The sequence below is a fragment of the Colias eurytheme genome, chromosome 1 (genome assembly GCF_061535395.1).
Source record: "Colias eurytheme isolate Ceu_HAF_F1 chromosome 1, ilColEury1 Martin Lab GWU primary, whole genome shotgun sequence".
In the NCBI taxonomy this organism is placed as follows: Eukaryota; Metazoa; Arthropoda; class Insecta; order Lepidoptera; family Pieridae; genus Colias; species Colias eurytheme.
Genome location: NC_142980.1, coordinates 3,951,157 through 4,020,966, shown reverse-complemented (window position 1 = coordinate 4,020,966; position 69,810 = coordinate 3,951,157). Strand labels below are relative to the sequence as shown.

Genomic DNA, 69,810 nt, shown 5'->3' with positions numbered 1-69,810 from the left:
GTATGTATTTACACTATAATCAAACTAAATGGTTAGAGAAACTGTATTTATTCTAGTCATAGATGTAACGTTAATAATTAATTAATTGTATGTAATGAATATATATAATATATATATATATATATATATATATATATATATATATATATATCAATATATTATTTATATTGTAGGTACTATATTAAATATTATACCAGTACTATTTTAGTAATAGTTATAAGACACATTATGAATTCTGATAAAAAAAATGACTGTAACATATTACATAATATATGTATGTATTATAATATTATTATTGTATTATATTGTAACAAATAAAATAATCTAATGACCTGTATTATTATTGACTCTAAGACGCTAAGTAAAGAAGTTAATTATATAATTAAACATTGTAAAAATTATAAATTAATTGATCCCAAATTATGAGCTCCTATGTATATATATATATTAAGCAACGTATATATCTTTAATGTTTGTAAAACAAATAGATATTAACATGTTAAAATGTTTAATATATCAATTTATACCTATTATGCGTAGATAGATACAAATACATGTACTATAATTTATAATATCTGTGCCAATTATTATGTATACTTGTATTATATATTACTGTTTTAATTATTATTATTGTTATTTTATATATTATTGATGTTAAATATATTTAGATCAATGTTATATTTAATGAATTGGTAACATTAGTGATAAAAATATCAACCACGTTATTGCATTCGTTTGAACGTACAATAATTCAATGATCTTTTTAATATACTATGTTAAAAATAAATACATCTTCATTCATAGTACAGATACTTGATTATGAGCCTCCCTTTATTCAGTCGGGATAACCTAGAGCAATAAATACGATACGCAGAGCTAAATTCACTCTCACTGAACAGATATAACCTGTCTCAAAGAATACACATAGTTAGACCAAGTTGTCGCAAAAGATTCACTACCTCATGTCCCAAGAGGACGATGCAGGCAATCTTATTTTCCGCAACCCAGTTTCTTTAGTAAATTAGTAAATTTTAGTAAAGTTTCTTACTCGGATGTCTTTGATTACAGTAAGGAAGATTGCATTAGTGGCAATTATATGTTTTTAACAAAATAATTCAGACAAAATCCGTGAAAAGCTGGCAATTTCAAAACAGCTTTTCGCAATGCTACACCATTTAGCGACAGGTTATACATCAAACAAAGTAAAGGGACAACACAAAATTCAGTTACTGCAAATGCGATAACGCTTCTATAGATGTAGCTATTCCCTAAGCCGCCTATACATGAGCGCGTCACAATACGATTGGCTTTAGACGAGGAAATGGTACGGCGAGCTGCATTAAATCTCGCCAAGATCCTTTCCGGTCAAGATTAAGTTGATATTCGAAAGCTATTAATTTCGCTTTATTTCCTATTTATATTTATTGTAAATTGTCGTGCATTTGGATAATTCAAATGCAAGAGCTCACTTGGGCTGCGAGATGGTATTTCGTCAAGGTCTAGTGGGTGAAGTGACATCAGCGCAAAATGTTTACATAGAGCGGCAGCGGAGGAGTGCCTTCAGGGCACCAACGGTGGCGCTCTCTTTTAGTAGGCTTATTGCGCACCCAACACGCACTGGAACAGCGTGATGGATAACTATTTGTTCGAACCTCTTCCCTCAAATAATGCATACTACAAGGTATAGAGGAAGATAATTAAACCTCTCGTAAACTTTGTTCGATTTAAATGCCATGCTTGTTGCGCGCACGATAGTCAGTATGATACATCCAGCACCGCAGAATTGAGCTGACGTACAGCGGGGATGGACCGTGTATAAGGCGCTTTTAAGATGTATTAGAAGCCCTTCTGGCTAGCATCGAGAAACCATAAAAAAAGAGTCTGAGATTGCTTTTATCAGATACGGAATAAATCTTATATTAATTTTATAGCTGTCACATTCAACATGATACTTGAATGTAAACCTAGTAATTAGTATATGGATCTCTTTGAAATGTATCTGTAACAAACCGTGTTAAATACTACGCCATGGTTTGATACCTGATTGATCCCGATTTGTGAATTACATGAATATTTTCTCGGATATCTCATGGTGGTAGTATTGAACATGGTTTGAATTTGATGTGTTTTTGTTACATTGTATGTTATAAATGTGGTAGAAAAAAAGGCAGACATTAAATGGATATTAAAAAATACATAAAATTTTCGTGTAATGTTATTTTCCCAATGAAAACAAAGGTGCAATTTTTTCTTATTTACAAAAAATAGGACCCAGAGAAACAGGTTTTAAATGATGTGAAATACGGAAAAAGGTACGTAGCTACCAACATAACGCCAAATATATAAGTTTATTAACTTTTTCTACATCCATGTTTGTATTTTGGTATAGACCAAATTATATACATTAATATCAAAATCAAAGTTATAAATTTAACTTTTTTATAATTCGATCTGATTATTCCTAAAGAGTATGAGAGATTTGGTTTTGCATTATTAATTATTGAGAAATTCAAGTTACATAAGAACCTTCCTGGATCATTTAATTCAAACATACATAATATTATTATATCCTTATAAAAGTTAGCATATAAAAGAAGACACATGTAACAAATTACAAAATGTGCCTGTTAAAATGTTAGGGACTTTTATTATTCATATCATCTTAATATAAAATTGATTTAAATTAAAAAGTTCTATTAGTTAATAACATACCTACCTCTAGAGAGCTATCGAATCGAATTAGGAAAAAAATCGAGTTACATGTAGCGAATTACTCCAATATATATTTTAGAATTCAGTTTCATGTTCAGTAATATTTTACCAAATTCAAGTTAAAATATAAATTCATAGCACATACTTCTTAAGCTGCAATAGCTTCTTTATTACATCAAAATCCATAGAGCTTGCTTCTTGAATAGACCCGTAGTCCGTAACCCTATTCCTATTGAAGTTTCCAATACAAATCTTCTTTTGGATATCTTTGGTACGTATATACGCTATTATTAATGCTTGGGTAAGGCAGTGAAGGCTATAGAATACGATATGTGGGATGAAATAAATTTAGTTGAATTACAAATACTTATGACTCAATACTGCGTAATAATTTTCACTTTCTTGTACGATAAGTCATCAAGATATTCGTCATATAAACATTAACATTTACGTAGCATATAATCATCCATTATATAATGATATTAGTGTTATTAGTTAAATCAAGTTATTTCTCGTAAATGATAGCGCTAACGTTTGCCAAATTGCATCAAAATACTGTCGTTCTAAAATAGATATCAAAATGCTCTACTCTACTCTACTATAGTATTTACATAAAAATCCAACGTTATATTATACAAACGAAATCAATGATCACATAACATAGCTATAGTTTAAACCAGCTATGAAGCTGCATAATCTCAGTATTAGTTCTGATAAATAAGAACCCAGCATTACTAAAGACTCGAACGTGACCGCACCAATAGCTGGTGATTCAATTTTAATATCGCACAATCCCTGGAACAGTAAGTATTTTCAATGTAAACTGCAGCCCTCGAAGGTTATCGGCAGCACTTAACAGCTCGGACCAGGCCTGCATCGATTGAACTCGAATCTCTGAGCTGGCGTCTAATCCAGTTAGATTAACCACGAATAACATTATTCTAAGAGCCCGCTTTTAGCGTTTAGAGATTTATGCAAAGGTGCTACGGATGCTCGACTAAAATTACACGAGAATGTTGCAACAAAATTACTATATATACTAATATTCTGTAGAATTAAGATTTTGTAAGGCTTTTTAGACGTAATTTGAAATATAGGATGCTTCTATAATATAAAAGGACGGTACGAACTTTCTCTAGAACTTTTTATTGATGCCTTGATGGATGGTTATATTCAATCATTTTGCAAATCTCGAATCTGAAATTTGCAAAAAATAGTTAATACTACTCTGTAAAAGCCTTATCATTTCTTTTCATAACAATTAATTAAAGAATTCTAAATTTTCTTTAACTGTACTGAAACCTATTAACAGTATCTAACCAATTCATTTCAGCTATCACCAACCGCCAAAATAGATCGGTGGTTTTCTCTCCTACCGACCAACGCTACACTCTCCCGCCCAGAGAGTGGCTTCATCTCTGGTGTGGAAGATACGGACACCGCTCTTGCTGAAGCCAGGAACCTTCTGCTACAGTTGGGCTTGAAAAAGAAACGCCGTCTCTTCCCGCGCTTTACCAGACGAAAGGTTTTAGTCAATAAACACACTATGCTTTAAATGTCAACGTAAGGTTATGGATAATAGGAGTTCTATGATTGAAGTTATAACAATATAAACAGTTGAATTCTCAAGAATTCGACTGTTTATATTAAAACACATTCAAATGTGTTTTACGAAATAGAACATAAATTTAATGGTCATGAAGCTATACGTGCACGATATTCGAAATTATAATAATTTACATAAAATGAAACACTTTATTATAGTACCTACTAGTTTGTTTAGAAGTAGGAAAGACAACATACCGTTCAAATAATTAAATTTCCGTTAAGGTCATGTAGACCGTCGTCAGTAGGTTCGTGTTTTCAATTTCATACGTCCATTTTAATTAGTAAAATCTTCGGCGAATCTATTTCAAAATAGTATTGCCGCATTTAGGCTTCGGAATCGAGATCAACATTTTACTTAACACAAATGCCGATCCAGCATGCCAGTCAAAGTGTCAATAATCATAGTGCTAGCGGCAAAGTTGAACTTTGTAAAGCTTCAGTTACGTTTCCATTTAACTTGACTTGCAAGATTAAACTCTCTCGCACTCGCTTGGGAGAGAAATACTTACATTTCCTGAAGCCATTACTAATATTACTTCTAATATCACAGATCAGAGAAACGGATGAATGCTGCGCTTTTCAGTCCCGTTTCCACAAGTTTATAACTTCAGTAAAAGTATCATTCAGCGTATCCAATTTAATTTTATGAATTGTTATCTATATATGATCAAAAGATATCATATCGTAATGAAATAAAAAGCGTAGGAACTTTTGAGAGCGCGTAATGTATCTGTTAATTGTTATTGTACATTATTAAATGATATCTATTGTATGATAGTTATCACCTACAAAACATCAAGATATATTTCTAAAAATAAAAATAGATCCCCGAACATTATAGATACGTTTCCAAGCAACATATCCTATTGAAATATTCTTACCAATTCGATTTAATGTATATGAATACGCAATAAAAGAATCTATATTAAATATACCGCTCTATTCGTGTTATTATATCTGTTAGATTAAAGACCCTTGTCAAGAATTTGTTTTATCCAGCGCTTCTTTGTCAAGATATTTTACATCTAAATAACGTGATTCTTCATTTATAAAATGCTGATTAAGCTCGTTAAAATTCAAAATCAAGTAAAATTTTAACAAAATTTGCTAACACTTCGATTTTTTTCGCATGGAATTGTTATTTCAATTTAAATAAATTAAATAGTAAATTAATAATAATTTCGAATATTTTGCATCTTTCTAAGTAGTGCAATTTAATTCATCTTTGTAGCGTTAGTTAGTTTTATATTATCAAAGTATTATTCTCGTTACTTGTAGGTAAGTGTACTTTCTCTAAAAGTTTCTTGACCATGTCAACAAGTGGAATTTAAAATGTTGAAATGTTATGTTTTTTTTATGATTGATTAACAATATATTTCTTTTTGATGTTGATTATTAATATATATTATATAATTTGGTTTTTATAATATTTTATTTTGAATTATCAATGTTTTTCGTACATTCCTAAGATGATTTTAATTCCGTCCATTTGTAATATTTATGTGAACAAAATAATTTGAATACGTATTGATTTCCACTATTTTATATTTAATTACATCAAAAAAATGTTTTACTTATATTGTATTCCTTAATTTAAGTGATCTCTTGTGCGTAAATCGTAAAAATAATTTCTTTAAACTATAAGTTTTCCTATCCTAATGCAATTAATCTAGTATGTATCTATGTTATTTTATTCACTGGGAATATAATGCCCTATTTATTGATAAAAAGCAATAAGATATTGAAATATATAATCGCACATCTAGACAAATTTTTGGTTCTTGTCAATTTTATCTACTAGCGGTCCACCCCGGCTTCGCCAGTGGTACATGTTTACGTTTTCTCTACATAAGAACCATCCTCGTACTTCAAGGAATATAATAAAAAAAGAATTATCGAAATCGGTTCAGCCGTTCTCGAGTTATGCGCTTACCAACACATTTTGCGATTCATTTTTATATATAAGAATGTATTTTGAAAAAGAGATAAAAAGTAGATAATTTTATGAACAAATAAAAATACTCTATTTTATTAATATGTGCGCAAAATATTCCCAGTGCTTGTATTTAAGTCGTTGGCATACAGCAACCAAATATACAATTTTAGTGCTGGATTCCTCTTTATTTAAAATTTTAGTATTCAATTTTATCTTATAACTATTAATAAGTGTTAAAAATAAGGTATGTCTTCATACAAAAGTATAGAATAAGATTTTGTGGCATCTTACATTACGTAATGCCTTACTATTTAAACTAATTTTAATTATGTATTGTTTAATTAGTTTTAATATGTCCTTATAACATAGATTATAGTATTAATTCTGAACTTTCTACGATTTAGGAGGAACATAGTTATTATAGTTTGTGCTCTGTGACCAAATAACTAGAAATCAATAGCAGTAGTTAATTAAGAACTTCAATATGCTTATTACACTCAACTTTTATACAAAAGTGGTGATTATTATAGCCCCATTAATATCATTGATATAGCCTACAGTCATTGTAGAAGTAAATCTTAAGTTTCGCGTTCCTTCACAGTTCTACTTTTAATTAATTAAAGTGATAATATTAATTTAAAAGATAGAAAATGAAGGAGCAAGGTTCGAGATCACTGAGGGCAAAGTAAATTCAACACTTGCGAACTTTCAGAATATTCGTTTAATTACTACAATAGTAATTTTAGTTCTAATCATGTATATTTTGACACTTATTAAAAGTGATGAACGAACATGTTAAAAATACCTATCTAAAAAGGGGAATAGAAAACCAGGTACATTTTTCTCGCATGATTGATAGCGGTGGGAAAAATAGTAAAAGTAACTGTTAGTTTTTATTCAGGAATAGTGTGGTTCGCCTCACCTCGATATATTTCATGTTATAGTTGGGCAGTGACGTGTAAATGTGATTTATCTTGGCTTTATGCAGTAACTCGGCAATATGGAAGGTTCAAAATCGCAGTTATTTGAAACGTGGTTTTGGTTGACAAAATATATAGTGATATTTATTACGACATTCCTTCATACTTTAAGTTTGAACATAGTATTTTTTAAACGAGTGTCTAATTTCGCTGCCTTTAAATATTTTTGTTATTAATGGCTATTTAATAATTGTCTTAATTGGTGTGCTCAAGAAGTAGCATTCCCGATATTATTTAGAAGATTCCATTCTACAATAAGAGCATCCTTAAACAATGGAATTTTTGGCGATTTCTTTCAAAAATGTAACTTTCATATCATTACACGCGACATTAATGGAGTGGATAAAATGTACATTAGCTCGCCTAGACAACTTTTCCCCGTTTAAACGAAAATTGGGATGACCTAAAAACTTAGGCGTCAAGCTAGGTCAATATCAGTTCCCCCCGCGCGCTTGCAAGGGTTAACGCATTCGCTCAGCTGTTACTTTAAAAAATAAAATCTGTGAATATGTCGTACAAAACTTTGGAAAATGTTATTCGTGAGTTGAATAAGACTGTGTTACATCTGCAAGATAAAGTAACTTCACTAGAAACGCTTATTCTAGAACAGAATTTGATTATAAAAGATTTTGTTGAAAGTAAACAAATGCGAGAACCGACGGTACATTTGAGTTCACCAAATAGAAAGTGTGATGAAGAGGGTAACTCTAAGCTGCGGCCACTTCGCGATGCTCGTCTTCGTGCGCTTACGACTATCAACGTCGCGAAGCCCAAGGTGCGAGCAGGGAAGAAGACATTGCCGCTCGCATCTCCGTCCCCACCGAGCGGCACTGACGGCGAGATCACCCCTACTACGTGTGCTACGCAAGTCACGCAGAACTCGCAAGACGCGTTCGTAGATGCCAATGGTTCGGACGACCGTAACGGAGTCGGGGCTACAACGGAATGGGTCGACGTGAGGCCTCGTCGAGTTCGACGTGAGGCGAGAAATGTGGCTCGTGGTACGGCCGCGCCCGGTTCGACGTCATTGGAGGCGTCCGAACGTAAAAGTTACTTGCATATCTATTATTTAAAAAAAGGTACTACAGTCGAACAAATTATAAAACATTTGTTATGTATTTGCCCAAATGATAAATGTTTGGTGGAACAATTGAATTCGCGTGGTGACTATGCATCCTTTAAGTTGACAGTTCCCACAAAAAATTTGGACACTTATATGTCGCCTATTCATTGGGCGGAGGATGTGCACATAAAGCCATGGCGTAGTGGATTTCGCAACCGTAAAACGACACAAAACTCCTAAATTAAAAACTATTTGTATGTTTTATCAAAACGTGCGTGGTTTGCGCACAAAATTAGATGTATGTAAGAATTCTATATTAAGTGAACAATACGATGTTTATGCTTTAACTGAAACTTTTTTAAATAGTAGTGTGTGTGACTCAGAGTTGTTTCCAAACGATTATGTTGTATTGCGTAAAGATCGGTGTAATGATTCAGGTTGGGGTGGTGTATTGTTAGCTATTCGAAATTGTTATAATATAAAAAATATTTGTGTTAAAAATTACATAAGTAGTTGTACTGATTGTCTCGAAATTACAGTAGCCACGGTAAAACGCAATGGCATTAAAATGTTATTGTGTGTGTTGTATATACCACCTGGTTCTAATGAGGACATTTATTATGATATTTTTAAAATATTAGAAGAATTAAGTACACGTTTCTCATCATATAAAATTGTAATATTTGGCGATTTTAACTTAAATTCAGCATCAAAAAATGTTATTTATAAATATAATAATATGATTTCCTTCAGTAAGTTGCATCAGTATAATACTATTAAGAATAAGATGGGTGGAATTCTTGACCTTGTATTAAGTAATGCCAGTAGCAGGGAATTACAGGTAAGTAGTGACACACCACCACTTGTCCCCATTGACAGTTATCATCCGTCTTTGTTGGTGAAATTAGCATATTTAAGGACTTACAATATAAACGATTCATGTGTACCGTCTGGTAGTAAATTAAATGAATGGAATTTCCGTAAAGCAGATTATAATGAATTATATGCGTGCATACAATCATTGCGTTGGGATGACGTTTATTCCTGTACTAGTGTAAATAGTGCCGTAGATAGATTGTACACACAATTATTTAATTGTTTCAATAAATGCGTCCCAAAAAAGAGACATGCTATGAATAGTTCACGATATACTTATCCGACGTGGTTCACTACGGAAGTTGTTACTAATATAAAAATTAAATATTTTAATTTAAAAAAATATAAGCAGTTTGGTCTACAGTATAACCTTGAAATGTTTAAATACTATAGAAGTAAAGTAAAAATACTTATCAATCAGGCTTATCAGAACCATATAAAAAAAATTGAAACCAACATTAAAGACGATCCCAAGAAATTCTGGGCATTTGTAAAGGAGCAGCGGTCATCTAGTAAGTTGCGTATCGAATATGACTATGATGGTGTTAAAGTAAGTGGTATTGACGCCGCAAATGCATTCGCTAAATATTTTCAATCAGTATTTTTAAATGAAAAACCAAAACTTGATTATAAGGAGGCTTCGCTTGTATCCGGCGTCGCTTCATCACGTATTTCTATAGATTACATTTCAAAATCTGATATAAAGCTTGCAATTCGGCGCCTTAAACCGCATTCGGCAGCAGGTCCGGATAATATACCGCCGTTCATTATTAAAGACTGTATATCAATTTTTATTGAACCTCTTCACTACATATTTAATTTGTCTCTCCAAACAGATACGTATCCTACCGTATGGAAAACTTCGCGTGTTACACCGGTTCCAAAGAGTGGCTCCAAAGTGAGCATTGAGAACTATAGACCTATCGCGGTGCTATCTACCTTTGCTAAACTACTAGAAATTATTTTAAATAATCACGTCTCACAACAAATAAGTTCTCGATTATCGGATTGTCAGCACGGTTTTCGTGCCCGTAGATCAACATCAACAAATTTAATTAATTTCGTCGACTACGCTTCTAAAAACTTAGATCGGAGAAAACAAATCGATGTCAGTTATTTCGACTTTAAAAAAGCGTTCGATCGCGTAGATAATGACGTCCTTTTGCGCAAATTTTCTATGATTGGTTTCACTCCCAGGCTGGTAAAATATTTTGCAGACTACCTCCGGGATCGTTTTCAATTTGTACAACTTGGTAGTTATCGTTCAGATCCATATGCCATCAATTCTGGTATCAGTCAAGGCAGTACCCTCGGACCTACTCAATTTCTGGTAATGATTAACGATCTTCCAGATGTTATTAGTTCTTCCCAGTGTCTTATGTTTGCCGACGATCTAAAATTATATTTGGCTGTAGGAAGTATTGAAGATTGTCAGGCATTACAAAACGATATAAATAGCGTCTGCGAATGGAGTAAAATGAACCGTTTAGATCTTAATGAGGCAAAATGTAAAGTAATGACTTTTACTAGGAGTAAATCTCCACATCTCTATGACTATAAAGTTTTGGATAAGATTGTAGCTAGAGAGAATTCGATTCGTGATTTAGGCGTATTATTCGATCGTTCCTTAAGTTTTAATGACCACATAATTGATTTATGCCATAATGCATATAAAGCCCTTGGATTTATTTTTAGGCAGACTGCTCGTTTTAATGACAAAACTGTTATCACTAGCCTTTATTATGCGTTTGTACGTAGTAAGCTTGAATATAACGCTATCGTGTGGAGCCCGCATGAAAAAATTTACACGTTAATGATTGAAAAAATTCAACGTAAGTTCTCAAGATGCCTTTTCCGGAAGATGTATGGATATTATCCCTACTTATATCCATCCTTGTACGTTACGGGGATGGTTGGAATGGATACACTCGAGCTACGACGCGAGCGCGCGCTTATGGTTCATTATTATCTGCTGTTAAATAGCAAAATTGACAATCCCGTGGCACTGGGGGCCTGTGGTGTGTGGGCACCGAGCTGCTCCGTGCAGTGGCGCTCGCGTCCGCTGTTCGCGGAGAGCCTGCTCCGGACGCGAGCCGCTTGGAGTGCACCCACCCATCATGCACTCAATTTGTTAAATAAATTTTTACGTGCTAAATCTGAAGTGGACCTATTTAATGTTAATATTGTATCGTTTGTCTCTAATTGTACCTTATTTTTAAGTCAGACTTTGTAATAATTGTTATCTTTGTGCGTTTTGGTATGTTTTGTACTGTAAGTCAAAGATGTATAAATAAATAAATAAATAAATATGAACCCTCTAAGGAAATTCAAAAGACTTCAGACTTAGCAGTGAGAATTTAAATTGGCTGATAATTAAGTTCTAGACCTAGATTATTATGAGTAAGACATAAGTTAAGACGATAATAGTGCCATAATTTTCATCTCTTCGTGGTGCTGGGATAATGCGATCAAAACTAAAACTTATGGAAACAATATCATTCCTATATTGAAAACGATTGTATGTAATAGCAAATTTAATTTACAATTGTATTTAATTAATCCCATGTCAACTCCAAGAAACCTATAAGTAATCGTTATTAATATAGACGTAGTAGTTCACGTTTTTTCCCCATGTTTATTTTGGGCAAGACACAATATACCAAAAGTCATAATATTATATAGCTTCTTACTTACAATACAGTATAAACTATTTTTGAATACTTCAAGGTGAAGAGAATCTAAATCTAAAGCAATTTGGCTTAACGCGTACATTGTTTGTCATTGCCTTCCTAATTAAACTTTTCTATATAATTAACTAGCTTTCCGCCTGCGGCTTCGCCCGCGTTTTCAAAAAAAAACCCGCATAGTTCCCGTTCCCGTGGGATTTCCGGGATAAAACCTAGCCTATGTCACTCAGAAATGATGTAGCTTTCCAACAGTGAAAGAATTTTTCAAATCTGCCAAGTAGTTTCGGAGCCTATTCAATTCATACAAACAAACAAACAAACAAAAAGTCAAACCTTTCCTCTTTATAATATTTGTATAGATGAGGTGTATAAAGGATATGAAGTATTATATTAGAGCTGTGGTTATTGTCACAAAATAACCGTTGACACGGTGATTTCTTACTCCACATTGCATTTTGTTAGACATAAGTAACTAATTAAGGTATCTATTGATATTTGTGAGTGCTCGAAATGACTGATAATTATTTTTATTGATATTGTGTTCGTAACGTTTTTAAGGTAAATAAAGTTAATCCAACATGACCTTGGTTTTTTATTTCATAATTTAATTGGCCAGCTCAAAGGACTTCGTATCGCTTCATGTGTTTTCTTTGAAATATATTTTTTGTTATGATTTTTGCCGATCATGAAATGAAATTAAATAAATCCGATTTGTTAAAGATGGCTATGAAAATTTATTGAGTAAGTACATGTTATTGTATTTCGACTTTCGAGTGATGAATGATGATTTTTGTTTTAAGATAAATTATCATAAACAATAAGTATACCAGTAGGTAATTTATTTTTTTAATTCAGTATACTTTAGCATGATTATAACTTGAGGGAACACATTGAACATAATAAAATTCATCATCATCATCATCATCATCAGCCCATATACGTTCCCACTGCTGGGACACGGGCCTCCTATGAGGGTACAGGCCATAATCCACCACGCTGGCCAAGTGCGGGTTGGCGGATGACACATGTCGTCGAACTTTTGATTCTTCGACATGTCGGTTTCCTCACGATGTTTTCCTTCACCGTTCGAGCAGTGGTGATGTTACAACATGCGCAGATAAATTGAAAAATCAATTTATTTCCTGCGCGCTCGCCCGGTCTCGAACCCCGGACTTATCGATTCGAAGTCCGAGGTCTCACCACTGAGCCAACACTGCTATAAAATTAATGTTCTCAAAATTATTCAGCAATTCGTCTTCAATACAAGTTTTAAGAATGTGCATAATTAATCTGTTGCTTCTCTGATCTGTTCTGAGGAGTTATGCTGAAATACCTATTAACTTTTTGTAATTATATGTAACGTAAAGACAACTATATTAATATCTATTGCACTTAACCTAATGAGTTAGTCATTAAAGCTTTTAACCTACAAGTTTTTAGGCCGAATGCGACAAAAGTAAGTACTTATTAAGAAAATAAACTAAGAATACGCCTCTACCAGTAGAAATAGAGATTGCTTTTTTCAATCAATCAGTCATACGCAAAAGTAAGACCTAGTAAAATATAAGATAGATAGTAAAAAAAAACTTTATTGATATGTCAATACTAATACATAATATGCTCCTGAATTAGTAAGAGCAATGTGTCTCAGGAGCCAGGAAAACCTCCCAATTACATCCCAGCTCTACCAGTTATAGATAATTGAAGCTGAAATAGAGTTACGCAATACTGAAGAACATGTACATTACCATATGACACGTCATCTATGCGTGCAAACCAAGTGCAAACTAAAACTCAGTTACAATTGCTAACTAGGGGAATGTGACATACAACTGAAATGAATGATGGACGTTACCGCACGTCTAGTACATGGCTTGACAGTTGCACAAGTGTGACGTCACGGGCTTCGTGAACATTTAATTAGAGGCTATTTCCGTGGACCATGTCTATTTCAATAAACGCTGTTCAGCTTGACATTGATTTTGTTTCATTGTGTAGTAATGACATAGTTTTAGCACAGAATACATAATAGTAGCTAAACGCTACAGAACGGACACTCTCCGCCTCCCGCCAAAATTAAACTTACCTCACCCCCGCGCGATCAGACATAAAATGGGCCATATTTTTCTGCAAGGACGATACGCAACGAAGATTGACAACATTAATCAAATTGACTTAAAGTAATTTTATTATTTTGGATTTGTGATTATCGTTTTTCGTAGAAAATGGTTAGATATTGTGCTATTTACGGATGTATTTCATCAGAAAAACGCGAATTTTTTTTTACGCTAGCCACAAATGTGCCAACCATAAAGCGTTAACACACACATTTGCAGTCTCTACAGTGTGACTGTCAAAACGATCATTTTGTATGGAGTGTCCGGGGTGTGGTTTTAGTACAGATTTCAGCATTACAGTACCTAGGTACTTTTTACCCGCCTGCGACATAAAGAGAGTTATGTTTTATTAGAATCCATATGACATTTATTTTGAGTTTTGTGGTTTTAATTATGTACCTATAAGGAAAATGTTAAAAGTGAATTCAAACTTTTGAACGTCATCATGATGAATGAATAATACCAAAGAATACCTAATGATATTTCAAAATAATACTGAGTAGGCACACCGATTGATAAGACTTGGATTTAAAGTGTGTGTCAACTGTCATGAATGAATGACTGTTACCAAATACTCGTTCTATGATGACGAAATAAGAATGTGCATAACAAAATAAATTTTGATATCATGCTTGTTACAAAAAAATTCTACTTTTTAAGTGACATATCACACTAGCGGATTGCGAGCGGTTTCAAAGCGGAGCGGGTGCGCAACGAATACGTTGCGGTTGCGCAGCGAATTCGTTGCGGACGCGTGGCAGATGCGCAACGTTTACGTCGCAGTCATGTACACTCATTAACAAAATGGAATCCGTGCTGGTTGTTACTTATAACTTGTGATAGTATAATAATTATGAGATCATTATTTTTTACGAGTTTCATAACATGTTAATGTTTAGGGTATTGTTTTATCTATTAAATCTTGGTCGAAATGCAATCAGATAACTTAATTGCTCATTAAGAAAGTTCATTAGTGAAATAAATGTTAAAGCTCCTTAACTAAAACAGGGCTATCTTATTATTAGATAAATAGCAGTGAATAGAAAATTTTATCAAGCAACCAGCAACTCACTATCACTTTGCTCATAATTAGGTTCACAAAATCTCTTTATAACATACGTTGCTATGGGAGAGATTATACTGGTCAGTCGTTACATACTTTTGGAATGTATGGTACATTCTAAAAGTCCTAGTAATTCAATTTTATAGCACCTTTTTTTAACAACTCCAGTTGTTATTACATCTTTAGTTAACTGTTAAGTAAGTGCATTTCCACAGTACGGTTAAAAAATTGAGTGCTACAGAAACGATGGAAATATTGAATGGAAGTTAGGCAAGGCGGAAGGGCTGGCTTTTGTGCGAGAGTATACAAAATGACGCGTCCGCAACGAATTCGCTGCGCAACCGCGGCGTGTTCGTTGCGCGCCCGCAACGTATTCGTTGCGCACCCGCTCCGCTTTGAAACCGCTCGCAATCCGCTAGTGTGATATGGCACTAAGTGGTAATGTCTGATTGACAAAAAAATATTTTGTACCGGTCTATAACTTTTATGTAGGTACTTTATGTAGAGCGAACTTGCAATCTGTAACTTTCTTCAGTAGTAAATCATAGTCTTCGAATAACGAACGTAGCACTAACTTTAAAATTTTTTAATACTAACTTCAAACAATTCATCCAAGATCCATCCAGTTTATATGTCTTCAAAACGAATCACTCAAATACGTTCAATTTAACATACCATTTTTAAATATCTAAGACTTCATTGGATCTTATCGTCAGGAAAAAATGATATATTTTATTGTAGGTTGAACAACTCAACTCCAGAAGGGAAATTGTAATAGTAACTACGTCGATAACTATACAAATAAACTGAGTACCGATTCCACACAAAGAGCAATATTTTCGAAGACTAATAAAACAATATTATTTGCCAATACATTTGTCCAATTTGCGTTTAATATCCTTACTTACAATGTACAGTCAACATCATTACAATTTGTTAGCCTGTTATTTTCCTGAACAATGTATGTCATTATTATGTCAGCACTGAACAACATAGATATTATTATGTACAAATCTTACTAAATATAAATCTCGTGTCACAATGTTTGTCCTCAATGGACTCCTAAACCACTTAACCGATTATAATAAAATTCGCACACCATGTGCAGATCGACCCAACTTGTGAGATAGGATAGTTTAAACATGTAGGTACCACGGGCGAAGCCGGGGCGGACCGCTAGTCTAATAAGAAGATATATAAATAAACAACGTCTCTAGATTTGAAAAAAATCTGTAAATCTTAAGTCGAGACTTTACGTAATGTAATTTGTAGAGATAGGTACAATGAAATAAGATATAAGCTGTTATATAAATAGTAGGTACTCACAATTACATTGAAAAAGTATTTTACTAACTGGAATTCTACGTTGTTGCCGAGTAAAAAATATTATATCTCTCGATACCAAATTCTATTGAAATCCGATATAAGTTGATTTGGCGTGAAATTGTAACAAATATCCATCCATCCTTACAAACTTTTTCGTTTATTATATGAGGATGAATAGAATTTACCCACCAACATTTCTAAATATAGTATAACCACAGATAATATAATACCATTACTAAGCATTTCGTTGAATTTATTTTATTTATTATATTCGCCAGCTGTCAGCTTCTTAATTTGTTCGCGCATCACGTAGGAACGGATTCGTGGATTCGTGCTGTAGCTTCACAGTTTACACAGCATAAGACTATAATATGTCCTATGTGTAATGTGTTCATAATATTAAGATTCTTTTTGTTCATATTTTATAAAAAAAAATTATAACATGGCTTGTATTTCTGAGTTGACTCTATAGTTACCGAAGATAAGATAGATTAAGATTAAGATTTTAATAAAGAATGATTTCCTGTTTTCCTGTATTTTGCGTGAAATAAGAAGGATTTCATTCACACATGGGAAATTTTAAACACAATTCTTATGTACATGTAAATTCTTATGTAACTGAAATTGAAACTTAGAGACGAGAAATAATACGCCGAAAATTTATGAGAATGGATGCTTTTCATATACTTCACAATAATTAGTAAATCGTTTAGCATTATTTCTCTAATATAAAAATAGTCCCGAGCTACGGAGTTGCTTATTACTTTCATATTTTAATTGGCTTTTTGTATTTATCCTAACTGCTACATATATCTTGTTTGTATAAGCTGTTGGTGCTCCAAGTAAATAAATAAATAAATATTAAACCACACTGTCATAGATTGTTGCATTTCATAGAGTCCCTTTATGGTAGAGCGGTAGGTAATAGAGCAGAATGTGGTAATGTTAATGAATTTGAACTTGTTCCCTTTGTTTGAAAACTTCTGCTATTTATTTCCATAACATTATGTAGTTTCTAGAACTTTCGTCTGGATCACATTTCAATCAAATTATAACAATTAAAGATTTACCTATAACCATGGCTATAACTTAATATTAAAGAGAGTAAATAGACTACTTCAACAAAATTTATTTATTTACCTAACTATGTACCTAGTCGCAGTTCTTATGTATCCGATTCTGATTTTAACGCCAAATTAAGGTTAATTCCGTAAAAACAAGAGCGATTGCTTTTTATTAAACTTTTTGTTTAATCAACACAAAAACTGATTGGTGACCTAATCAAACAAAATTTCTACAAGGTTTACACGACAACTACTCAGCGAAAAGTACAAAAACAGGTTCTGGCTATTACGTGTAACGTTTATATTACAAATAATCAAGCATCAATACATTATTGCGAAAGAGATTCCAGCAACGTAGAATCACTTATCGAGCGACCCTTCCAATTTCCTTCACACATATGGCCATTTAGGTTCGTTAAAAATGACGCAAGGAAGATTCTTTTATAATGCAAAAGTTAATCGACAGCGATCAGCGAAACCACGAAGGATCAAGCTATTTTGTTCTTTATGGTTATAAGACATAAGAGGGTATTACGTGTCATTAGCAATGTATTCGTAGGTGTTCACTCCACATGTGTACCAGTTTTCGACGGCAGTGATCACGGACAGTCGCGCAGTGTATATAGGTAGTTATTTAATATTTACACGAACGGGATTTTTGTGTGCAGTGTACCGTTCTAAATGTCATGGACCTCTAACACATTCCTAAGCATCTAATAATGTAAGTTAATTTTTGAAAAAACATTGTATAACATAACTATATTTATCATCAAACATTTGTACGGAAAAACCTGGTGAAAGTTGAGTGAAATTTTATTTGAATAACTTTTATTTCCAACATGAATAATGTATGTTTGTATAGCAATTGTAACTTGATAACTATTGTGTTTAGATGTATCGATATATTATCGTATTTACTGCGGTAATATGAATCAAGTGATATCAGAGGTGCCCTCTGAGATTATTTTGACCCTCATCCTCAATGTTCGCAAGAATATTTAAACGATGACGCAAAATGTACAATATCGTTAATAACTAGTCATTTAATTTTTATTACCTACTATGTCTTTGAGAGGCTAAGCAACGATACAAAAAAATGGCCTAAAACAGGTACCTAATTGTAAGTTATTTTTATTTTATACGTTAGAGTGAATTGTCTTCTAAAATACATAATCACGCATTACTACTTATGATTCATAATATACCTAATATTGAACGGTGTTCCATGTTATATATCAACGTAAACAATTGCGAAATATATTATTTAAATTTGAAGCTTACGAAACATAAGCGCAGCGCGATTATGTGATGATAATGTTTTTATTGTTTACTAGCGGTCCGCCCCGGCTTCGCCCGTGGAACATATTTACGTTTTCTCTACATAAAAACCATCCACGGACTTCAAGGAATATAATAAAAAAAGAATTATCGAAATCGGTTCAGCCGTTCTCGAGTTATGCGCTTACCAACACATTTTGCGATTCATTTTTATATATAAGAAGAAGAATAAGTAATGTCTAGTATAATCAAATATATAAACTTATCGTTAATGTTATAAAGAGATATCACTTGTGTTTTTGTATGTAATATGTGCGTAATTTTTTCACACAGAAAACTACACGCCTAATTTAAAAAATTCTTTCATCACTAGAAAGCTTCATCTTTCATCTAACATAGGCTACTTTTCATCTTAAGTAAATCTAGGCAAAGACAGCACTGCAAAATAGTATGTCAAAAAGAAGTAAATCAGGCATAGCCGGGGTTTGCTGCTAGTATAAAATAATATGACAAAAGGAGTGTTCAATTTCGAGTTGTAATGTAGAAACAAAGTCATGCCACGGTCCACCTCACTGCACATTGCACAAATACCAACGTATGGAAGGCAATACTTTAAAGGGCTACAACGTGACCATAAACCGGCTTGCTATATAATTATGCCTTATGCATTATATTAGCTATTTACTACAATATGATGTGTATCTCGGCAATTCTACCAAGTCATCGAAGTGGGAATTACAATTCAAAAGGTTCCATTCAAAGTTCACGCTTTTTTTCAAAAAGTTTTATCATTAAGGTTATACCTAATGTAATAACTAATAACCCATAATACTTGTGACTCACAATAAATAATTTTGAATTTGAATTTGAATTTGAATTTGAATACAAGGTACTTAGTAAGGCAGTAAGTTATACCTATTTCGTAAAATTATAGTTCGCTGAGTAGGTACTTATTTTTAATCTATTAAAATATTCATCACAAAGTAGTAACTTAAGATTATGCAGGGAATCTGCAAATGTACAAGAAATAGCAATAAAGAAAAAGGTGAAAATTTTTAGCTTTTCCAAAGTGGCAATTTGAATATTCTAACCCTGTGATTCAAGGGCTGTTAACCTTTGTAAAATCTATATTCATGAGTACAATCTCTTCTTTATGGAATACTAGCCTTCCACCTGAGGCTTCGCCCGCGTTTTCGAAGAATAGCCCTCATAGTTCCCGTCCCCGTGGGATTTCCGGGATATCCTATGTGCTAATCCAAGTTCCAACCCTCAATGTGTGTGCTAAATTTCATTGTAATCGGTTCAGTAGTATTTGCGTGGAAGAGTAACAAACATACATACACAAACACATACACCCATTCTCACAAACTTTCGCATTTATAATATTAGCAGGACTTTATAAAAGCTTTGATACAATACATGCAGAAATATGTGTATTTTTTGTTTTTAACATTAATTATATTATTCATCAAAACAAGTATATATACCCCGCAATATTTCGAGAAGCCTTGTCATGAATCCTTAATACTGAGCTCCATAATGAAAAAATATTGATCAGGAACTTGATACGCAGTGGAAGGTATCATTACATACATAATATCATATTATTCAAGTTTAATAATGCAGTATAGTATCTGTGACAATGCTGAATGTGAATAGCATCTACCTAGCAGCTGGCCTAACTAATAAACGACTCGAACACAGACTCGAACTAGTATTCGAAAACATATTAATCCGTTCAAATGCAACGTGATAATAATATGATAATGGTGTTCTTTGAAATCGTAGTAAAATATAAAACTCTATTGCCTATCCTGTGGACTATGCTAGTATTGAAGTTATGAAGTAATTATGTTCCTTTAGGTACTATAATTATATTTCTACATTAATTATTTTTGATGGTTTCGTTGAAACCATTCTCTGCGTCACGGGCTAATTGCTGTATAATTATTATTCATCACTACTACAAAATTTAAACAAAGATCGGCTGTGCATCACAAGCATAATAGTTAAGGTCTTAGATTATTTTACTGAGTTGAGGAGAGAGAACAATTACTATCTACCTACCTCTGTACAAGTTATTGAGTTTATACATTTGTTTGGGACTTCACGTACCACCTATCAGAGAATGCTTAGGTACCAAAAAAAAATATTCCAGTCTTAGTTATAATTGAATCACGGTTTATGTTGTAAGTATGTTATAAATATTTTTTAGCCAGGAACGGAACAATCTTTCAAACAAAAATAAAATAAAATGGGTTCAGTAGCTTGAGATTATCCCTGTAATATTATATATGTTAATGTACCTAGTTATGTAGCCACTGAACAATGAATATTTTCATGTTAGGTGTAATAAAGATTTTCTATAATATTTGCGGTTGAAATGACCTCGTGTTTATTTTAATATAAACAAAGGATATTATGTGTTAGGTGCGAGAAATGAAGGCAAGTCACTGTTCGCTTCGACGATACGCCTTTAACCTTTTAAAGTACCTTGTTTTATGTTCACTTTACAACGTGTAACCTACAATATTACGTGTCTGCAGGCTGCAGCATTTTATATTAAATTGAAGCTTTACCACTGTACCTAATATAATATACACCGAAGCTCTACTAACAGGCTTATTTATTATAGAGAATCAAATTTCATGAAAATTTAAAAAAATATACATAGGTATTATAAGACACACGAAGTTCTTCCAAATAATTAGTTAATTAAAATATGTAGTTTTCAGATAATTTAAAAAAATAATTATTAAAAAATCTTTCCCATTGGGACTTGGGTAAAAATTATAATCACACTAGGTTTCCGCCCGCGGCTTCGCCCGCGCGGTCAAAGAGAAACCCGCATAGTTCCCGTTCCCATGGGATTTCCGGGAATGCGTCATTTTCCCGGGATAAAAAGTAGCCTATGTCCTTTCTCGGATATAAAAATATCTCCATACCAAATTTCATGAAAATTGGTTCAGTAGTTTAGGCGTGATTGAGTAACAGACAGACAGACAGAGTTCTTCGCATTTATTATATTAGTATGGATTAATTTCCTATAGCACACACAATTGAAAATCCTGCAATTTACTGCTCCATACATAGGTTTTGATAAATGATAGGGGCATAAACTCTACCACTCATGCCACCCCAGCGTACGTTTATAATGCAAAACAAGTGATATATTTTATAGTTCACTAGCTTTCCACTCGCGTTTCCAAAGAAAAACCTGCATAGTTCCCGTTCCCATGGGATTTCCCGGATAAAAACTATCCTATGTGTTAATCCAAGTTACCCTCTAGGTACCTATATGTGTGCTAAATTTCATTCTAATCGGTTCAGTAGTATTTGCGTGAAAGAGTAACAAACATACCCATATATACACATCCATCCTCACAAACTTTTGCATTCATAATATTATTAGGATATTAGTAGGAAGGATAGGATTCATAAACTTTTTAAACTCCTACTTAGTTATAACTTATAAGTTATAACGTCCGACCAATTTATTTCATTATAGGTATTAACTATTACATACGTTTTTAATTAGAATATTGTCATTCATTTTAGTTTCCAACCTGGCGCCAAAAAATCATAAACTGTCCGCTGGTTCCATGGGCAAGAGTGGAACTGGCGGATTACCGGGAAAAAGTTCCGGTAAAAGCATTGGAAAGTCAACCCACGTTTCTTCCAGTCCCAAACCCAGTGCGAAGTTACCTACAATCACACCATCGACGTCAACTAAACCTTCACTCACACCACAATATACTGGAAAAAACAAATCATCTACCAGCATTGGTGTAATATGGTTACCGATACGCAAAAAGAACAAATACAAGGAATATGCATACAATGCATATCAAAACAAGCAGCGAGAAAAAGAAAGAGCGCCAACAATGTATAATTTGTAAGTAATTAAGAATTTATTCGTTTTTAAATGTATTGTTATGCACTTATTATTTGAATCTTAATAAAAGAAAAAATTAAATTAAATTCAATGTAAAATCTTCATAATATTATGTAAAAACAAAACATGAAAATAAATCATACAGCATGTACAGCATGTAGTGCCTATACACTGTGTTTGAACTATAAACGATGTCAATGTAGTTCAAAATATTGTTTGGTTTGAACTTATATTAGTAGGTTCAACTCACAAACTTACACGTTTGAAACTTTCCGACTTCTTTCCAACTTCTTTCCAATTTTTTAAATCTTCCCGCTCTTTCTTGTGTTGCATGATCCGCGTCTTAGATCCGCGTGAACATGATATCACCTACTAAATTATGGCCATAAATAATTTGACATCATTCTTTTTGTAAAATCTTTATAACTATTTTAATAAATTTTATTGGTATAATAAATCGATAAATAATTCATTTTAAATCATAAAAAAAAATAAAAGAACTTGTTTTTATGGATGGCAGGCATATTTGATATTACCAAGTCACAACAAATATTGACATTTATTGACGTCATGTTTCACGCAACGCGTAACTTATAAAAAATAAACAAAAGCAAACCAAAGTAGGTAAAACTAAAACAAATAATACATTCAATGTTCTAAATAATGATAACTGCAGTCTCTTGCTTCTGTATTAAAAATTAATTGTTAATAGATAATCTACTAACATCTGCCCACTGCCTTATAGACTAGAGTAGATAATTTTTGAAACAAAAAAAAATCGCAGTCGGATGAAACCCATTAGAAAAGGAGGGGAATATGATAAAAATGTAAGGAAAAATAAATTACGGTCAATCCGAGTTCGGGAAGCGGGAGGGGGGAGCTTTAAAGAGAAAAAAATGGTTTCTCTCGATTTCCGACAAAACTACAAGTCCTAAAGAAAAAAGTTCAATGGCAAAGTTGTAGGTAATTAAAAGTTCTACAACTTTTGTATTCACAATTTTTTCACATAACCTAAAAATTTAGGTGAAAAATTCAAAAAACCAAGTTTTTGGTCTTTTATTTCTATCTACTTCAAAATTTATTTTTTTTCTACGAAATTTGGTGGAAACTTACTTTATTATGTCCTAAATATACTGTAATTTATTTGATTGAAAATATTTATTTTTTCGCCTTATTTTGAATTAATACCAAAAAAACAACCTAATTTTCAATCGAAAAGTCACCCGTCAAAATATCAGCTTTTTTCAAAAACTTGGGGTGCCTTTTATTCATTGAAATCTCTACTTTCATATGGTGTAAAAAAAATAAACACCACCATAGTAAATGTTCTCAGGAAATGCATACAAACAGTGTGAAAATGAGCTTTTATTAAATCAGGCACTCTTCTCGAACTACCTGAAATGTTTTTATCGACATCATTTTGCTTTTGAATATGCTGTAAAATATTAAACTTAGAACAGATAATTATTTTTCTTTTGAAATATTACCGAAAAGCCGATACAAGAGAAGATATAGAGTTCAAGAAGTGTGCCTGATTTAGTAAAAGCTAATTTTCAGACTGTTTGTATGCATTTCCTGAGAACATTTACTATGGTGGTGTTTATTTTTTTTACACCATATGAAAGTAGAGATTTCAATGAATAAAAGGCACCCCAAGTTTTTGAAAAAAGCTGATATTTTGACGGGTGACTTTTCGATTGAAAATTAGGTTGTTTTTTTGGTATTAATTCAAAATAAGGCGAAAAAATAAATATTTTCAATCAAATAAATTACAGTGTATTTGGGACATAATAAAGTAAGTTTCCACCAAATTTCGTAGAAAAAAAATAAATTTTGAAGTAGATAGAAATAAAAGACCAAAAACTTGGTTTTTTGAATTTTTCACCTAAATTTTTAGGTTATGTGAAAAATTGTGAATACAAAAGTTGTAGAACTTTTAATTACCTACAACTTTGCCATTGAACTTTTTTCTATAGGACTTGTAGTTTTGTCGGAAATCGAGAGAAACCATTTTTTTCTCTTTAAAGCTCCCCCCTCCCGCTTCCCGAACTCAGATTGACCGTAATTTATTTTTCCTTACATTTTTATCATATTCCCCTCCTTTTCTAATGGGTTTCATCCGACTGCGATTTTTTTTATCTTTTCGTTATTTTCAAAGGCTTCTACCCCAGTGTATTAAATGTATTACAAGTTATTTATAATTCTTCGTTTAGCAACAAAACTTTTTGGTTGAAATTCCTTCAAAACAATGCAAGAAAATAACGATTTCGAAAAAATCATAAGCACATGGCGACGTTTGTCCGGAGAGCAACAGCAAGTGCAGTCAATAGCGCCAAGGTGAATTATCGGTTTATAACTGCACTCCTGCACTCCACTGAATAAGCGATTTAGTCCGACTATTGTTTACACAATATTTATGACAGTGTCATGTTCCAAATGAATACAAGCATCACAATACGTCTCGATTAGTTGTTTTGATAAGTAGTGCTGAATCGTTAAGCGTCGCGTGGCGAATACTAAATATTTGGATATTTTGTTTTTAAGCATGTCAGGTGATTCGTCTCATAATCCAGTGCCAAAGAAGATCGAGGAAGAAACCAGTTTATTAGTACCTGATAAAACTTCAGCTGCTCTGGGTGGAGTTGGAACAGTATCTCTTCTTCAAGACCCTCCTGATACTAGCACTGATAAAGACTCGGAAGAGAAACCTGGCGAACTTACACGAAAAGAAAATCCTAAGGTAGATTATTTTTATTATAATTGAAGCTATGGAACATTTGCCAAAAAATTTGTACCAAATCATTAGTAACTAGTGTGATAATAAATTTGTTATTCAATTAACAGTAATGAATCCACCATAATGGCTGCCAAAGACTGTTTATGTATATATAATATTATGTTATGGCTTGGATGGTAATAATAGCTTAGGTTTTGTTATACATAATTGTTTTTATGACTGCTTTCACAATATTCAAGTAAAACTAGGACAAAAAATTAAGTATAGTGTTCTATTGAAAGCAAATAGTCGAAAGTGTTAGTAACTATACAAGCTTTTATCAAAAAATTAGGTGGATATAGAATATTATGTTTTTTAAATCTGTCACATTTTAAATTGTTAAAGTGTGTTAAACAAATAGTTTTAAATTAACAATTGCAAATGCATGTATATTCTTCATTCAGCAATTTCTTTCAAGTATTCTATGTTTATTATGTTAAATTTTATTAAAAGTTGCATAATTTGATGATTTAATGATTACACAAAGATAAACAATACTTGTTTAATCAGCTTTTAATTACTGATACAGTAATACATAAGCTTTCAAGTGACAAATGCTGCTTGCTTTGTTTTACATGTTAACTGCAATAGTTGATTTATAATTTCAGGATGCAGCAGGTGACTCAATAAATGAGAAAAACAGTGATTACCTCGAAAACGATGAAAAGGTTATTATTAAGCCGCCGAATACAGATCTGGATAAGAAGGATAAATTGAGTGATAATGTCGACAGTGTGTATATAAAGCCAAAGCCGGCCCACAAAACTCGATCAAGCACTCCCACTGCAGAGGAAGACAGCTGCGGTATTAAATGCTTATATTATACTCTACAGTGTTGCGACTGTGTGCTTATGTAATTGCCATAAATTAGATGATAAGCGACTTTTGTTATTTATGAAACCATTGTTGTGTCATGTTTGTCCATACTTTAGAGCTAGCGCGCACGAGCAACTTTGTCTCCGCAACTATTTTGTCTCTCCACCCATGGGCTAGTATGAAAGTGCGCGCACGTAGCGACGCAACTCCCCATACAATTGATGGGAGAGACAAAATAGTTGTGGAGACAAAGTTGCTTGTGCGCGCTAGCTCTTATAATTATTTTATTTAAATACAGTAAATTAAGTGTTATGGATGGATGTGACATGTCTAAGAATGAGCTTTGGAATAGTTTTAAAACAGAAATTTAGTTTTATATCTTGTATACATCTGGCATGACCAGTAGTATAAACTCAATATCCATTATTTTTTTAGTAGCAGTAGCAACTGTAGTTTATAAACTTGTGTAAACAATATCATTATTTAGTGCAATGGTTTCTTAAATAATAAAAGATACTTTAAGAATCTCTTCTTTAGTAGAAAATAGAAATGCAATAAGAACTTACGATAGTTCACTTTTTTGGTCTCAATTTACAAAAATATGAAAGTTCCATATAACCTGAAGATGATTATGGGTGATTTTTGTAATCTAAAAATATTTTTGGTACCTTATTTCTCTATGCTTATCATAGAAAAGAAGTTATAAAATTAATATTTAAATACACTAAATTAAATCTTTAATTCATATTTTACAAACAGGGTATAACAAGAGATTTGTGCCAAAATTTTTATTTTAATGTTCCTACTCATTCCAGAATTTATGTGTGAACTATATTTAAATATATATTGATTAACATTCATTTTGATAATGAATTTTGTATCTAATAAAGCTCAATACAGAAGCACATTCCTCATATGATGTGATAATATTGATATTATATTTATACAAATGCGTAACATTTCTTTTTAAATTAAAAGTATCGACGTATCTGGCGGTGCTGTAACTCCGTGTAGTATTATTTTAGAGGCCCCTAATATAAGTCAAACTTGTCAAGCCTGCATGAAAACATTCCTCATAATTTCGTATTCACAAAATGCTCATGCAAACTTGTCAAGTTTGCAGGATGTGCCACTTTAGTTTTTAGATTCGAGTGATACTTTGTTATTGCCTTTATTATGATAAAATATAAGTCTCTGTCCGAATTGGAGTCTGCCTTTTGGTAATGTAGATTTTATTTTTGGAAGCTGTACTTTTGTAGCGTAATTAATTAATAAATGGAATAAGAATTTCATATGCTTTTTATTTCTTTGATATTGAATGTACTTTCTTTTTCCATAATTATTCATTTGGTTTATTCATACGATTTGTTAAAAATAAATAGATTATTATTTTTATTTTGATCTTATAATCGAAAAATCTCTTATTTATGGATACCATCTCGTATGCGAGATGGTAAAGATGCGAGATGCGAGTGTACCAAGCTTATGAGCTTGGTACACTTACCAGAATTATTGTGCTACTGACTAACCAGTTAAACCATACCAATACAAACTATAAGATATTTTAATTAAATTCCAAACTTCTGTTGCCAACAGTCTTATTTGAAATTCCTACAGATTAAATGGCTACGAATAATATATACTGGCCACCCTTTAAAGAATTATTATCACTCTCAAAACAGGCTTACATTTATTTTAACTTAATTTTTGAAAGAAGATTGTTGTTAGTTTTGTAAAACAAAAATATACTAAAATGAAGTAGTATACAGGCAAGTGGCCAATAGCTTGTCTTACCTTGTTTTTTTTCTTAACAATCTAGTTATGTATTCATAGTGAAAAGCTCATCTAATTTAAGGATCAGTGTGGATAATTATTAATTTGAGATAAATCAATACTTTTAGAGCACAATAAAATGAAATACATATTTGCACATTCAGATATATTTATTGACAAGATTGTATAGTAAAATAAATACAATAAAAAATTGTACACAGAAATTATTAAATAAGTGTAAATATAAATTAATATACCTACAACAGTAGTCATAACATTGCACTAAAACAATCAGTATTTAAATAGCTTGGAACATCATTGTTAAATAGTAATATCGTATAATAAAATATATTGTACTGAAAGTAGAAGTATAACAAAACATAGTAATATAAATTACAACTAATATCATGGTAACTTAACATACATTATATACATAATTGACTAAAACATATTAAAATTACAAATATACATGTAATTTGTTAAATAAATTTAAAATGCACATCTATGCTCTGAAGACTGACTATCTGCTCACACCTCACACTAATTTTGTCATCTTCAGTGCACAATTTCTATATTTTTGGTATACAAAACTTAACCAAACAAAGTCATACTATTTTTCATACCACAAAATCATTTTATATAAAAATAATAAAAATCGCAAACAAATTATACAAAGATACAAGATACAGTATAGATTTAGAAAATATTTTTTCTATAGACACTTAAAATATGACGCTGCAGAAGTCCGAAATATCAAAATATAATATATTCTTAGTAAATTCTGGTAAGTTCGTGATTTCGAAGTACGTTTTAAAGTCTATGTCCTGTTGATAATTTAATTCAATTATAATTTCAAAAATTTTCTCTATAATTTTAAATTTTTATAATAAAACTTTCGGACTCCCGCTAGCAGATAAAGACTAAAATATATAATATTAATAACATTGAGGCCTGTATTACATCAAGTATAATCAAGGAATCGTAAAATATTGATGTGTTAAATAAATTATACTGGCCTAAACGATTAATATCCATAGTATAGATTTACGAAACATTAAACAACCATTTAATTGCTACAACAGTCATGTTTATTAGTATTGGGATTGAAGTTAAGTCCAAAGATGACATATCAGGTGTATATACATGTTATACACCAACAACATTGTATTTTAAATCGCTAAAGACCGTTTATAAGCCGCACTCTTTCACTCTACTTCATTAAACAGATTTCATCTCGTCCAAGTCAGGCAATTACCTGACTTCCATATTGCCACTGTAGCGTCTACAACGTATCTATAACTTTGAAACATCTTAGCACACCAAACTTGAGTCACATTTAAATTTTAATTCCTAATATGTTCTTTCCAGTCCTTTCTCACTGATGTCTTGGTTAGAGTGAATTGATCATTAAGAATAGGTGTCAATATTTAACTTCAATCCCAATATTATCTCTTATCGTACTAACACATATAAGTTATCGTAACATTGAATGTAACATGAGGTTCTGAAAATATTTAATGTCTTAATGGAACTTATCTAATTGATTTCTCCGCCATATAATGAGGTTTGTATGTTATCTAGAGTCCACGTCAACAAAAGGAGTCCCGTACATGTGGCCCTATCAGCTCTTTAAGTTTTTTTATTTTACCCAAGAGCATGCAAAAGATGTAGAAAATTTTCAACATTTCTCTTTCATTTTTCAGGGTTTTCTGTGAGTTCTTAAGCACGCCCAGTTAGTAATGGTGGTAGTAATTCAATCTTTCGTCAGAGCCCATATTTTTGTCTGTCAAATTTAGACCATACCCTCGCTGGGACTTCTTACGTGGCATGGACTCTAGCTTGGGTTATGACGGATTCCTTAAAACTATAGGACACACATATCTACTACATTATTAAGTATTATGATGCGGAGTAATTCCGCACAGCTGATAACACATAACATAAACATTTATTTAAATATTATAATTGTGCCATCTTTAACTGCTCACTGAATCCCTGTTTTCGACCAATCGACGAAAGATCTCGATTGATCGGTCTCCCTTATTCCGTACGCATTCCAACTTCCCTCAACACCGCGTAATATAAAGAATACTCGTAAAACATCAATAATATCAGAGACACTTATACTATTACATAAATAGACACAAAAACTACTTTAATATTAATGTATTGTGTAAGATTTTACCAAACGTTAATGACGTAATGGTTAAATGCAGCACTGCCTTACATAGGCCATAGATTTTGTGCGAATCGCAAAACCCGAGGCAATATTGCCAAATATGCTATTAGTCCATCATAATTAAGAAAATCGACATAATAGACCAAAATAGACTTCGTTTGAGATATGTAATGTCCGTTACATCTAAAGTTATTTTACATACATTCACCCTTGATACAATTCAATAAAATACTCCTATGTATTATCTATCAAGACGATCTATTACAGCACGCCAATAAACTCTTTCCATAAGGACGAATGTAGGTAATCTAACTATAATATCCGTAGATAATTGGCAAATATAGCGCTTCAGTATATCCGGGTAAATATTTGTCTCGTCCGATGATAATACTTACATATTATCTTACTTTAAAGCATCCACATTGTATTGTTAATCGTTTCTTATAAGTAAATATCCAATATCCTTATAGTCTTAGATTTTCGATTGTCTTCAATGTCTTTCTATTAAAGGTTTACGATGCATTTACTGTCATTGGTCAAGTGACTAAAATTGACGTGATATGACTATAATTAATGATAATACAAAATAACAAACTAAACTTAAAAAGGTAAGATTAAATTTGGCTAAAAGGAAAGGTTGCAAATCAGGCATGAGCAACGGATTCGCGGTGCTTGGACGTTGGCATTTGACCCTCTAACTAATAAAATTTAAACCTAACTACAGTTTTAAGTTAACCACTTGGGAGCTAAGCTCATACCTGGATGGTTTTAAGTTTTAGAGATCGTATCCCCTAATTAATTTAATAAGTACATAAGAGTTCGGGATTTAAAAGGAGGAACTCATCTCTTGAGGTCTTAGTTTAGACTACGCGTAAGTGAGCACCGAAATATCTTCTTATCTTAGTTAGCTCTAACCATATACGCCGAATTTCGAGTAAATTTATTAACGTATTAAGAAATTAGTTATTAAACAAAAAAAAAATCTCTACTCACCTAATATTATAATGTCATCTCTCGTACAAAGAAATCCATGAAAAACATTATAAGTTAACAGAAGCTTTTACAATAACTTTCAGAGAACAAAGCACCAAACACACAAGAAAACCATAAATTCACTGAAAATTCAGCGCCTGTACACTACCCCTAATTTTCCTACAGCAATTGTGTAAAATGCATCGCAACAGGTATTTATGTACATAAATATTCGATCAACAATTTGAATACAAATATATCAAATGTATGCCAAAATCTAAAAAAATCTAAACAAAAGTGGACTAAATTTGAACTGGGAATTAAGCGTGATAAAATGGGAAGTTAATTAATAACATAGTTTCTATACAGATACAATTAATGAATCCTTACTAACGTAATGTCACAAAGAAGTAAGTAACGTAAAAATTCAACTCTCCGTAAGTAATGTTATTCGGTAACATTTCAAACGGTTACCGAAACATGGTCATGTCCTACAAATTACTCAGTATTATATTACAACTCTACTGTGTCAGTGAGTTTTATTTTGTCAATCAATGTTCGACATAATTTGGCTTTTGTGGGTGTAAACCCGTATTAATACTAAATGGCTTTGTCAGATACAACGCATCAGAGCGCGGCGTCAGGTTAGCGCACTGACGCGAGCTAAATACGCGTTCCGTTTGACAGAGACATAACACCTAAATCTATGTTAACATATTACGTAAACGTATTGGCAATTATAAATAATGTACCCTCTTCACAACCGAGAGTGTTGGCTCAACAATCGTCGACGTTTGCCGCCAGTACGGCGCGAGTAAGAATAAATATCTACAATGACGATCAATCAGACATTTAGACCTACTACACTATCGTGATTGTCTTTCCTCGTCCAACGATGCCGATTGTAAAGAGGGCTCATAAGAAGCAAAGCATATTACGATTACTTATAATTATATGATTAAACGCTTGGGGAAATCCAAGCGTATTAATTCAGTCGCTTTTGTCTCCTTCTAAGGTCCGTCACTCAATCCGATCCGTCGGTAATCACTAATCCGACAGTCCGGAGAGTTTAGGAAACGGAACGAATGCTTTACGTGCCGTCCGAAGCACGGGGGTGCTCTAACACCGCCAAAAACTAACCTAACCTAACTTGACCCGACTCATGATGCCTTTATTTTTTGTTATTTTTTTTTTGTATTTTTATATTGTAATCTACAAACATTCAGATATAGAAAAAAAATTTGCGAATAGAAGTGAAAACATCCACGGCCCGACCCGTGACTCGAACCCGGAACCATAGAGCCAGTCAACGTTAACTATATAAATATATGACATAAATACATACTACATACTAAATAACAATTCGGCAATACTACAAATATACCTGATGGTGTTTTTTTGACACTAGTAACAAATGCGTGTGGTCATCGTTTAAGGTCGAAAAGGATCAACTGTTATAACTTATACCTTTAGATGTTATTATCTTGAGAATGAAGAATACATTAGTTTTGTAGTATTGCCATTATAGTGAATTTTTGCAAAGGTCGGAGTTATTGTTTGATAGTACAACAACTCTAATCTTAACCTAAAACTTAAAAAAATAAGCAGGATTTTATTACATACCAAATTGTCGCTAAAATTAATTGTCTCATTGAACTAATTAAGTAATAAATGTATATTTTTGGCTACGAATATCAAAAATTATATAAAAGTAGAATATTGTTTTTCATTACTCCAAGTATAAAACTTAATACGTTCATAAATAATTAAATATCAAAAGTCTTAGAACTAATTCAAATGGAAGAAATCGTCTATACAAAATTAACCATATAATGAATGATTTATCAAAACAGACCAGCGCGTAAGAAAATATAAATCTTTTTACACATTAAAAATAACAACAACAGTCCACGACTCATGATAATAACAATGTGATACAATATACAATTTACAAAATATATTACAGTGAATAAGTAACTAATTATAAAATCAAACCGCTAAAGAAAATGCAAATTGGCAAATGAATACACATTAAAAGCCAGCGCTTGAAACCAATTCTTTTCTTGAAGAGAAGACGGCAATGCAGGCTTCGAAAAATAAAACATATTTTTTTTTAGTTTTTTCTTCCTTTTTTTGTAACTAGTTAGCAAACGAATAGCATAACTTGCACCCGTATGTTATGTCATTCGATGCTCACACATTATATAGATGAGTAGATACGTACTACGCTTATTTGGGTTTAGGAACATAGGATCGAGAAGGTAGGATAGGATGGGGAAGGGAGGATAGGATCGGTAAGGGAGGAAAGGATGAGTAAGGAAGAATAGGATGGAGAAGGGAGGGAGCGATGGGGTAAGGAGGAAAGGACGGGATAAACAGTATAGTATGGGGAAGAGAGGATGGCATTGCAAAACAGGATAAGGTGGAGGGAAGGATAGGATGGGAAATTGAGGAAAGGATAGGATGAGAGAAGAAAGGGATGGGAAAGAATGGGAGAGGATAGGATGGAAGAGGAAAGAATGGGAGAGGATAGGATGGAAGAGGAAAGAATGGGAGAGGATAGGATGGAAGAGGAAAGGATGGGAGAGGATAGGATGGGAGAGGAAAGGATGGAGAGGGGATAAGCCGCCGGCCCCCCACCCGTACAGTGGCAGTCGTACAAGTACAGTCGTCACCAACGGCGAGTGCGTGGGGGTGTGGTAACTTCCCCGGTGCGAGCGTGGCCCAGGGGTAACCAAGAAGCTTATATCTAATACACTGGAGATTGCACTATGACCATTAACTTGTAACAAGAAAATATGACGTTGAATGACGCCTGTATGTTTTTTTATCCCTTTCACTTGCCAATAAGTTAGGTGTGAAAGGGATAAAAGCTTCTTGGGGGTAACTAATACTCGCCTCCCACTACAAGTAGCTAGAGCTACCAAAATTAACCTATAACATCGATAAGCGTATATAATTGCCAATACTATAACACCCATATTTTATATTATTGGGCCATGACAATGCGAGTGTATGTCTTGCCCGCTAGTATCTCTAAGTATTTCAAGGACAAGTCACCTGTCAGATGATTTTATTGGTCTCAATTGGAAATCAAACACAATATCTGGTGATAATTACAAAAGTAAACACTTACCACCAGACTTAATTGGTTTGACGCTCAAAAACAAGCCTAACCCCAATAATATAAACATGGTTTATTTAAAATTACACCTACCTATATTAAATATTGAATTATCTTAGAGTACATCTAAATTAAACTAGGCCATATAACGAGCGTGGGTCGTCGGTTTATCTGTTGTCGTGACAATATCACTTTAAACTTTGTGAATCGGCAGAGGGTGGGCCTCGGTGGTGATTACGTACTTGTTCAGATCAAGGGCGAATCTGTAATACACAAACATACAATTATTAAGGATTCAGTAATTTAAGAAAAGAAATAAATAAATATTTTTATGAATCCTCGAATAATTAATGCAATAAAAAAAATCTAAGCATCTGTTTGCCCCGGATGCATCCGGTAAAACATTTTAATTTAAAGCCGAGCCATTCCACTTACAATTATCACAATCGGTTCAGCCGTTTCAAATTCAGGGACAAACACACCCACACATTTCTTGAAATGAAACTTCTTTAGGCGCGTTGAGAGTAAAATTTCAAGGTTGCATCATGGCTATTGCCGCCACGTCATGGAGTAAGGCAACTATTATGGTATCTTTGAATGCCAAAGAAGTTTTACTTCTGACACGGGTGATCGGCACATACGCTTTTTGAAGTGACAACGTCTTATAAATTGGTTTGCCGGGTGACACTTCAAGAAACTGCGTTACGCTCACGCTCACGTTATGCGCTCACAATGAGAGCGAGTGAGAGGCACGCGTGCATGGTTAGCCCGCCTAAGAGCGAGAGAGACAGACATAAAAAGTCGTTGTCACGTAAAACTTTCGCCCGTATACCGACTTTACAGGCAACCAATTTTTTTTAATATGTAAATACTGACCTATCATCACTGAACAGCAGGTACAGATACTTCAGAGTTTCGGAGAGAAAGAAGGTCTCCATCATGTCCTTTGGCGCCGGTTTGTCAGTCTTCACGTTTGTCACCGATGTGTAGCCTTTAGCAACGCGAGCGTACTTCTCGATACCCTGCAATAATAGGTTAAATTAATTAATGTGTTAGAAATAAATAAATTGTTTGAATGTGTATTGGTAGAGATTGTCTAATCTAAAAATGAACGCCCCTCCACTAAACTTAATTGTTTCAATGTGTGAGGACAAATAATTATTGAACCACTTTATATGTGTGCGCGCGTCGATTCTACTGCAAACTTTGACACTCGCGCACTGATTTGTCAACTAATCGGGCGATCAGTTCAGGTGCCTAGCATTGTATGGCGGGGAGAGCGCGCTATGTACGGAATGACACGTCCGTTCTGTCGTGCATCGCGTCATTTATGCACTAGTTGGCCAACTGGTCCTGTCGTTCGGGCATGGATGGGACTGGAGGACTGAACGACCAATGAGGCAGACCAATTTGTGTGTATTGCGTCTATACACGTACTTTGAATGTGAGCGTTAACACAGTGGAGGGGCGTTCATTTTTAGATTAGACAATCTCTACTAACTTCAAAACATCCAGCCCCCCTAGACAAGTGGCTTTCTATTAGCGTAAAGTTCAATAGAATAGATAATGAATGTATGAGATTGACGTAATCAATCGTCGTCGTCGTCGTAATCAAACGTCAATCTCATACATTCATATTCTCTATTGAACTTTACGCTAATAGAAAGCCACTTGTCTAGGGGGGCTGAACTTACCAGATAAAACATTATTTTAGCATTTTGTAAGTGTCCTTTATTTATTTAAGGACGCTGTTTTAATACACCGTAGAATCTTAAAATCACTTCTTTTTAGAAAAAAAAATTCCCAAGTTATTTTGTGAGTTTCCGCATTAACGACTGCTTATCCCAATTTTTTCTAAAAACATTTTTTCCGTCTCTTGCTTTTTTTTCCAATAATTTTTTTTTCCCAAAAATTAGCAAACCACTACTTACCATATACACTTGCCATCCCCAGTCCTGGTAGGTGGTGTTGCCAGTCAGCTGGTACATGATGTAGAGGCTCTCAACGAACTCCGGGCGCAGGAGGCTGTGAGCGTCAGCGATCTTGGTGAACATGTCCTCGGTGCCGCTACCCTGGAAATTTTAAATTGTCTATTTAATTACATTCATACTAATATTATAAATGCGAAAGTAACTCTGTCTGTCTGTCTGTTACTCAATCACGCCTAAACTACTGAACCAATTTGCATGAAATTTGGTATGGAGATATTTTGATACCCGAGAAAGGACATAGGCTACCTTTTATTGCGAAATATGTATCACGCGCGAAGCCGGGGCGGACCTCTAGTGTTTTATAAATGGTTCAATAGTAAAAAAAAAGTCAAAAAATTCTTAATTTTTTTTTTGCGTTTTTAAAAATATTTATACATATTATTACAGATTATATTATTACAACAGATTTCGTACTGATAAACAAATATAACACAAGATTAAGTACCGATAAGCAAAGATACTTAAGTTGAGCCACCACGAAAAAGCCCATAAAAATTTCCAACTTAAAGGACCAATAAAAGTACTTACAATATTGAAGTGAGTGATCTCCGGAGCCATGAAGGTGGGGTGCACAGCATACGTCAGGTAGCAGGTATTGATAAGTTCCTCAGCCATGGTCATGTGCCAATCAGGTAGACCATTAGCATGGCCCAGGGCCAAAGTTCCCGGCAAGAAGCAGGTTAAATGATCCATCTTCGGGTTGAAGGCCTGGTTATTGTAAGCCTACTTTGAATCAATATGTCTTGTTCTCGAGCATATTAGAGTACCAGTAATTTAGGTAGGCAAATAAATAAAACACCTAACAATTGCCAGAAGTAAATTTAAAATATGACAAATTTAGTTTGTAAACTAGAAGTGGCATGGTAAAGTTTTTGTTGATTTGTAGCTTCATAATTTGCATTTTCATTTGTACCATTTTTTTGCAAAATACGTAAAAAATTAATTGACAAAATGTTATGTTAGGCTCAAGTAAGCACCCCGCTGCGGTCTCAATCCACCAAGAAGCAAGATTTTTAAATCTAGAAGAGTTATATTTATGTACAAATTTTTATTTCAATCTCAACTTTAAGTTAAAATAAGAAATGACGATTGAATCTGAAATCTGGTTTCCGAATAGTAATACCTTCCCAATTCTTTCAAAAACCTGTTACTACATTCCCAAATAAAACTGAAAAAAAAAAACAAAGCAAAGGAAGGGGCTAACAAACTTTAAACTCTGTTATTTTACCTCTGATCCCGCAGTGAGTTCTCCGATGAACAGGTGCTTGTTTGGAACGGAGCGGCGCGCCAGAAACTCACGAACCCCTTCTATAGCTGTCAAGTAGTCATCCCGGAGACTGAAATTATATAAATAATTCATATATTTATTTGTCAATCAACAGTTGAGAAGTTTCTTGAATTAATTTTGTCAGGGCATTGATCTAGTTTTAATTTGAAGCCATTTTACTAAGTTTTCATTAAGAGACCGTTTTTCCGGACATTCGGTCAAGATTTATGTTACCTTCAAGACCAGGATAAATTATTCGCGCACTGTAGTTTGTACCGTGTAAAATTAAAAATATACTTATCGTTAATCGCTGTTCATGCTGCAAACCCACCAGTCTTCGGCTGAAATTATTGAAGTGCAAAGGCTACTTACTAATTGATAGTCTTTCCAGTCTGGATCCATTGTTTCAGAAGATATTCATAGTAGCTGTCGCCACGAGCCCCCAGGGTGATGGTAGCATGAGGAAGGAAGTGTCCGGTGTTCGGGTTGATGAAGATCGGCACCAGGCCATGTTTCTTCGGAAGCTGGTGAATCTTCTCCGATACAGCCGCCGCTGCGTCCTACGACAAAGATTTCGATTGTAATCGATAGACTATTGCGCGCCTGCGCACTAATACACCATTTATCCAGAAATAGAACAAAGGAAATTTGATAAAAATTTAATACCCAATTGCAACGCAAAAACAATTACGATTAAATACGTCTCGGCATTTTGAATACATACCGTAAGAAGGAGCAAGTTTATGAACAAACACTTCTTCGTAAGAGACATTTTGAAAAACGTTCAAGAGTCCGTACGTAAGAGGATAAGTACTCAAATTAAATTGATTTAAAAACGCGAAAGTTTATACAAAATCGCCATAGCAATAGCAATCAGCGCGAACATGTAAAAAAACAATAGTATAATCGCAAAGCAAGTGCGCGCCATGTCTAACATCTTGGACAAATAATTCGGAAATTATCTTTAAAAATGAAATTAATCTTTATAAATGAATACGCGGATATATCCGAAGCACTTTAAAAACGTTTAATCGCTTTTTTGAATCCGATAACACTTCAATAAAAATTTCGCAAAACGTTAAGATCACTGCAGCTCGAGAGCTCAGAGCAAAATGGTCGGGATTCCCAGGATCTCGTGACCCAGATATAAGATTTCATGGAACGGAAATCTGATTGGTTGTTAATAAATGCACGCTATTGGTTGCTTTGACCAATGCAAATGCGCAGAGAGCACAGACGCTCCATCTACAACATTATGCGTCCTGCCGCACCCAATAAACAAGGACGTTACCGACGCAATCTGCAGTCCCGGTGACCTAAATAAATTGGTGCATGCTCAGTGCAAACCTGCATTACGTCAATACCTAGGTCCTGCGCGGATGACCTAACTATGCAACGCATGCGCGCTCTAGAATCTTCCCGGATGCAGCCTTATACTATCTAGGCATATAGGCTGTTGCCGGGACAACTGCCCACCCCACCCTCCAGCGAGGGGGTACCACACCCTATTTATAGAACACCTCGCTTTGCATAGTGAATTGATACATAATGAGGATGACAGAAAATATAATTAAATCTGGAATGACGAAATTCATATTTTATGAAAATCATTGCTTTTCACCCGCAACTTCGCCCGCTATAAATTACCACGGGAATTAGATATTTCACCTGGGTAAAAAGTTCCCAATATCCTCCTAATTATATCCAGCCTCAAAAATTATACCATACAATCGCTTTGTTGCTATACAACACAATAAACAAAGAAACACACTTTCGCATACATTATTATATCAGTAAGGATCATAGTTATAGGCATTAAAAAAGGGAATCACAATAAAAAAAAATGTGTGCGTGTACTAGTGTACACACGTAAGAAGTGAAAAAAAGACAAATAAACACAATAAACAAAGAAACACACTGTCGCATACATTATTATATCAGTAAGGATCATAGTTATAGGCATTGTTAAAAAAGGGAATCACAATAAAAAAGAAAAATGTATGCGTTTACTAGAGTACACACATAAGAAGTGAAACTTCTTTATGACCTTAAAAATGTCACGATTATGGCGTAACGCAAAAATGTCACGAGTATGGCGTAACGCAAAGATGTCACGCGTACGGCGTAACGCAAAAATGTCACGCGTACGGCGTAACGCAAAAATGTTACACTAAATTTTTGTCCAACCCCGATTAAGAAGTTTCACTTCAAAAAATGCTTTTTAGAAAACTTACCTCGAAAATCGGGTTATTGGTAGCACGGGAGAGTTCGCGGAACTCCAGTTGGACCGTGCTGACTTCAGCAGTAGTGCTGTAGTGGGACCACTCCGGTACATGAGCGGTACGAGCACCGAGGTTCACATCGGAGTACGGTATACCCGATGGTGATGCGAAGGCAGTCATGAGACGCTCACCAAGATCTTTCTGCGGACAATACAAAACATTAACATATTACATAAACAATTCAATATTGATTTAAATATAAAATTTCTTTACTTACAGCTTTCTCAAGAAACATGTTATCGCCAGTAAAATGGTAGTTAGTCAGCAAAGCGCCAAGAACACGAATTGTTGTTTCAAAGAAGTTGACATCTTTGTTCTTTGTGAATACCAGTTCGTTCTTAATCCACTCGCGACCTTCTTCATATTCTGTGAAAATATTAAATATTAATGATAGTTAGGTATTAATTATTAATGTTATAATTTTTACTATCTACCTTCCATCAAGCCCATAATAAAAGCTGTATCAAGACTGTCAATAATCGTTAATCCAAGTGAGAACCAATCATAAGCTGTTCCTGAAACCGGTTTCAAATTATCATGTCCCCAAGCGAGTTCCTTATAACCCCTCCAGGCGTGCTTGAAACTCTGCACCACTGCATACTGCTGAGCATTGGACGGTCCTGAAACAAATTCTCATTAGTACTTCGTAATTTAGTATGAAATTAATTTAATCAATGAAAAAACTATTTATTTACCAGCGAAAATAGGCCTTTGGCTGAAATCAGTCTCATACAGAACCACACCCTTCTTATCCTTTGCTGAGGCCATGGCCGCTTTCTTCATTTTATTCAACAAGCTGCTTGAGTTGGAGTTTTTTATTGGCAAGTGCTAAAAACATAATAAAGTCAAATACCAACCAACAAAAGAGAAAATCACAACCATCTTTGTAAAGCAATTAGCAAGTCTTAAAGATGACTTGTTTTACTTACTATAGGTCCTAAAGGCTGCGGTGGTGAGATGGCACTTGATAGGCCGTACATGAAGCAAAATATCGCGATCAGTATTAGTATTGCCAATACCAAGGACCGCTGCAGACGAGATAGCTGATTCCATTTCTAGAACAATAAAAGTTAGTTTAAAATTCAATTCATTTTAAGTATGCAGTAATGATTAGTTTGAAAAGAAGAGGAAGTCAGTAACAATGGGTCTATTGTACTGTAATAAAGTATTATGTAACAATACACAGTATTTATGAACATTTATATTGAAAAGTTGAAAATAGCTACAATGTACAAAAAAATATTTACCCGAAAGAAATTCCTCGTAGCGACAGGTTCAACATACATGGGGCTTTCAGGCCTTCCTCGGAAGTACCTGTTGGGTGGTGTCTCGGCCATGTAGTCGTCACAGAAGTCAATCCGTGTCTCCCGTGGGGTTGTTGGCATAATCCTATACCATCTTCTCGGGAGGGTGCGCTTCAAGATTCCCTGCAAGGATGAAGAAATTTGTATTAGATTGTTTTGAACAGCATTTATATATTGATACTAGCTGCTCTGCGCGGTTTCACCCCCATGGCTCAACTCCTGTTGGTCGTAGCGTGATGATATATAGCCTATAGCCTTCCTCGGTAAATGAGCTATCTAACACCAAAAGAATTTTTCAAATCGTACCAGTAGTTCCCAGGATTAGCGCCTTCAATCAAACAAACAAACTTTCAGCTTTATAATATTATAGTATAGATTTGTATAGCAAGGAAGCGTTGTGTTAGCATAAAGCAGAAATTTGAAATAGAATTGGACTAGTCAATCAAAAACAAACAATGAAATCTAAACAATTTCTATAGTGGTTAAATATTGTATAAAACAAGAACAAAGCTATGATGGGGTCAGCCAAAAACATGTTGCTATCTTAGCAAAAGTGCAAATAAAGCAAAATTAAAACAGAGAATAAGTACCTTGTAATTCACATTTGCATTTCATGCAAAGGTAACTTTACATACAAAGATATTCACAGGAAAATGAAATATGAGGGGCCAATTAGAAATTGGGAACTTGTAGACAACAAAGAATAATGTTTTCTTTGAATAAAATTGATAAATTCTTATTAGAAATCCAAAAATAGAAGTGTTCCACTATTGGTGGAGACAGGGATCAATACTGGAATGGGAGGGAATATTCAATATGGAAGGAACCATGGAAAGTTTCAACTAAATCACGAAAATTCACACTCAAATCTAACAAATACACAACAAATTTAAATTTGGAAACACGAAATTATTTAAATAACAGCTAAAGCAACACATAAATCACCACTAACTCTAGGCTTCGACATTTGTGCAACTATCTGTAGTTCCACTTCCTATGGCTGTCAGTTGTCACACCCACAATAAATTGAAATATTAATATCGAGATGCGCTGAGCGCATCTAGGCTTTGAGGTGGGGTACCTAAAAATAGTTCAGGACCTTATCTAGGTCAATCCGGGAAAATCAATAACAGGAAAAGGGTCAACACACAACAAAGAGCACCGATCGTGATTTATGCAATGTATTTATAGATATGAAAATAATATACTCACGTTATTCGCTGTCCAAGTAGTTTATAATAACACTTATAAATTAAAACTTTAAAAGTTAATACACTTCCACGTACACAAAATAAAAGTGCATAGTTTTAAAATATTGCAAGTTCGGCTTTTACATGTGTATGAGTGTAAAGCTAGAAATTTATCTACATACTATAATGTTCATGTTTTCATTATTGTATTTACTTTACTTCTTTATTAAAATCATTATTAATAAAGTATCAAATATATATTATGTAGTCGTTAAATCCCATAGGACCAGGATTTATAGATACCGAAATCCGGGCTGATTAGAGCACAGGATTAGAGTTTGACGCGTAGGTTTGACGGCACTTGACGGGTCTCAACTCTCAACTTTTCAGAAAGAAATGGAAATCGATGAGTCGTTGACATTATACTTTTTTAACGTCATCTGTCATTTTGAAGATGGGTACTGGGAGAAAACTCTTTCTACACTTTAAATATTACTTATACTTACTCAAGAAATTTTTAACACAAAATTTAAAACTATTGAACAGTTCACCATTTTCAAAATTATTATTTTTTCTGAAGTTTCAATGAGCATTTAATCGTTTAAATACCAGTATGTATTTGTACTTACAGACACAGCAGTAAACAGATAGTATTGTTCACAGAACAGTAAAAACATATAGAAGTGCTGTAATGTCTAATTAGTATGAAAACCAGTGTCGCCAAACCCACACATTTAAACCGATAGTTATACAGTACACTACAAGTAAACTATGCCTTTGATTGGACAGCTTAATTTGAGTAAAAACTGACTTAGGTTATAAATTCAGCATTTCAATATGTACCCTAACGCACCATGTTACGGTTTATTTTAGTATAACATCCCTAGGTATATTAGCTGTTTTGTTTCTCATTGCACAGAAATTCCAAATTCGAAAACATTCAGCTACTCCACAACAGAGGGCGTTAGTTTTCGATAGATATAAATTTGAAACGCAATACATAGAGATAAGGTTGAAATTTGTGTCACTCAACATTAATGACATTAACTTGATATTTATCTGATGCTATGCTCTGAGGGATGTCAGCCTTGTTATCGATAATTCACAAATAAATATTTTTTGTGTATTTTTTTTTTCTTTCTTTTATATGAGTATAGTATAATGCGTCACATTTTGGAGTATATTTATTACTATTTACTACTAAGTACGTCTTTTTATATTATTATTATTAAATAAAAAACGGAATAGAATAGTATATATAGTATAAATCTATATTTACAAAATACAAACAGAAAATATGCATTATTTTAAATCTTGGAACTGCTGTAAGTTTGATGTATCGGTGGCCTTTGTTAGACCGCTTAGTACTGTTCGGCATCCAGTTAACTCGTCACGTTGAATTTATCCATTTCTCTTTTAAATTAGCCTCTTTCGGAAATCTATAAATAAATTAGACAAATGAAAGCTAAGGAAAAATAAAATAAAATTTAATATTTATAATGTTTGTCTTTTCTAAAGTATCGATACTGTCGTTATGCACCACAAGCATCACTAAAGCGACATTCGTTTGTTTATTGCAATAATATTCCAGAAAGTCTTGTTTGCTGTTCAATCTATAATAGTACTAATTTCTTATGTATTAAGGTTCATTTTGACTAGATATTTGTATACAATTTTGACAAATTACGACAAGCGAAGTTATAACATAAAATATAATTAAAATAAATTAAAATAAGACTTACCGACGGTATGAAATGCCTTCATTGCTGATATTATTTCGTCTGCTATCATTTTTGCACTCTTTATACCGAACAACACGTCCTAATTAATGAATAAATATGGAAAAAAGGTTTGACAGCTGACAACCGACTCGAATATTTTTCTGCGCACAACTGAGAGCAAGTTAGGTGATCTAAACTTATCATTGACACGTGGGCCACGCCCACATCACACTTCTATCTACTTTACTGTTCTGTGGTATTGTTCCACTGTTCATTTCTGTACTTTGAAATTTACATGACGTGTTAATAATTATTATTCAATAGTTTATGTATGTAGTTTGAAAGAATTTACTTAAAACTCTGTAGGTAGTGAAAAAGTAGAGAACTTCAAAAGTTTGTCAGTTGGCTTGCGTCCTGCAAAAGATCGTGTGGTACGATGATGATAGACGTAGATGGTACCACGTAGTGGTTACTCAAAAGAATCCTAGATGGCGTTTATTTAAAAAGCGACAAGCAAAAATAATAATTTTTCATCAAAACTGTAATTATGACGTAATAAAATGTGGATGTGAATTTTTCAATACTGTGAATTTTTTTAAGGACTTTTAAATTTATTATCTAGGTACGTTAAGTTAGAAATTTTTTTTTAAATAGCTCATGAAATTCCCTAGGTTCCAATTACCACGGTGACACAATAAAAATAATTAATTTAGACACTGTCACATCATTAAATCAATAATATAAAACATTGATAGATTGATCATAAATTTTATAATTTTATTATAATTTTGTTGAGTGATTTTCTAGTTTATTATAATTGTTTTTAATATTTTTGTAATGCCTCAGTCGGACTACTGGCCTGTTAAAAATCAGACCGATACAATCGACAGCAATCCGGAGCCATCTATTTTGGTTAGTGATGTATCATGACTTTACTACAGTTTGAATAACTACAAAAAGTTAACAATATGAAGTAAATCCTGAAGTCTTTACGGGGACAAGGGAATACATTTATTGTTGCTACTATTTTATAGATGGCACTGTACTTAAAGGATAATAAAAAAGATAACTTTACAAGATAATTTATTATATAAAAAATAATATCATTTTTATCATATTTGACCGATCACCTGCGGCCTGAATCCAGCGGCTCCCCGCCACTTTGATCAGGTCGTCTGTCCATCGCGTTGTAGGCCGTCCCACACACTGCGACGTCCTGTACGTGGTCGCCACTCAAGAACCTTTTTGCCCCAACGGCCATCGGTTCTGCGGGCTATAAGCTATAATGATATTAATCATATTTTATTTTTATTGCTTTGGCTTCAGACCGATGCAGAATATTCAAGCGTAGAGTGAACAGGTACCTTCTAGGGAAGCGCGTTCCATCTTCGACCACATACTATCTTAGCTTACTTATCGCTTAACATTAGGCGAGATTGTGGTCAGGCGCTTCCTTATTCCCAATAAAAAAAAAATAGATAATTAATATTAATCAGAAAACATGCTCACAGATAAACGAGCGTAGAAGGACTACCTTAGATTTCTTGAAAATTTTGACTGTGCAAGCAAAAACAAAATTAAATTAGCTAAAAATTGAATATATAGATAGGTACATAAAACAATGTTAGATACCTACTTCTCTTCATTGTATATACCTAATCATTTCTTCATACATTCATTCATTCATGGGAATGATAGTGATAATCTTCTATTACCGTATGTTTGTTTTCTTCTAATTTGTTTCAGTATGCTCTCGATTAAAACTAGGTGCCCATCTCTCCCGTCTTTCTCTTAAATACGTTTAGTAATATTATTTTTGCTATGAGAGGATACTAGGTCATAGCCCATAGGTGCCTCTCATAGCCTGGTAACGAACGAAGTCAACATAATGTGTGGTTTGGCTTTTTGTTGCATTATGATGACGCTTATCATTAAATATTGCGTCAGCACATGAGCTTTCCTGTTATATAAAATACCGGTCTGTTACATCACACAACCTCCTGAAGTAGGTATCTACTTTTTGAGAAAAATACTTCCTCTCTCTTTGGAATGACGTATTATTATCGTTGAGGTACGTCGAACAAAAGGTATTCTTCTAAACGTTTGGTAGGTAGGTATACATTAATTATTGAGGAAATATAAAAAAAACAGAATCACAACATTTATGGTTTTTAAATATCGCCAGTATTTTATGATTTGACACGGTATATAATATGTATATGGCGCATATCTAATGGCTTGTTTTTTAGCAAAAACAGCTTGGTGCCATGGAAGGGGAAGTGAAGGAAATCCAGATGGAGCTGGCAGCGCTCAGGCGGGACCGCGGGCATTTACATGGTCGGAATCAATCCTTCATTTCGCCGGTTAGTTCACTATATTTTAGAAAAAGCAAAGATAATATTATAATACTATACTGTACAGCCAAGACGTAGAGGTACACATTTTCCGATGAAATTCAAATGTAGATCATAATTACTCATAAGAAGTAGATAAAACTAAAGGCCCGGTATAGGTACTTATTTACTGAAAAACTGTAATAGTTTTCTTTATGAAGCATAAAAGCGCTTTATAAAAAATCTACTCAGCGATATATTATCATCAACTGAGTAGAGCTAAAAAATATAAGCTTAGGATATTTATGATTTTGTCAGAAATTGTAAGGTCTAACCGACTAATTATTGAACTTTGCTTTGAGCCTATGGAAGGGGCGTGTGACTCATAAACCTTTATACAAATGGCCGATAATAATCAGTTACTGTTGTCAGCTGAAGGTTTTAATATAAGGCTTTATATCAAGAAACGTTTTGGAAGAAAATTTATTAGATTTCATTAACAAATTCATAAATAAAGCGTAAATGAATTTATATTTTTTGTTTTATGGCATTCAAAATGCTTTATAAATATAAATTTATAAAGAATAGAAAAATTCGTCCCGCCTCGTGATCGAATTTTTCTATTCTTAAAAATTTATAAAACGTAAATATTAAATAAAAACATAAGAGATTCGATATTACCATGTGAGGTCATAATATTAGTACCTATAGGTAGTCTTCGTAATGTTGGGTAAATTTTTTTTATCTCAATTTGGCGCACGCTCTTACAATTATTAATCAGACATAAAAAAAAAAAAACTTTAAGCCCGTAATCTTCATGTAGTTCTTCACGCTTATTATTTATTTTTAATTGTTTTTATTAATAGTAGTGTATGACATGCCTAAATTTAGCGCTTTAGGCCCAACGGTTAAGGATCTAAAAATTTCGTAATTAGCTACATTTGTTTGTATTGACACAATCTGTGCTACAATTGTTTACATGTTAACTAGTTTCTTACAAATAAGTAGGATCTCTATTGCAATAAATATAAAGTTGTATTTTAATTTTTTGTGTTCAAGCCGTTTTTGCTAGATACGAATGATTTAATTTAAATTATAGTTTTAGGTCTAGGTAAAGTAACCTTGTTGGACGACATAAAATATTACGACTCAAAATTGTTAGGTAATTATTTACCTCGGAAATTTTAATGTAGGTATAGTTAGTTATAATATTAATAGTTAATACAGTTTCCCGTTCATTGTTTAAAATTAATTTATTTAAATTATTGCGTTATAGTCTGTACGTGTCGAGTATGTTTGTGTTTTAATCCATACTAATATTATAAATGCGAAAGTAACTCTGTCTGTCTGTCTGTTACTCAATCACGCCTAAACTACTGAACCAATTTGCATGAAATTTGGTATGGAAATATTTTGATACCCAAGAATGGACATAGGCTACCTTTTATTATGTACCACGGGCGAAGCCGGGGCGGACCACTAGTCTTCAATAAATGGCTTGTAAATGTATTCATTTAACAGTTAGTTACGGGTCAAATTAATTGTTTCGGTGTCTTTTGATGATAAGTTTGAAGAATCATTATTTAATTTTGTACCATATATTTTTATAACATTGAATACAAAAAAATTTTTCAATGTCTTCTATAATCATAATTCTTCATTATACCGAAGTACATATTATTACGAATAAACTTAATTCGGTCTATCAAAACGGTACGTTGAATCAATAAATATTATCTACAATTAATTATTATGTCCCGCCTGTTAGCATATTATTATAATAAGTAGGTATGTATTTTATATTTTTAGGATCCTGTAAAGTCGGATCCTACATACGTGGAGACGAAAACTCAAAAAACGCAGGATCTTGACTGTACCAGAATACCACAGGTAATTACTACTGCAAAATAAAGGCATTATTTTAATTAGGGCCGATTTTTCAATGCTTGGATAAAACTTATTCGTCGAATAATGTATATAACTACCATTTTAAAAACGTATTCTAATTGCCCGTATTTGACAGTTCACGTGACATTTTAATATTATCGTGTAATACTTTATTGGACGGATAAGTTTTATCCAAGCATTGAAAAATCGGCCCTTAATGAAAAATTTTCAGGTAACTAATATACCTAATGGTATTGATGTTTGAAGAAGTAAAAGTATTTAGTTAGCATGATTGTAACCAAAATACGTAGAATTGCCTTATCCATTATGTCAGTTGTTGTAGGATTTATTTATTTCATCGTTTCATAGATATCAAAACTTCGGGAAGAGTTAATCAGAGCGAAAAATGCGGCGGACGAAGAACGGTTTGAAAGAGAGAAGTATGAAGGGAAATTGAAAGATTTAGAATCGAAACTGAATACGATTTGCAATGTTTGCATTGTCGAGGTAAATTAACTAGTTGACCCAAATGTTGTTCTGCTTTACAAAGATAAGAATACTTAGATGTTGGCTAATTGTTATCAGAACTACCTATTCGATGTGTACACAAAATTTCATCAAATATGGTAAAAACTAGCAAACACTACTGCATGAGAATTTTATATATACCTACTAGATTTCTGTCCGCTTTGTAAAATGTAGGTAACAAATTGGTAACAAGTTATCCTCTCGAATCACTCTATCTGTAAAAATCCGTTTCAAAATCCGTTGCGTAGCATACCTAAGTACATAATTATTATGAACGGACAGACAGCGACCGCGACTTTGTTTAAAACTATGTTGTGATTAGATAATAAATTAATAACTATTACAATAGCGATTTCACAGCTCTTATAGTCTGCTGAAAGACAACTTTTTCTTAGTGGATATTATAATGAAAAAAATGAAAAAAAAATGAAAAATATATTTATTTAAAAACCATATGTTTTTACACAGATACACTTTGATTGACGTTGCACACTTTACACATATTGGCTTAATCTAGGTTTATTATAAAAGGATTACCTATAGTACCCACACTAGGCAAGCCTGTATCGTGGGCACTGAGACGTTTTACCAAAAAAACAAAATTAGATGTCCTCGGTATGATCAACGCTTATATCTTACACGTACAAAGGCATTTTATCACTTATAAGCTACAGGAAAATAAATACTGAAGATACTAAATAATACAATTAACATAATATTTTATAAAATAAATAAATATATTTATATATACATATATATATATAGATAATTTTTATATAACAATAAATATAATAAAATATATGAAATAATATAGGTGCCGATTATACTCAAATTAAAATTAAAATAATGATGCAAGAAGATTTTCTGTTGATACGTAGTTCAGAGAATTAAGGTAATTAGTTACGATGATCTTTGCTTTTCTAGAAGTACAGTTTTTAATATTACAATTGGAGCTAATTTTATTATAAATAAATATACCAACAAATGGATTGAAACGCTTAGCAAAAGAAGTATTTACACGAACATTTGGTATTTTGTAAATACGCTTTCTCACATAATTCTTGTAATTGGGAGAGGTAATGACCCATTTGTGCGTCGATATAAATTTATCAAGGATAAAAAGTTGGCGAACTGTAAGAACACTAGCGTCTTTATAAAGGTCAAAAGTAGGGTATCTAAAAGGTTTTTGTAACATAGTCTTAAGTACCGCTCGTTGAGCCCTCTCAATACGAATTAGGTTTGTCTTAACGGCGCCTCCCCACGAACCAATGCAGTAAGTAATTAGTGATTGGCATAACGCGAAATATATAGTTTTGAGCAATTTGAAATCGGCAGATCGGCGGAGTTGCTTCATAATGAAAATGATTTTACGCACGCGATCAGACAGAAGATTTATATGATTCTTAAAACTTAGATTTTGATCCACCAAAACACCTAAGTACTTGACAACTTCAACTCTTTCAATGTATTGAGGTGCACATTCGTCAGGAGATACATTTATTAATTCGATCAGTGATGGGGCGGACGCAGAGGTCTTATGAAAGCAGACAAAATTCGTCTTGTCTAGATTCAGGGTCAACAAGTTACGTTCGAGCCAAGAGTTTACCTGTATCATTCCCTGCCTTGCAGCTAACACTGCCTCATCCCAGCTGCCACCGTGAAAAGTGATAGCAGTGTCATCCGCATAACAAAGAATATCAGCACCGCTAAGTGGGAGGTTGTGAATATCATCCATGTAAAGAATGAAGAGAGTGGGACCCAGGATACTGCCTTGGGGAACACCGTAATTAACTTCTTTCGTGGCACTAACACTCTCTCCAATCTTCACACATTGAAGTCTCCCTCTGAGATAACTTTCGAACCATAGCAGTGCATGTCCCCTGACACCTTTATTATCAAGTTTTCTAAGCAGCAGCGGGATAGAAACAGTGTCGAAGGCCTTCGCAAGGTCGAGAAAAACACTGAGACATGCGTTCTTTTTGTCCAAATGTGAAGATATTATAGATGTCAATAGGCTTACAGCATCTGACGTACTTCTTTGACATCTGAAACCGAACTGACGAGATGATAGAAGATTATTGGACTCTAGAAACTTGGTAAGTCGGGAGTTAACAATTTTCTCAAGGATTTTCGAAAAAACACCTAAAAGTGATATCGGCCTATAATTATTGGGATTGTCACGAACTCCTGTTTTATAAATCGGGCAAACTGCAGCAACCTTCCAGCTATTAGGAAAAATACCGAGTGATAGGCTTCGATTATATATTGACGTTAAAGGATATAAAATTTCTTCCCGAATCTGTTTAATTAGTGAATTATTAAGGCCATCAATGCCAGGTGATTTTTCATTCCGTAATTGTAAAATAAGGTTTTCAACTTCGGATGTATCCGTTGGACTCAAAAAGAACGATTTTGCTGGGATATTGTTCGATTTAATACTTGAAGCTAACGTGTCTTGAGTAATTTGTAATTTATTTAAAATATTAGTAGCATATGATTCACCGACAGAGGTAAAATGTTCGTTACATATATTAAGAGATTCTGTAGTTCCATTTTTATTGATATTTAAGAGATCTAAAGGCTTATTTTTGTGGTTATCTATGTAACAAATATTTTTAACTACATTCCAGAGCTTTTTGGGGTTTCCTACACTAGATTTTAGGATATTGGCTTCATACTCGCGTTTCAGTTTTTTCAACAGATTATTAGTAAAGTTACGATAACGGTGGTAGACATGGAGTAATACTGCATCGAGAGGGTTTCGTTTAACTTTAATGTGAAGACGATCTCTATGGCGTATGCAACGTAAAAGACCGGGAGTTATCCACGGCTTTAAAATATATTTTGATCTGGAACAATAAATTTTTTGGGTATGTTTATGAATAATTGTTAGTAGTGTTTCTGTAAATGTCTCAACCAAAACATGTATATCATCTATAGCCAATACTTCGGACCAATTCACTGTTTTTAGGTCGTTTTTGATGAGATCTATATTTCTTTTAAACATAAACTTTGTTGGTGTTTGAGTTTTTATCTTCCCCAGTCTCATGCCAACCATGACAGTATCGTGATCTGTTATATCAGTTCCACAAACTAATCCCACAACAGCTTTGTTCGTTTTCACAAAAATATGATCGAGACATGCCCCTTCTCTTGTAGGCTGTGTAATCGCGGGAACAAGACCAAATTCTGCTAAGATACATAAATAATCATACCACCAGGAGTTTGCAGACTGGGCCAAAATGTCAATGTTAATATCACCCGCCAAAACCAAATATTGAAAATTTAGTGTTGAAAGATGCATGTGTAAAGTATCAAGAAATATTGAAGGATTTCTGAAGGACGGGGAGCGATAAATACCCAATATGCAGGTTTTTTCATCCAGCACAAGCTGCAAACAATTTGCATCGTCGATTAAAGGTTCCGACACTGAAACGCTCAGGGCACTCCGTACATAAGCCACAACTCCACCGTTTTGGTTAATGAACTTACTGGATTTATATGCAGTGTAATTAGGTAGTATAGGAATTTGCAACAGATCATTGAGCCAACATTCAGTGAGTATAATAACATCATACACTATATTTAAGCGTTTCAATGCTACAATTAAACTATCGAAGTTTTTATTTATGCTGCGAATATTTAACGAAAAAATTTTTAAATTATATTCACTTGTAAGATAAGTTCTGCATGATTCAAGGTTAGAAACAGTGTTACATTTTATTTTATACGAATCTAAGTCTATTGCAATATTATTCGCAGCCATTTAAAATGATTGTTAAAATCCATTTTATTATTAATTTTATGTATAGAGAAAAAAGTGAAAATAATTTTTTAAAAATGCAAAGAACATTTTTTCTCGCCTGGCGATTATATTGTAGCAAATTTGTGTATGTACAAAACTGTATTAATAGTATAATATTATGAATTTCTATAGTAAAAATTAATGTGAGATAATATAATATTTTATGTTTATAATAAATACAATAAAATAAATACATATAAAAATAGATTATAGATTGTAATATATACATTAGTAGTTGGAATAATACAAAGTTATACACGGTTAACATAATATTACGATGAATAAATAAGACAAATAGGATTCTTTTCAGACTAATTGAACAATAATTTAGACTTTTACAATTGAAAGATAATGAAACAATAATTTTATTACTACGGCTGACTAGGGACCTGTTTGTCTGTGTTAAAAATATTGGCAAGAACTTCTCGCGACCGGATATGAATGGCGCTTTTCCCTTCGCGCTGTCTAACATAAACATTTCCGTTACTGCACCAACAGAAGGCATAACCGAAGTTCTTATATAGACTTCGAGCCTCACGAAATAAAATTCGATTATCTTTGGTTAATCTTTCGTTTATATAAATCTTACAGGCATCTCCGGGTAAATTAAAATCTGCACTACTAATGTTTTTTCTTGATTTTGCGGCTTTCAATATCTCGTCGCGCTTCGAACGGCGAAGTAATCGGACAACAACGGGACGAGATAGCTTATTGGTATTGTTAGGGCCCTTCTCCTTCGAAATACGGGGACCCACTCGCATTGCCCAGTCTATGTCTGCATCGCTTAGTTCCACGCCGACTTTTCGAGCCGCTAACAATGTAATATGCTGAAGGTTTTCGTGAGAAGTCTCCGGGATACCGGCTAATTCAATTTCATTACGTAGATATTGTTGCGCTTGAAGGTTTAATTCGCATTGAAGATTAGATATAGTGACTTTCAGGTCATTAATCTGCCCAGAGTTACATTCCAAAAGCTTGATACGCGATTCGCTTGTATTAACCTTCTCCTCAAGTTTATCAAGGCGCTCGTTACAAAGTATCAACGATTGAGTGGCGTCTTCTAATTTCAGCTTGACGGAGGAAAGTTCCTGGGTCAGACGACGAATTTCGGTAGTGAGTTCCTTTACCTCTTCACCCGTCACCGTCGCAGCGGCCGTATCTTTTTTACGCATCGTAATAAAATTAGAGTCGCTAGTGCACCTCACCGGGGTATTGCTATTATCACCCCCTCTCTTTTGGGCCGAAGAGCAGTTAGGACACTCCCATTTGCTTTTAGGTTCTGCGGATAATCCACTCACGTCAATACATAATGGACAAAATTTTTTTCCACAGACCGCAGACGAACATTTGACGAAGTTGTTATCCTTAAAAGATTTAAGGCAACCGGAGCACTTCATATTATTAACTTAATAATATATAAACTGTGACGCCGTGATTTTTTTACAATATACTTCCGTGTCAGTTCTGCGGAAGCTTATCTTTGCCGCGCGTTGACTCGTAGCGCACGGCAAGCGGCCGCACGGAGATGTCACCCGGTCGCTCACAGGACTTACGTGCGGTAATCGCTTGCACGGAGATGCTGCCGCAGGATACTACCCGACACTTTATTAATTGCGAAAGAATCACTTTACACACTAAATTGATTGAAATTTTATATATAATTTCATTAAATACTTGTTGCACTGTTCTTGATCGTTCACACAGAGTTTATTTTAGATAAATATTATGGAGAAATGATTATTAAATACGGAGCTTATACAGAGACCAAGTTAACGATTTGACCGAGGCGTCAAAGATGATCAAATCTCGATCACTGAACGTATCTGATAATGTATCTTATTTTGTGCTATTTTCTACTGGGCGCCTGGAAATTCTCGCATTTAAAGCTTCAATTTATATTCAGGTCAAATACTTTGGCCTTATAATCAGGAAAATCCTATGGGCCTAATTTTATGAAATTGATCAAATTAGCCTTTTGCAGTTAATATGCCTTACATTGTAAGTGTTAGTTTATAATATCATTCCGTACGACATCTTAAAACGTTTTAGGACTCACGAAAAAAATCAAACGAAGAAGTTACAACTTTGAAAAACAAATTAAGAGACATGGAAGAAGAGGCTGAAGAAATGAAAGTTACGATAACCGAGAAAAATGAACAGTTACAAGATTATCGAATTAAGGTAAATTTGAGTCTACCTAGTAGATCTATACTAATATTATAAATCTGAAGAGTTTGTTTGTTTTTTTGAACGCGCTAATCTCAGGAACTACTGGTCCGTTTTGAATAATTCTTTCGGTGTTAGATAGCCCATTTATCGAGGAAGGTTAAAGACCAGACAGACAGACAGACCAGACAGGAGCGGAGCCGCGGGGCACAGCTAATCAATAATAAGTATAAATACAATAAAACTAAAGTGATAGAGTCTAGAGATATAACATCTATTAATAAAAATGTACCTATATAAAGCTAAGCTAATACTAAGATGAGAACTAATTTAATGTAAACATTCCTTTTTTATCGAAACTGTAATTTATTAGAAGATTTGTTATGTAAAAATATTATTGGTTGAAGTATTAGTTAGTGCGTCATTACAAAGCTTAAAAGTAACATTGGAATAATAAAGAAATTATTATAATATCTAAGAACCTACGAATTATTGAAGATTGGAACGTTAAAAAATATTATAAATTATAATATGTTCTTATGTAATCGAAACAAGCAAGATCATTTTTGCACTGATGTTTTTCTAAAACTACTACTCAAAAATACTTCAATATTTCTTTTTCAGCGTTCGTGATACTATAGCAATTTAGTTCTTCCTAGTCGCTGAGTTTTTGAGTAATTTTGTTACTTATAGATACGTAGTATATTATTATTAGTCTGTGCTTATAGGTAACATTCGCATTTCCATCGTGTCGATACCAAATTTATACCTAACCGGTTCACAGTTTGTTGTTATTGATTGGTTTCACCTATGTATTCTTTATTCATTATTTGTCATTAACTACAGTATCTTCAAGCACAACAGCAAGTTGAGGAACTGAAACGGCAGTTGGATTTAATCGAATACGACAACAAGCAAGTTTCCGATCAAATACAAATAGAAATACAAAAGATGAAGGTATGGTATTAAAATTGTTATTATATATGTTGTGATAATCATGCCATATTATGAGACAATTAACATAAACATAGAATTGAAAAGGTACGTGGATGTAATTCCTCGTTTTCATTTTACTATCTACTCTTTTCTATACAAAATCCTGCACATGGTTAAAATAACATATTTTAGGAGACGTACATTTTAATACTATCAAAATAAGAAAACTGTGTATTACTTATTACAAGTTATAACTACTTTTAACTAGATGTAATAGATATCGATTAGTAGAAAAACATATTATAAAATAAATCTTAATAGTAAGTATCTACGTCATCCCGACATCCTCCATCACCATGTTTACTGTCTTTAAAATACATTTTATAGTTTTCCGTCATATTCTAAACAGTAAAAACAATGATTTTCTTACAGATGCAGTTCCAGGAAAAGTTGCAAGAATTGGCTCCTTTACCAGATTTGCTAAAAGGTGCTCAAATACAACTGCAAGAAGCAAGGCAGCTGCAAAAGTTGGCTGAAGAAAGCTCGCACCAGCTTTCAACAGAACTTCATAAAGTTAAAGAGAAGGTCTGTATTTATTTTATTTATTTATCTCTAGGTTTCCGCCTCATGTTGTCAAAAGAAAACCTGGGATTTCCGGGATTAAGCCGTGTCCTTTCTCAGGTCTCCTACTACATATATGAGTTGGTACCAATCGATGAAATTTGGTACCAACTCATATAGTCTGTGGTTTAGGCGAATAGACAAACCGACATACAAACCGATAGACAGACCGACATAATTACTTTCGCATTTATAATATTAGTAGGGAGTAGGTAATCGCGTGTTACGACGTGGTAAATAAGAATATGATAATAATAATTAATACTTTCGTAGTTTTTTAACCCGTCATCTAGTCATTCTATTTAATCTTATTAAAAAACACAAAAAAAAAAAGCATACGAGTAATGGACAATTACATAAGAAGTAAAAGAAATACAATCAATAATTATTAGTATTATAATATTCACTAGATTCTCTACTTTTTAACTTAAAAGAAATACTTAGGAATATAAAATATAAATCAAATTGTTTTTATTTTGTGATATTGTCACAGATAATATTACACTTAGATATTATATAGTTATACATTTTAATTCAATTATAATAATATTAAGTAAGTAATAATTAATATCACTAAAAGTAACTGTTAGTTTGTAGTAGGTATAGGTCGCGTCATGTAAAAAGAACGCTGACGGTTAAGCTGCGCATTGGCGATTTATTGGTCTATTTGGTGTTATGAGGTGGTATAAGAATAACAAATATTATGTAGTTGCGAAGCCACAACTCGAGAGCCTACTTCAAAAATAAAATAAGCAACTTTCGTGCTAAACTCTATACATGCCAAAACACACCCCATAACTTTCATCCAGCGTTCTTTTTACATGACGAGTACTGTAAATACCTGTAAGAACCTACATAAGTAGGTATCCTCAAATAACTCTTTCGTTCATAATGGTATAATGGTATCATACAAAGGGACATAATAATATTCAAATATTTTTAGAATCTTCATTTTTTTTCATCATATTTCATGCATACACAAAGAGTTAGAGTATATTATTTTAATCTGTGAGTTTACTATGGGGGGTTCAAACTCCTCCTGCAGCAAAAATATATGACAAAGCTCTGTCCGTGTTATGCTTAAAAGTTCTAGTACTAACTCATGTGCAGACTAGATGGCGCGGTATGAGAAACGCCTATATTAAAGGACTAGCGTTCCGCCCCGGCTTCGCCCGTCGTATATAGCTACTTCTCGCGAACAGAGTGAAAAGAAAAGTGTTATTCTTAATTTTCTCTCCTTAAAGAACCATCATTGAGCCTTAACAAACACGTTAAAAAAATTGTCTTGATTGGTCGAGCCACTCGAGAGTTTTACGCTTAGCAACGAATTTGGCGATTCATTTTTATTTATTTAGTATACACAGTATTATAATTAATGACATGACCTACCTTAATAATATTAATACAGATAAATACTAATAATTTATAACTGATCAATGACCTTGAATGCAGAAAGATAAATACGATTATGAATAAAAATAAATCGATTTCCGAAAAACCCCAATGCAAATAATAATCTTGTGGATGACAAATTATCTTCCGTACGGAGACACCACGTTTATCAGGGGTTTTCTTGATAATACAGTTGCACATAGGTATTATTTATTATAGTTTTTTTAATGCAAAATGTTTCCGTTACATTTTTCCTCGAAGTTTAAAACTGTTATGTTGGAATTTTTTTTTATGAATCCCAACTTGACTTGATGTTATGTTCGATAATTTATTATCCTTAACCTAAGTTAAAACTTATGTAAAAATTAAGGAGAAATTGAGAAGATAAATACATATTTATCTTCTCAATTTCTCCTTAATTTAGGTCCTTAGTAGGTACATACCTACTTACGTTTAAGTCCCGAAAAAGTTTTTTTATGGGTTTAAAAAATCGGGACTAAAATTTTTTTTTAAAGGTAAGTATTAAGAATTATTCGAAATATTTATCATAATTTACAAATATCTTTTTTTAGTGCTTCAATTTCACAGCAATCTATAATTCCGCTATACATGCCGCTAATGTATTGAATGTTCTGAAAATCATGTCAAAATATAAGAGAACAATCAGATAAATTTTAGCTGTTATCTTACTTTAAAATGTTACTCTTTCAGCTGGTTTTAGCGGTAAACAACCTAAATGCTGAAAAGATTGAAAAAACGAAGCTCATCGAAGAGAGTAAAGAAATTAAATCGGAGTTGGATGTAAAGAACCAAGATATAGCCGTATTAAACAATAATGTGGATGATTTGAAGTAAGTGATTTGATTGTAATTTGGTTTATAATTTTCAGTTAAAATATTTTTTTAGAATTGTAGAGTTGACAATAATAATTTTACGTTATGCGCTATTACGTTTATAATATTATTTATTACGATATGAGTCACATCAGTGGTATTTATTTGCATAAGTCGATGAGATTCTAAAATTTAGATTAAAAATATCAAAAAGCTTTCAGGAATTTCATTCTCACAAGGCTGCTCTAAAACTATTTTATTGCGTTAATTTTTAACTTCTCAGATGCAAAGTGCTGCGACTCGAAGAGAAACTAGTACAGCTGGAGACCCGTTACAAAGAAAAGGCGTCCGAATGCGCGATCCTCATCAAGGACCTGGACGAGATGCGCGTGGAAGGTTCCAGAACGTTGACACGTAATAAGGAACGTTCTGAGTCTATGCGGCGGTACATGCAGAGCCAGATATCGGAGCTCGAGCGGCAGCTCATACAGAGTCGCGCGCAGTGCAGAGCGTGCCAGAAGGAGCGGGACGAGGTGAGTCGTGGTAACCCTTTGATATTATATAAAAAAGCTATATACGTTACCCGCTCTCTATTTTGGCAAGAAAAACTCAGCTAAGTGCCCGAGTTTCACTTAGTCACGCACCATTCAGCGTCGTGGCTGGACGTTCTTTTTATAATATTATTTTTAAATCTTTTATAATCGGCAGTTGTTATTACGAAGTACATGAGTGAGACATGTATTATGTCTCGTGCGTGAGAGTGAAAGAAAGAACAACTGTATTGGTGATAATGCGTTAGTAAGTACTTAGGTATGTATTAATTACGCTGTTTTTTAGTGCAATGATGTTGGCGTATGCCGCGTCTACTAGTATAATAGTCATGGTGGTAACCTAGTACCTACTAAGTATAATTTATATTATTATATTTACTATTCTGTGGTCGTGGAAAGCTTTTGTTTTTGTAAGCTATTAATTGCGTGTTAGTGTGTGTGTATGTGCACGTGTGCCTGTGTGCATGTGAGCGCATTTGTGACTGTGGATCCATGTGTGCACTGTGCGTATGAAAGCGTGCGGGTGCTTATTATGTAAGTATGTGTGCGTTTGTCCGTGTGTTACGTATGAGTTTGATGGGTTTTTTAGTAATATATTAAAAGAGAAAGATTATTATTTATCTATCTTTTCAATTACCTACATCGATTCCTTTCCCATGTGAACACAAAAAATGTTTTACGTGCCGTCTTTTGTTAAATTAATTATTAAACCATTGAAATATTGCTTTTTATTGTGATTCCGTATTGTTAATAAACGACAAGCGCTGACCTTAAATTCTACTTGATCTGATTTATACTTTTAACATTTACATACATTTGCCATGACTTAGCTAATAAACGTTCAAGTTTAACAACACTCATAATTGCTGGATCTATTCTAATAGCAGAGAAGTTTCATGTTGAAATATGCAGCTAAAAGTTTAATATTATAATTAAATAACAAAGAGCGTGTGTGCCGACACACGTGTCAGAAGTGGAACGTCTTTGGCAAGATTCAAAGATACCAAAAACGTCTCCTTACTCCATGACGTGACGGTATTGCCTTGCCGCGACCTTTAAATTCTCTCAACGCGCCTAAAGATGTTTCACTTCAATAAAAAAATATATCTGACTATAGGTATGCCATACTGTAGTTGTGTCCTCCCTGATTACAGAAAGCTCTAATGATCATATTGACCATAATCCATCACTCTGGCTAAGCCTAAGCGCAGGTTGGCACAGAACTTTTTAGTTCTTTGGCATAACCTTTATTAATTAGTAGGTACTAACTAGTTAATTAAAGTTTCATAACTATTAATTATTAACTTAAATTTACATCTACACTAATATTATAAAGAGGAAAACTTTGTTTGTTTGTTTGTTTGTTTGATTGAAATGAATAGGCTCATAAACTACTGGACCGATTTTAAAAATTCTTTCACCATTCGAAAGCTACATTATCCACGAGTAACATAGGCTAGGTTTTATCCCGGAAATCCCACGGGAACGGGAACTATGCGGGTTTTTCTTTGAAAACGCGGGCGAAGCCGCAGGCGGAAAGCTAGTACTAAATAAAAGTTTAACTTGTGAATCCGAATAAAGAAATTTGTTCATAGATTAAATTTTATTACCTGTTTTTATATATTTTAATAATTAAATTCATTCTGCCATTTGGTTCATAATAAATAATTAATTTTAGTCCTGTAATCTCATGCGATCTAATGTCGCGTAATCTTTTCCAGACAACCAACAAATGGTTATATTCATGTTAACAATATCTGTATCCAACGTTTTATTAAAGGTCCTTTACTTATCTATAAAATCTTTAAGCAGTTTAATTTCGATGTACTTTCTATTAAAGATAGACGACCGCCGACCGCCGACCGCCTCCTTGGTACAGTGGTTGGGGCTTGAGCGTAGAACCGAGGGGTCCTGGGTTCGATTCCCGGTGGAGACGAAGAAAAAAAAATGTCTCGGTCTGGCAGGACACAGAAGGCTGATCACCTACTTGTCCCTAAAGAAAATCGATCAGTGAAACAGATGTATGAATAATGCATCTGCCCCTTACCCCACTACGGGGACACAGGACTTCACTTTACACGGGACTTCACTTTGTTATAAAAAGCGATGACACACTACTTTTTAATACATCGTTTGGTTAATTTTTACGCTATATAATAAATAAATATTACGTTTATGTATTCTTTGTATAGGTAGTTATTAAGCTATTGTTAGATTTCCAATAGGTATAGTATAGTTACTGTTATGTTTTGTTTTATACTTAACTACCACTTTTTCATTATTATCTACACATGAAAAAGAATATCCCACCAAAAACATTTTCATGTAAAATGTTGCCAAGACGAGCCCATATGACTCGCACTGTCAAAAAGTTATCAGATCTCATGTAGAGCCAAGCTTCTAACACTACACGTCCTAACTCTACGCCCCCAGATTTGGAACCATAGAATTCAATGTATTAAAGAAAACAAATTCAAAATATATAAAAAGACGGGTTGCACTCCGGGAGTGCCGGCAGAAGTGAAAACTTGATTATTAACGTTGAGCATGTTTGATATTTTGGAATGGTATCGGTCTTACGCTTTTTCGATGGTCACGTGTCCTGACGCGAGTTTAAGATTTTATACCCATTACAGAAAAAGTGCTCAACGCCGCTAAAGAAGTTTTCACTTCAATAAAGAAATATTTACTGACTTACAAACCTTACTGAAAAATCAGCATCAAAGAACATTTCTGAAATGTTCGAGTATAACCAAAAAGGGAACATCGTTTACTCGACCGTAAAGATATATCCTTCATTCTGTCACAAATTAAGTGGTTAAATTGCATGTAGTACTTTGAAAAAGGGCTTTAATTAAACAGAAGCATTTGCAGTCCCGTCGTGTCACGATCCGGTATAATTTATAAATTCGCATCGATTATGCCAATACTAGTGTAGTATTATATCTGTGCCAATACTAAAATGTCACGGAACAGATAACATCGCGTAGCATCTGGCTAAGCTCTATTCCTTACAATTCACATAATAATTCACAAACTACTATTATTTGTATCTGTAGGTTATTAATTCGGTGAACGTGAATAATGTTTTTCTAATAATGGTCTTAAATTGTATGGATGTCATTGATGCAGTCATAAATACTAAACAGTTTTCCAATTTCAGATTCGACAACGAATGAATCTACAAATCAACAATTTGCAAGAGAATTTTGAAATGGCCGAGATTCGCCTGCGTACGCTGCAAAGTCAAATTGCGTCTCTGAAGAATAGCTATGCAGTTATTTTAGCTGATGATGATGATAACGGGGAATTTAATAAAATAGTAACTACATGTGATTGATTATGTTATAATTATTTATATTATATTTGAATACTACCAGTGCCGGCGTAAGGGCCACTGACACCCCGGGCGAAAATATTGTGGCGCCCACTTGAGAGAAGCAGTATCAAGTGTTCGTTTTTTGCTGATCCCAAGTAAAGGAGGAGTGACTCTAACGATATCGTTAGAGTCGCTCTTCGACCACAAACCCTCAAAAAATCCATCTAAAAAAAATCTCAATGAAATATATTCATATGCACCTGGAGGGTTTGCACCAGGAGAGGCAAGAGACCCCAACTTCAGACCTTGGCGCCCCCCAGAATTTGTCGCCCTGGGCCAACGCCCCAACACGCCCCCCCCCCCCCTAACGCCGGCACTGAATACAACTCGGGAAGAAGTAGAGACAGTATTATGTGGATAGAGATTCGAAATAAATACCTCATATAATTGTATCATTGAAAGAAAATTTCACTCAAGCGTTTTTAATTAATATTTAAATAAATGTACAACTTTTCAATTCGCTTTTTAATTTTTAAACAAGCTAATTGATTATAATATTAAACTACGCTTTTGTTATTTACAACTATTTGAAATATTTTTCTTATCATTTTAATAAATTTTATTGATATACAATATACATATTGTGTTTTTATTATTATCTTGATCAATGAAATTCAATGAAAATTTAATAAACCGCATGTAACTTTTTACATGACGTGAAGATTGATAAAACAAGATTCTTTCATATTTTAGTATTTCATACATTCTTCTTCAACAAACTTTTGACTTCACAATTCGAAATACAACATTTGGCTAAATAAAATAATGGTTATGGTTTTTAAAGCGTAAAATTATATATATATGTACATATTTAAATTCAAAGTATACGCTAATTATTTTTTTGGGTTTTGGCAAATGCGTATTATTTCAAGTTTTCCTCCGAAACGGCTTGACCAATTTTAAATATATTTAATTAGGTATAGTGTGTTTATTTGTCAAGTCTAATAATAAATTGTAAACAATATTTATACCTCTAAGTCAAAACCTGGCAAATTATAGCAAAATTGATTATTATATTAATTTGCAATAGGTACCTATTTTAGGACTATTATGTTTTACCGTCTCCCCTTTATTTGTTTTGTCTGACCTATATCAAATATGTATTGCAGCTAAATGACATAATATTATACAGTTTTTTCTGTGTTAAAGATTTTTTTAAATAATATAATTTCCTGCAATTTATATTTGGTATTGTAATGAAGAAGACTAAATAATAATTAGAGAACAAAGGTGAATCACAAAACAGGTGCTATATTTTTATTTAGTACGTAAAAACAAAATTGAACTCAACCTTGACCGAGTTAAAGTTTTTCAATATTTTTTATCATTATATTGAATTATATAAATTTAAAGTGTAGGAAAAAAAATGACAAAAACAACAACAAAAAGGTGTTACAAATACGAGTAGCAGAATCAAATAACAGATTTATTTATCACGATATGCAAATGATGACTGATGTTCGGCCAATGAGTTAAATATTCGTACCTATAAAAAACAGAGCACTCGCACTCATTATCTCACAAGTTAATTATTTACCTTTTAAGCATGTACCAAATCTACTTAAGTTATAAAAAGTAGAAACTTTAATATTCAAGGTAATAAATGTAATGACTGACAGTCTTATATCAATTTTCGTTTCCTAGTTCCTGTTACTTAAAATTATTAGTGTATTGCTCTATAAGCGTAACAATTTGGGTGTTTCTCGGTTATCAATATAATAATGTTACAGGAACTACCGGCGTTGTTGTTCAATGTCAACGATCGCTATGCGGTATTGAATGGCTAAATCTATTGCACCTGCATACTTGTTACGTATACGGGAAAATTAAAATTGCTAAAGTAAGCAATAAAGCTTTGTCTGCGCCCTTGTTCGTTTGAGGCCGTACCTCTCGTTCTGCGATTAATGTCAACACGAAGTACGACCTTTTTTTTATACAACATATTATATTTTTTTCAGCATATCATTTGCTGCAATGTAACCCGTTTTTGATTAATTCTCAATCTCATTTAACACAATGCTCTTTGTCTGCGCTCGTAATGGTTACTTTTTGCGTTAGTTCTAGATGGTTCTAATTGCTATATGAGGAAGTAACTCGCTTCTAATAGTGTGGGTTTGTATGTTGTACGAATAAATGCTTCATAAGTAGCCGAGTCAATGTCGCTTTAATTAAGTCGTAGCTTATCTTAGAACGCAATTAAAGTATTTTTGAAGATCCGATTGAAGCGAAGCGAGATCCCCAAGGAACGGAAAATCGCATTACAGGTACCGGACTGTTCGACAATGATTGCCAATAGTCCCTATTTTTAAATTGCTTTCAAAGAATTTACTCATCTTTTATCTTTTATTCTCCTTCATTTGAGATATAAATAGTGCTCTTCGAATAAAAGATAGATATACGTAATGCTTGTTACGATGTAATAATTATGTTCTGAATACACGTTAAGATGGTCTAAGGTCGTTGGTGATTAGTAATAATAGAATTGAAATATTACTCAATATTTAATGTATTATATTCCTAAGTTTGTTGAAATACATACAGTATCTTGTTTATTATGATTTTAATTTCGTGGGCTTGTTGTTGTTATACAATGTTATGCATTAATTATGTAGATATATAAAATAATATCTCTGTTATAAATACACCTGGGATATTAAAATTACTAAAAGTGGATATTACACGACAGATCGTAACCCGCACTTATCCTTTCAATAGCCCTTTTATATCTACAATCAATAGTAATTAAGCCTAAAATTACTCAGACCCAGGTGTAGATATCTACTATACATTTTCGTCCTCAGGCACTTAGTATAAATTTTATTATTGTTGAATGCGGGGTTTAATTTAAAATCATGACATCACTCGTGGGAAATAAAACGACTGAATCCACTCAAACACATATATTTACTGTTTGATTTTTTACACTTTTTTGGTGCTCCATTTTTATTTGTTTGTGTTTTTCATTAAATTATAAATTAATACTAGTAAAATAGTTAAGGTCTCGCGAAACGGACGCGGTCTCCTTAAATGGGCAATCGGGATGACCGCGCGATTTCCGAGGCCCGGGCAATGAGCTCGGCATAATAAATAATAAGGTACAAAAGGAATTCAACGAAGTACCATCCAATGGTTATCACTCTCTCTCACACGCTCCACACGTTAACAGTCTTACATCTATAATATCACTAGCTATACAGGACGGCCATGCCGTGTGCGGGTATCCGGTCGGGTTTTGGGTGCGTTCATTCGAAATGCGTGACTTTCATCTTCTTCACGGCGTTCGTAAGGTGCAGCATCTCCGTGTTCAGTTGCCAGATGAGAGTCTCCAATTTGTCCACGGAGTCGAGCACCTCCACGCGCTCGGTGTGTGGGTTGAAGCGGACCTCGAATGGTCGTGACATGGTTGACACCCAGCGTCTAAAGGAAATATAACTCATTAATAATCTGCTAATATAACTCTGCATCGGCTTAAACCATTCATCATTATTTGGAAGTTAATTAAGAATCAACGCTATAAAGTTGTTTACACACAATCGTGACTTATAACTTGTATCATTTTCAAAACTTGAAACGTTAACATAGAGCAAAGGAATTTAAAATCGTTCCAAAATATGAAGACAATTACCTGAATTTATCTTTGGCGTCTTCGAAGCTTTCAGCGACGTAGTAGATTGGTTGGTATTCTTGGTCTTGGTAGGGCTGTACGGATGTAGATGCGGGTTCGAATGGCCTCAGTTCAGGTTTGTCGCTCAATGCGTGAAGCAGTTCCCCGATAGAGGACAGAAGAGCCGCACCGTAAGCCTTCAGTTGTTGGTTTTCTTTGCAAAGACCGAATTCAACAGTGAACCAATATACCTAGAACAAGGAGATTTCGTTCACATACCATTTCACCCCACCTAATTGAAACGCAACAAAATATGTCAAACATTTCAAAAATTCATAAACAACTCGCATAGCTTGGGCCCATATGAATAGTCGCAAACGCTTTCGATATTATATTGTTAATAATTAATAACTTACAGTTGATAGCTTTTCGATTTCCGAGTCCGAAGCGCCAAGAGAAGCTAATCCGATTTCTTGTGAAAATTGAGCAAAGCTAGGGTCGGCTAATAGCGGGATGTGTCCGAGAAGTTCATGGATGCAGTCACTGTAAACAAATACACGTGTAAAATGCCTGAAGGTCAAGGTGCATCCTGTAACCGAGACCGGTAATTGAATTGATTCGCCATAGTGGAACTATATTAATGCACTTTAAGTTTCAGTGTCAGCTGAAAGCTGCAGTTGACTTTGAACTTCGCCACCCTGCCACGAATCGAGTTAAGATAATTAGAGGCAAGGCTTTTAACGCTGTTACAATTCCATCACGACCTTATATCGGCTTTCAAAGGGTCTGACAAAGCTTTTAAAGCCAGGTTATTGGAGTGGAACAGATTTAATATTGTATAAATATTGCGAACCTATATTTTATATATTGTGTGAGTGAATTATATTTTAAAGATAGATATGAACAAAATTCTTAAATTTTTGATTTTCTCTACAGTTAGAATTATAAGAATAATTTTATATAAGTAGGTAGTAATTAGTTAGAGTAATTTTAAACTTTTTGAAGACATTGATAATTGACACTTACGGTTCAGGCGTGTGGAAGGGAGAGTTAGCGTGGCGGACGTATTGAGTAGATTGGAAGACACGGAAAGCGAGAGAAGCCAAGAAGTCGCGAGCAGTAAGTAGACCAGCAGCAGGGCGCAGCGTGAACCCGGTGTGCTTGCGGAGGAAGTTGCTCACATCCTCTAGTTGAGGAATGCGGTGGGGCACAAAGATATCAGCCTCTTGCAACTTGTTGAACGCGGCTTTGTATTCCCTGCAGGCGTGTTTAGGCATAAGGTCCAAAACGGTGTTGAACACTCTCTGCCAAGTCGAATTCTCCGATTCACTGTAAGAGATGGATGGGATTGGGTCTCCGTATTTGTACGCGAAAGCGATTTCAGCGATTTGCTTTCTACGCTCTCTGTATTCCTTGTCAGCGAATCCAGGATGATTCATGTCAAGTTCCGGCTCGAATTTGGTCATCAGATGGTTGCAGTTATCTAGGTCGACGGCGTGGCGCGGGAACCAAGGTGTTTTGTTGGAGATATTGTTTTCGGAAAGAAGGTTAACACCAGTGAAAGAAGTTGATTGACGAAGTGCCCTGATGAGTTGTAGTAAGTTGACGCGAGGCATGCTCACTTTCACGAGAGCGTCAAATTGGATGCCAGAGACTTGCGAGGGTCTTGTCTCAAGATGTTCTACACTTCCCTTGTAGTTGTCAATCGTCTTAAGGATGCGAGCGAGGGTGCCCATTCCATCTCGCATTCGCAATAATAGAGCAGCCTTCTGGATAACTTTTTCGGCTTCAGGACTTTCACTTGCAGCGTTTTGAAGAATTATCTCTTCTTCGGTGAGAGTATAATCTGAAAGGGTATTGCAGGTTGATATATTTATGCAAAAACTTGTTGTTTATGACGTACGTTTACAAAATGAATGGTGCTAATAATTATAAGTCAATTAAGTTTTTTCGTTTATAATTTATTTTGAATAAGAGTACTGACCTTCATCTTTCTTTCCTCCGTCGTCACCGATATCAGCATCTGCTATAAACCAAAATGAAAACAAAGAAAAAATAAATAAACGAACAGAAAAAAATAAACAAAAGCAAAAAATAATTTAAAAATAGCAAAACATTGTAACAAAAGAAATTACCAAGTTGTCCATTCTTGGTTTCGTCTTGATGAGTACCGTCTTCAACGGTTGGAGTGTTATCACCGCTGCCTAGATGAGCGTCATCTTGGATAAAGTCAGTTTCCAAGCCAGAGTCTAATTATTTAAAAAAATAAAAACAAAAAATGAAAAAAAAAGAAAATATAAAAATCTTGAAAAAAATATGTGAAAATAAAACTTGATATAATAAAACAAAGAACATTGATTTGCTTACCATTAGCGCGGGCGCGAGCCTCTTCTAATACACTTTGTTTGGTCTGTTTTACAACAAGTGTTTCAAATCGTGCATCATCCACAAGCGATCGACGGCGGGATGGATAGCCGTTCTAAACAAAAGAAAAAAACTATCAAAAATCGGAAACAAAGTAAATGCTCCTTATGAGAAAGCTATAAAAACATCCAACCACAAAAGAAATATAAATCTCTTCGAGAGCACAATAGAGCTAAAAATAAGTTGATGTCTAAATCCTTATAAATATAAAGTGGTCGCATGGCATTATATTTCATGTGCGAGTGGGAATTGCTTTTACGAAGTTCCTAAGCTTATTTCCTGCGTGGTCGGACGCTAAAGTGCTGCCATTTCAATCCGGATGCGATTCGAGGCAAGATGGAGTTGTACAAAGGATCAGAACTTTCTGGACCACTGCACTTGAATAGCCAATCATTGTTCAAAAGCTACAAGTCTTAACTTTTCCTACAAATTGCGAAATGCACAATTAGCTCCGAAATTACTATCTACCTGTACAAAGCTTTGAAAATAGGCCTTTTTTTAATACAGTACCTATTATTAAACTAATGATGTTTACAAATCTACGACGTGCTTTGCATCATGTCTCGACGCAACAATGTTATTAATCATTAGATTTTTATCGCCATTGTTATTTAATAAACCAATTTAAAAACAGTCAATTACAATGCAGTGATTAATTTTTACACGAAGATTGTCGTTTGTGTACATATTTATTAAATTACAGATGGATTATGTTTATGCAATGGAAATGGTAGAGAAAATTTTCCATATAAGTTATGCGGGAAATATTTATGTCAATTAAAGTATTATTTTCGTTTGAAATTTATATGGGCTTATTCCGTCCGAACAATGAGATGCAAGACTACTTAGTATGATGCCTTATATAAACTGAAGGACTATCTCAGGAAAAAGTTCCGTTACAATAGCTATCCATCTCATTTTTCCTTAAACAGTGGTATCATCAATGTCGGCGTAATAATTTCGCAGTGACCTCAGATCTTTGAATTTAACGTTTTCCTCCGAGATATGCTTCAGAAGAGCTATTAGGTAATAATATCTCAGTGTCACATTCTTAAAGTTTTCCTGAACGTGTTGCGAGGTAATTACGACATTCCGATATCGTATGTAAACGAATGCGTTTGTAGAATTCATTCATTATCGGAATGTTCGAGTGTTAATATTGCAATTTGTTGAGAACGCCATACGTTTGTAATGATGCACACGGAGATGTCAGGTGACACTGAGCGTGAGATATACGTTTTCCAGTAGAGTGGCGGCGTTTGTGTGTCAAGGGTTACTAATCACACGTCTCGTTACCTAGCCCCTGAAACTGCGCGAAGGCAAAGCCCTTACGTATTATGTCATGGGAATT

General features: G+C 33.7%; 4 protein-coding genes across 8 annotated transcripts in view; 2 read left to right on the top strand and 2 right to left on the bottom strand.

The window, feature by feature from the left end:
- Positions 1 to 17,906: 17,906 nt before the first annotated feature.
- LOC149910962 (uncharacterized) lies at positions 17,907 to 27,487 on the top strand. 3 transcript variants are annotated; one of them, XM_090101480.1, is made up of 4 exons: positions 17,907 to 18,058; positions 22,269 to 22,605; positions 25,150 to 25,345; positions 25,990 to 27,487. In XM_090101480.1, exons 2-4 carry the CDS (start codon positions 22,313 to 22,315, stop codon positions 26,236 to 26,238), a joined length of 738 nt encoding a protein of 245 aa, XP_089957606.1. In that variant the 5' UTR covers positions 17,907 to 18,058; positions 22,269 to 22,312; the 3' UTR covers positions 26,239 to 27,487. The 3 variants fall into 3 exon arrangements, with proteins under 3 accessions (XP_089957606.1, XP_089957601.1, XP_089957609.1); XM_090101475.1 differs by having other exon boundaries at positions 17,937 to 18,153; XM_090101483.1 differs by lacking the exons at positions 17,907 to 18,058; positions 22,269 to 22,605 and adding an exon at positions 24,801 to 24,942.
- Positions 27,488 to 33,992: 6,505 nt separating this feature from the next.
- On the bottom strand, positions 33,993 to 42,597 carry alpha-Man-Ib (alpha-Mannosidase class I b). Of its 2 annotated transcripts, none has more exons than XM_090105146.1 (13): positions 42,302 to 42,597; positions 41,033 to 41,212; positions 40,715 to 40,840; positions 40,481 to 40,613; positions 40,220 to 40,405; positions 40,003 to 40,151; positions 39,738 to 39,926; positions 37,876 to 38,063; positions 37,465 to 37,573; positions 36,765 to 36,959; positions 36,177 to 36,317; positions 35,122 to 35,267; positions 33,993 to 34,508 (listed from the first exon to the last, which is right to left on the bottom strand). In XM_090105146.1, exons 2-13 carry the CDS (start codon positions 41,168 to 41,170, stop codon positions 34,439 to 34,441), a joined length of 1,770 nt encoding a protein of 589 aa, XP_089961272.1. In that variant the 5' UTR covers positions 41,171 to 41,212; positions 42,302 to 42,597; the 3' UTR covers positions 33,993 to 34,438. The 2 variants fall into 2 exon arrangements, with proteins under 2 accessions (XP_089961272.1, XP_089961344.1); XM_090105218.1 differs by having other exon boundaries at positions 36,765 to 36,944.
- A 2,240-nt stretch (positions 42,598 to 44,837) lies between these two features.
- On the top strand, positions 44,838 to 62,943 carry LOC149910960 (uncharacterized). The gene is made up of 10 exons (XM_090107026.1): positions 44,838 to 44,912; positions 46,250 to 46,363; positions 48,143 to 48,223; positions 48,590 to 48,727; positions 54,603 to 54,734; positions 55,566 to 55,676; positions 56,088 to 56,240; positions 58,380 to 58,519; positions 58,785 to 59,034; positions 62,216 to 62,943. Exons 1-10 carry the CDS (start codon positions 44,838 to 44,840, stop codon positions 62,390 to 62,392), a joined length of 1,371 nt encoding a protein of 456 aa, XP_089963152.1. The 3' UTR covers positions 62,393 to 62,943.
- Positions 62,944 to 65,316: 2,373 nt separating this feature from the next.
- ple (tyrosine hydroxylase ple) overlaps positions 65,317 to 69,810 on the bottom strand; it is a 7,263-nt gene continuing 2,769 nt past the window's right edge. The window contains exons 2-8 of one of the 2 annotated variants that reach the window (XM_090101458.1): positions 68,403 to 68,514; positions 68,171 to 68,284; positions 68,020 to 68,061; positions 67,062 to 67,881; positions 66,452 to 66,578; positions 66,057 to 66,286; positions 65,317 to 65,848 (exon numbers count right to left, since the gene is read on the bottom strand). In XM_090101458.1, coding sequence (XP_089957584.1) covers positions 65,674 to 65,848; positions 66,057 to 66,286; positions 66,452 to 66,578; positions 67,062 to 67,881; positions 68,020 to 68,061; positions 68,171 to 68,284; positions 68,403 to 68,514 — 1,620 coding nt within the window. In that variant the 3' untranslated portion in view covers positions 65,317 to 65,673. The remainder of the gene's footprint in view (positions 65,849 to 66,056; positions 66,287 to 66,451; positions 66,579 to 67,061; positions 67,882 to 68,019; positions 68,062 to 68,170; positions 68,285 to 68,402; positions 68,515 to 69,810) is intronic. The other variant, XM_090101465.1, reaches the window with a different exon arrangement.

Excerpts from the sequence above, each read along its gene's own strand:
- LOC149910962 (XM_090101480.1), top strand. The coding sequence starts at position 22,313 with ATGGGCAAGAGTGGAACTGGCGGATTACCGGGAAAAAGTTCCGGTAAA. Across the intron at positions 22,606-25,149 it reads GCGCCAACAATGTATAATTT|CATGTCAGGTGATTCGTCTC; the intron begins GTAAGTAATTAA and ends TTTGTTTTTAAG. Across the intron at positions 25,346-25,989 it reads CACGAAAAGAAAATCCTAAG|GATGCAGCAGGTGACTCAAT; the intron begins GTAGATTATTTT and ends TTATAATTTCAG.
- alpha-Man-Ib (XM_090105146.1), bottom strand. The coding sequence starts at position 41,170 with ATGCCAACAACCCCACGGGAGACACGGATTGACTTCTGTGACGACTAC. Across the intron at positions 40,841-41,032 it reads CTACGAGGAATTTCTTTCGG|AAATGGAATCAGCTATCTCG; the intron begins GTAAATATTTTT and ends TTATTGTTCTAG. Across the intron at positions 38,064-39,737 it reads CCAATAACCCGATTTTCGAG|GACGCAGCGGCGGCTGTATC; the intron begins GTAAGTTTTCTA and ends TCTTTGTCGTAG.
- LOC149910960 (XM_090107026.1), top strand. The coding sequence starts at position 44,838 with ATGCCTCAGTCGGACTACTGGCCTGTTAAAAATCAGACCGATACAATC. Across the intron at positions 54,735-55,565 it reads TACAAGATTATCGAATTAAG|TATCTTCAAGCACAACAGCA; the intron begins GTAAATTTGAGT and ends CATTAACTACAG. Across the intron at positions 59,035-62,215 it reads GCCAGAAGGAGCGGGACGAG|ATTCGACAACGAATGAATCT; the intron begins GTGAGTCGTGGT and ends TTCCAATTTCAG.